The 72,089-nt window shown below is 46.4% G+C and overlaps 3 protein-coding genes and 1 pseudogene across 3 annotated transcripts; 3 read left to right on the forward strand and 1 right to left on the reverse strand.

The window, feature by feature from the left end:
- The first annotated feature begins 6,709 nt into the window (after nucleotides 1-6,709).
- On the forward strand, nucleotides 6,710-7,423 carry LOC123439196 (Bowman-Birk type trypsin inhibitor-like). The gene is made up of 2 exons (XM_045115936.1): nucleotides 6,710-6,878; nucleotides 6,996-7,423. Exons 1-2 carry the CDS (start codon nucleotides 6,758-6,760, stop codon nucleotides 7,220-7,222), a joined length of 348 nt encoding a protein of 115 aa, XP_044971871.1. The 5' UTR covers nucleotides 6,710-6,757; the 3' UTR covers nucleotides 7,223-7,423.
- A 17,347-nt stretch (nucleotides 7,424-24,770) lies between these two features.
- On the forward strand, nucleotides 24,771-25,603 carry LOC123439197 (Bowman-Birk type trypsin inhibitor-like). The gene is made up of 2 exons (XM_045115937.1): nucleotides 24,771-24,938; nucleotides 25,043-25,603. Exons 1-2 carry the CDS (start codon nucleotides 24,821-24,823, stop codon nucleotides 25,459-25,461), a joined length of 537 nt encoding a protein of 178 aa, XP_044971872.1. The 5' UTR covers nucleotides 24,771-24,820; the 3' UTR covers nucleotides 25,462-25,603.
- Nucleotides 25,604-30,747: 5,144 nt separating this feature from the next.
- LOC123439198 (Bowman-Birk type bran trypsin inhibitor-like) lies at nucleotides 30,748-32,110 on the forward strand. The gene is made up of 3 exons (XM_045115939.1): nucleotides 30,748-30,903; nucleotides 30,993-31,244; nucleotides 31,374-32,110. The coding sequence occupies exons 1-3, from the start codon at nucleotides 30,786-30,788 to the stop codon at nucleotides 31,748-31,750; spliced, it is 747 nt and encodes a 248-aa protein (XP_044971874.1). The 5' UTR covers nucleotides 30,748-30,785; the 3' UTR covers nucleotides 31,751-32,110.
- Nucleotides 32,111-35,856: 3,746 nt separating this feature from the next.
- Nucleotides 35,857-47,603, reverse strand: LOC123439199 (annotated as a pseudogene).
- Nucleotides 47,604-72,089: the final 24,486 nt, after the last annotated feature.

Below are 72,089 nucleotides of genomic sequence, written 5' to 3' on the forward strand. Positions count from 1 at the left end.
AGCGGCTCGGCCAGCACTGCGTCGGCGGCCGCCTGCACGTCGGCTGCCATGCCGTCGACGACGGGGGAGGTCATCGGCGGCTTCTTCGCCATCTTGAAGAACTCGTCCACCGGGTCCTTGCCCCTGGTCTCGTCATCAACCTCCCGAGCCTGCGCTGGCCTGGCAGTGGGTGGTGGTGGAGGCCTTGACATGCCCCGCTGCGCAGGGTGCCGCCTCCCCACCGAAGCCCTCCTCTCGCCGCGGCGTCGACCGAAGGAATCCCGCGACCGGCGCCTTGGCGCGGGAGAGCGGCTGCGCTGGCATGGAGCCGGTGGTTGTGGAGGGACCACCGAAGCACGGCTACGACGGAGAAGGACGTCCTTCCAGGAGCGCTGCTCTCCCCCCTCGGGTAACCATCCCCGTCACCGTCCTGCTCCCGGCCGCCGCGAGCCATGCCCCGGCAGCCCACGTTGGCTACCGGCGCGCGAGCCTGGGCCTTCTTCCTTCCCCCGCGCTGGCCGTCCTCGGTCCCCATCGTCCAAGACGCGGGCACGACCGCCGGGAAGGGAGCGTCCTCACTGTCCGAGTCAGAGGACGGGATTCCGCTCCGCCCGGAGTGGGAAGAACGGGGGGACGGCGGAGTCCAGTCTTCTACCCGATCGACGTGGATGATCATGGAGTACTCGGCTGTGGCAGGAGGCGGAGCAACTCTTCTGTCTGGTGGGGAGAACCCCACCATCTCCTCGACGCGACCTGCTCCCCTCGGCAGGACCCCGAGGGAGTGCCTGGTGGGTATGTTTCCGACATCGTCGGTCCACACCCAGCACGCGAACGTCTTGGTGTGGCCGCGCTCGAGCGTCCTGCTGTCGAGGCAATCGACCCTGACCCGCCTCCCGAGGATCTCCTCTGCCCCCTCAACTGACCAGAAGTGCATTGGGACGCCCTCGATGACGACCCGAACATGGAGCAGCAGCGAGCCGAAGGAGGCGTGGTTGTGCTCGTGCCAGGAGGCGACGTTGAAAGCAACTCCGTCAACCCGGATGGAGGCCCGACGCACCGCGTTGACTTGGTGTGCCGGTTGGGTGAAGATCACCAGGTAGTGCTCCGGGTGGTGCGCCGTGACGCGCAGCGAGTGCTCCGGCACGACGAGCTGCGCCTCCAAGGCCCTCCCCACCGCCATGGGGGACGAGGCGTTGACGCCGCCGGCTGCAGTGAGGGTGACGGCGTGGCTCCTAAGGAAGAAGATGGCCTGGTCTACGGCCGGCGAGGGAACGGCCATCGAGCGGCTCTCCCTAGGCCGCCTCGCTGGGTCGACGTGGTGCAGCATCGCAGGCTTTAGCGGCGGCATGGGTGTGACAACAGGAGGCGGTGGGAAACGAACGCGTGCGTGCAGCGGCTGGCCAGGAGCAGGCGGGCCGAGCCGGCTGCGAGCCGAGGCAGGCGCCCCCGGCAGGAGGTGGCGCTGCGGGCAATTCCTAGCTATGTGGCCGGCACTTCTGCAGAGAACGCAGTGGATCGGGTCTCGGCACTCTGCCCTGCGGTGTTTACTACTGAGGCACCGAAAACATCTGCCCCTGAACTGGCTTAAGAAGGCGGACGGCGCCGGCCTGCCTGTAGCTAAGCCCGAGGGGCGGTCCGGCCTATTCCCCGCATGGTGCTGCTCGGCGACCATCGGGTCTGACGAGGCGCCCCGTCCCCTCCGGTGAACGACCTCGGTCCACCGCCCAACCTTACCCGAAATGGCAAGCGGCAGGGCGACGACTATGGACTTAATGCGACGGGACGGCTGAGGCGTCGCAGCGACCGCGGGGTCCGAGCACAGCTCGATAGCGGCGGACCCTGAGGAGGGCGACATCGGTCGGACCGGCGGGTGCAAGTGCGCAGACGAGGGGGCCGCGCTAGGACTGGAGTGGAAAGAAGGTGAGCTCCTCTGCACCGACGAGGAGCATTCACCCCTCAGCAGGATCCGCGGCGGTGGGGGTGGATCTCGCGGAGACCGAGAAGCCGGAGGCCGAGGAGCCGGAGACGCGGCCCGACCCGCGGATCCCGCCCCGCGCGAGCTGACCGCGCAGGCATGCGAGCCACCGGGGGATCCCGACGAGTACCTTGGAGCCATGAAGGCTGGTGGTTGGCCGCCGCGGCCGGAGTGGCCCGCGGCGCGGAGGGGTGGAGGAGGGGCTCTCTAGCTCATGCAGCTCTCACCTATCGCTCCGTAGTCATTATTATTATTTTTATATAAATAGTGAACCTGTTGAAATTCTTGAACATTTTAGAAAGCTGAACTTTTCTTTTCAATTTCATGAACTTTTTTAGAATTTTGCAAACTTGTTTCCCATTTTTATGAACATTTTGTATATTTGTGAACTTTCTTTCTAAGTTCGATATTCCTTTCCATCCATATTACTTATCGCTTGAATAGATATGTCTAGTAGTGTAATATTTCTAAATACATACATCAGAACGACAAGTAATATAGATCAGAGGGAGTAACTTTTTAAAATTCATGAATTTTTATTTTTTTGAATTATTTTTCAGATTCATGATATTTTATCAAAATATTTTTAGTTTAGCAGAAATAGAATTCTTGAACAATTTTTGAAATTCATTAACTTTTTTCACAAATGTGATTTTTTTATTTCATGACTATGTTTTTGAAACTCATGAACTTTTCTCAAATTCAAAATTTTTTGAGCTCGTGTTTTTGAAGTCAACGTTCTTTTAGGTCAATAGTCTTTGCATTAAATGACAATGTAATCAACGTAATGGTCGTTTTTCTATTTCTGGAAATGAGTGAACGAGAGTTTCGTGGGAACAAGCTCCTAATCTAATATCAAGAGGCACCCATACCCAACCGTTGCTAGGGTTTCTTCTGTCTCCCGTTGACGCTAGCGCTGGTCTGCCTCATCTCCTTTGCTCTTAGGGCCATGGAGACATGATGGATCTCGGCCCTTGTTGATGGGAGGGCTGCATTTCTAGATGCTGATCTATTTTCTTTTAGAGTTTGTGTCCTCCTCAGAGAGATGGGACAGCGTTGACTGTGGGAAGATGGAATAAGGTTCTCTCCGCCTTGTCCCAGTCCCGGTGGTGCTCCTAGCATCATCAGAAGGTGTGTGGAGATTTGTCCCCGACATATTTCATGGGATTCGGTCGGCGTTTGTCTTTGATGGATCCACGTGTATCCGGTCTTTATTTGTGTGTGTTCATGTGTCTATAGGTTGGATCCTTTCGATCCAAACTTCTCTTCATTAATGACGATTGCTATGCTGATGCTCTGCTTCTATAGGACATTAGCACAACGGCTTTTGACTGTTTACTACAACAAGTTTACCCGAGTTCCATGGTAGGAGTGGCGATAACGGCGACGTGTTTTCGGTTCGCTTGAAACCTCATTTTGCTAAGCAGTCTATGGATTTTGATGTAATTTTTTCATTTCTGGTATTCTTTGTCCTACCATGATTGATGATGAATAGATTTGAAGTTTTCTTGCAAAAAAAAAGGAAATGAGCGAAAGAGATCCAACAAGCAACAAACGTTATTGGGCCGCCTCCTACTAGCATGCACACAAGCGTTGGCTCGCCATGTATTGATTAAAGCACTGGAGAGGGGGAGCTCCTACCTGCCGCTCGATGCGACAAGAAGTTCCTTGCACGCACAGGGGGGGGGGGCTTGAAGCACTAGGCCAACCTAGTGTTTTTTGTCTCCCAAAAATCTGACAACTAAATTTTTTTCTTTTTCTTTTCTATTTTTTTCGATTTTTGTTATTTCTTTCATTTTTTCTTTTTCGTTTCGCTTTTTTTATTTTTGCATTTGAGGAACAAACAATTTTCTAATTCGAAGAACAATTAAAAAAATTTCAGAACATTTTTCTTATTTATGAACAAAGTTTGAAAAACAACAAGTTGTTGAAAATCCCAAACATTTCGGAAATCCAAAACCTTTTTTGAAAATCCAGAACATTTTTTGAAAAAACAAGAACATTTTTTGAAAAAACAAGAACATTTTTAGAATTTGAAGAACAATTTTTGAAATTCCCAAACATTTTTGGAAAATCTAGAACGTTTCTTGAAAATCGAGAACATATCTTAAAACAGAAACATAAAAGAAACATAATTTTTGAATTGATAGAACAAGTTTTGAAATTCCAGAATATTTTCTGAATTTATGATCAAAGTTTGAACAACAACATATTTTTTAAATTAGAACATTTTTTAAATTCAGAACATTTCTTGAATATGAAGAACAATTTTCAAACACAATCTTAGTTTAGAAATTGCACAACACTTTGATATTCTGAACATTTATCGAAAATACCGAGCATTTCCTTAAAGTACCGAACATTTTTTGAAACTGCCGATTTTTTTTTGAAGTTATGAATGTTTTTTAAAAACGGCAACTATTTGAAATATAAATTAATTTTTAAAGAGCAAAAATATTTCTTGTCATAAAGAAGAATTTATGGAAATTTAAACATTTTTGGAAAATCTATAATATTTTTAGAAAATCCCGAACATTTTTTTCTAGAAAGCAAGTACATTTTTTGAATTGGAAGAACAATTTTTGGAAATCACAAATATTTTTGAAAATCCAATTTTTCTTTGGAGAAGTAAAAATATTTTTTTAATTTGAAGAACAATTTTTGAAAATCTAGGGAAAAAATTGAAATAGGAAAAAGATGTTGGGAATTTTAATAAACAAATTTCTAAATATTTTCTGAAAATCAAGAACATTTTCTGAAAATCCAGAATATTATTCGAAACATAAGTAAAAAAATAAAAATAAAAGGAGAAGAAAAATGAAAATAGGTTCATACAAGCCTTCTAGAAGTTTTCGAGAACCGAAAAACCCAGCTGGAATGTCCCAAAACCGGAATCACTACAACCTGCTAATGGGTCGGGCCATGTGGCATCGCTGTCTTATGAAACCTGTGCGAAAGCTCGACTGGCTGTCGCAGAGAGCGGCGAATAACATATTAGCTGGAGAGGGTCACTCTACAGACCAACCCGTATTTATCGGCTTCAGCACCACGTAATGCTTTTATTTTAACCGGTGCCTGTTTTCATTCAATCATGATCTAGCGTCACTTCAACACCGGTATTGGGATTCTCAAAGAAAAACTCTGTTATTGGAAAGATTTCAGCTCGGTTTTCCTTTTTTGATACCCTTTTTACATTTATTTGCATCATTTTCACTCGATTTTTTTAGTTTTCCTAAGAATAATTAACCTCTCAAATTCTTAAAAGTATTTTTTTCAAATTCATGAATATTTTCCATAGTTTGCGAACTTGTTTCTAAACTTTTTCTTTTTATTTTTCTTGATATTCAAGCAAATGTTTTTTGGTTCATTTTTACTCAATCTTTTCTTATTTCGAAAACTTTTCAAGTTCTTTACCTTTTTGGAAATATGAACTTTGTTTTGAAATTCATGAACATTTTTAAAAGGTACTACCTTGTTTCCAAATTTGTCATTTTTTCTGTATTCATGAACTGTTTTCAAGTATTTTACTCCCTTCGATTCATATTACTTGTCGCTTAAATAGATGTATTTAGCAATGAAATACTTCTAAATACATTTATATTAATGATAAGTAATATGGATCAGGGAGACTATCTTTTTTGAATTCATAAACTTTATAAATACTTTGAACTATTTTTGAATTGGCAATAAAATTAATTCTCTAACAAATTTCAAATTCATTATTTTTTGTCGTAAACGTGATTTTTTGAATTCCATGACAATGTTTTTAATGAAACAAATGTTTCTCAAATTCAAGATTTGTTCGAGTTCGTGATATTTTTAAAAGTCAACGGTATTAATTGTCAATGTTCTTCTAGGCCAAAAGTGTTCGCCGTAAACAACAATGTGCTTAGCGTAACGGTCATTTTTCTTTTTCTACGAACGAGATCCGTTGAGCGACAAACCTTATTGGGCCAGAGCCCATATTCACGCACTGAAGCGCGAGCTTGCCAAGTAGCGCTTAAGGCACTTGTGATGGGCACTCTACAGGCCCCTTCGCCACCGCCGCATTTGGTAGATTCGAAAGGGGGGCGCGTGGTTTCATGGCGGGCGTCGGCGCGACGCCACCCGCCGTCGAGGTCGTCTGTGGCACTATGAAAAGGCCGCATGCGAGAACGGTGCTGAGAGGAGCACTGGCGAAGGCAAAGCCAATGCTCCCCGCGCTAGGGCTTGCGGCGGCGGCGGCGGCGAACGGGTCACAGGTGTAGGAAGGGGTGACGGGACGTTGGCACGGCCATTCATCGGTCGAATTCGCCGGCGATAGCGTGGGTGGGGCGAAAGCGGCACGGTCGAAGAGGGTGCGGCGCAGGTGCTCAAGTGTCCAACGTGGGAGAGCGGGCACATGAAATAAACGGCACAGGATGTCGTTGTCCCGCGCGGTGAACCACTTATACTGCGCGTGCGTCTTTTGCGTCTCCGCTAAATCGATCGGAGTGGCTACGGGAGAAAATATTTATATTTTTTCAGCGGGACGCTTATATCGGACTGCTGTTAAAGATCCTCTAAGTACTGTTACTTGTTACCGTAGCTGGAATTCTTGCCCATGTGCTTTGCGTAGCAGTAACTTGTGTCGAGTAGAAGTTGACCTTGCCATCTGTATTGCAGGCTTCATATTGATTGACAAAAAATATGCCCGATCCAGATCTGCTCGATCTGCTCGACATTAATGATGATGTACTGGTGTGTGTCACGTACGAGGCTACATATACTACCGCCCAAACGCAGAAGCGAGCTGAGGACGAAGCAAACAAACCTGGGACTGGTATGAAGATGAAGAGATGCATTGCTGCTAGCATCCTGCTGATGCTCGCCCTCCTCGTCGCCGGCCACCCCTCCGTTACCGCCGACGACGTGGGCACCATTCTCCTGCCGAGCAAAGGCAAAGGTACGGCGGGGCGCGCGTGAACTCCTTTCTTTCTCTTGTTCAATCATTAGCTGCTACTGCTAGCTAGTGCAGTGCATGAAGAACCTGATCACGGTTCGGCTGGTTGAGGAGTTGCAGACCAGGTGGTGATGGAGGCGCCAAGGCCGTGGAAGTGCTGCGACGTGACCTCCTGCACCAAGTCCGACCCGCCGGCGTGCACCTGCGAGGACGTGGTCGACAGCTGCGCTGCTACCTGCAAGCTCTGCAGGCCCTTGTCCCCGCCCCGCTGCGTTTGCCTGGACCAGTACACCGGCGAGCCCGGGCCCAAGTGCACGGAGGTGGATGTCGCCGGCGGCGGTAACTAGCACCCGATCGATGCCGTCGAGCGTGCGGAATGCCTCGTGCTCTAGGCTTCTATACTAGGTACTTGCTGCTGCAGAGCCTGCTGGTTCACAATAAAATTGATGTCCGGCCTCCTGCTAGGCTGATGCCGCTAGTGTCTGCCGTAGTGCTGCTAGCCTGTATGTTTTTGCATTTTAGTGAATGATGATTTATTCCGATTTCAAGCAGCCTCTCCGTGGATAATACTACAACAAACTCTATTTTTAGAAAAGAGGAAAACCCCGGCCTATTCATCTTGACGATGCATGCATCCACTTTATTAATTATTTATAAAGACCTTACAAAGTAATACTTCAGTACGTCTAAAGACACCATCTCGACGACATATGTCGCTACTCTTATCCTAGATGAAGGGATGCCGATAGTTCGAGCCGAATACCAAACAGATTTCGCATCATACCCTAACATCTAAAACCGAAGGCCCTAACCGAGCCACAGTGTCGGGTCTGGGGCGCACAGCGGTCCGACGCACTCCCAGAAGTCGTCGCAGCCCTCTTCCACCGATCCATCTTCAGAGCTGTACCGACGCATCGACCTTGCCAGGCCTATCTGCCGTCGAGGCCACCACGACGCCAAACAACGCCGTCATCATGCGCTCGTCTATCATCACAGGCCCACCGTCGAGACCCCGCCACTCCATTGCCGCCGAGACCCGCCGTTGTCGACGTGCCAGATGCCACGCCGCTCCTCCAATACGAACACCACCTGCTGTCACTGGTCCCATCCCCTCCGCCTGCAGTTTCTCTAACCGAGCACCCGAACGCCCCAGACGGCGCCTTTAAGAAGGACACGGCACATATTGTGTCGTCGCCGACACTACAACAAACTCTGTTTGATGCTTTTTATTAAGTCATGTTTACCATTATGGTTGAGTTTAGGACAACTCTAGCGGATCCCCTAAAAGTCTATAGAGCAGTAAAATTTTGGTTTTACTCCACTAACTAGCACCTACCCGGTTCTGAAACCGGTTGGAAGGGTAAATCTTTTACTCTTCGTGGAGGTGACCGAGTAAAGTTTTCTTTGTGCAAAGGCGTCCTTGTAACCGGTCGGCATTGATATGAAGTTCCCTTGTCGATGGCGATAACCTCGGACCTCGCCGGTGACCTCGCTAGCAACCTCCATCGAGGCCAGCCATGAACGCCGGCGGCTTAGGGAAACCGCAACACGGGATCGTCGACATGCGGAGGAGGATAGCTGCTTGGTGAATGGAGCACCCGGACAAGGCTAGCCGAATTTGCTCATGAGGGGCACCACGGCTGGCTGATAGAGGAGACCACAATGACGCCAAAGCTTCCCATCCCAAGGCACATGCGTGATAGGTCAATGCGGATAGGGATGGGCAGCGATGGCGGGCAGGCGCTTGGCGTGCAACAGGCGATGACAGGCATGAGATGACGTTGAGGATTACTACGACGACGGCTTCTCCGCGGAGCAGGCCTCCTCGGCACAGAGGAAGAAGATCAAACATGCCCTGTTGGTTTTGTCAATTGAACGACAGGCTGCTCGCCGCGACTGCGTAGTGGCATCGTCGCCGGTGGAGGTCTTGGAGCTTTTTCGCTCTCCATGTTGTCGATGAAGGCGCACATGACCCACATGTGTGTTGGACATGCTCTTCGGTGACCACCATTATCATTGCTCGCCATGGAGACGCTTAGTAACTGTTCGACGAAATGTATGAGCCAAATAAATTTTTACTCCACTAGGTTTGGGGGATCAGCTAGAACCGACCAAAACTTAGTGGAGTGAATATACTTCAATAAGATTTACTCGGCCGTTTACTCCTCTATTGTTTTGGGAATCGGCTAGAGTTGCTCTTATACACTGCCAAAAAATGGCAATTGATTTTATTCAACCAGGTTTTTCTGCTAATTTTAGTGTTTGTTTAACTAGCATATCTCTAGACTCTAGTTTCACACAACATACTCATTGCAGCACAACACAGCAATCCCAACCTAAATCTAAATGAACCGATAAATAAGGGGGTGTTTGTTTCCAGGGACTTTTTGGTGTAGGGACTAAAAAAAGTCCAAAAAGTTCCATGTGAAACAAACAGGAGGGACTTTTAGGGACTAAAGTGGGCTGTTTGAGACTATTTGGAGAAGTACCTGTGGGAGGGACTTTTTCCTACCCTGCCCCGCATCGCATCGCGTTATCCGCTCGCGTCTCCCACCTCGGCCGCCGCCAGTTCCCTCGCCCGCCGCCGCCGCCAGTTCCCTCGCGTCTCCACCAGCCGCTCGCGCTCCCGCTCGCGTCTCCCTCCCAGCCGCTCGCGTTCGCGCCCCCACCAGCCGCCGCCGCCAGTTCCCTCGGCTCCGCCCAGGCAGCGCCCGCGCCGCAGCAGCCTACCGCTCCTCGGCGGCGGCCTCCTCCTCCTCGGTCCTGCCTGACGCGCTCGACCGGAGCTCCGACGCCTACGCGCGCAACGCCGCCGCCGTCGGCGGCCTCCTCTCCGACCTGCGGTCCCGCGTCTCCCAGGTGCGTGCGCGCCGCCGGTCTCTCTCTGCCTTCCTTGACCCGACCCCTTCCTCTCCTTGACGAAACGGGAGGCCCTGCAGGTGCTGGGCGGCGGAGGCGCAGGGGCGGTGAAGCGGAACGAAGGGCGGGGGAAGCTGCTCCCAAGGGACAACATAGTCTTTTTGCATGTTATTTAATGATCTCTAGTCCCTTTTTAGTTCTTGGAAACAAACGGGTAGGGACTAGGGACTTTTAAGTTGGGACTAAAAAAAGTCCCGGGACTTTTGAAACAAATAGGGCCTAATTTTCTTTTTTCCATTGCTGCATTTCTAATTAATTCGAATGAAAGAGACATTATCAGCAAACCAATAATCTGAAAAAGGAAATCCGATGTTTCGAACTATTTCTAATCGATTTTGCTAATTTTATTCAATTTCATATGCAACAGTAGAAAATCCACCGCCCTTCACATGTGTTTCTGTGTTATGACCGGCTTGGCACAGACTCCATTTGTCCACTCGATCTATGAGCTGAGATGAACATTTTAACGACGATCGATGGGTCATATATGGGTTAACCTACCAGTGGTTAATCATAGTGGAACAGGTCAAAACTACCGCTACATTGGTTTGTGTAACCACACACGTGATGCCATGCGCGCCCATGCATCATGTCAACGAGTATAGCCAATCAATGCATGTACGTATGTGATTCCCTGCACCCTACATCATGTTGTCAGCAACGCATGGAGGAGGCAGGCCGGTGCCGACGTGCCATAGCTATGTGGTGCCCCCGGTTCGGTCTGCTGAGCATGTGATGCCGTGCTATGTCGGCCTCTACTGCTTCAGTAGCCGAAATGAGAATAGGTGGTGCCTCTTCATGTCAACGAGTATAGCCAATGGAACTAGCATGTATATTGTGATTCCCTGCACCCCCAACATCATGTTGTCAGCAACGCATGGACGAGGCAGGCCCGCGCCGACGTGCCGATCTGCATAGCAGGTGGTTTCACTACATCAAACTGCTTAGCATAGCAGGTGATGCCCCCAGTTCTGTCTGCTGAGCATACAATGCCCCTATGTCGGCTTCTGCTGCTTCAGTGACTGAAATAAGAATAGGTGGTGCCTCTTCAACTGGCTACCGAACAACGGTTGCAGGCCGGGCCACGGCCTGTTCACGAGCGAACGATGCCTCGGCCTGTGGAGCGGGAGGTTCGACTAGCGTATGAGAGCTTGATGCCTTGCCCGGTGAAATGTAATTATTAGGTTCCTCATGGGAAAGATGCAAGAGCTGCTGCGGTGAGAAGACAAGCTCTGATGAAAGGGCGACATTGATCCGATTACCTGTTAACTAGTTTTAAGATATTATTTAGGATGCAGTCTTAATTAATAGTGCACTATCCGTCGTTCTTTCTTATCAGTGCAGATCAAGATTGGAGATGAACACCTCCGCAACATCAGACTGGAGACGAAAGAAATTATTTATAACCACACATGCGCCGGCAAAACCTCACAGGGAGAAAGAAAATAGATTTCTAATCTTATGTCAAGAAAGAGACGCCTTAGGATTTATCACATTCAAACGCGTTATGATTATCTAAGCATGAGACCACCGTTGATGCGGGTGGAAAACAGGATAAGCGGCAACACATATGAGATGCATGTTGAAATAATGAACATGGGCCTATTTGGGTCTTGAGTTATGATTATTTGATTAGGGGCATGCGTTATGTTTTCCTTGCAACACACAATTTTTGCTAGTTATTTATTAAGTCGGGCGTATGCTTTTATATCTAATTTAAAAACAAAAAGAAATTGGGTTGTTGTAGCTGCATGTAACATAACTAGCGCCGAAAAAAGCGCAGCGTCTAGCCGCGCTCGTGAGGGAGCCCGTCTGATTTTTGTTGTTCATTTGGTTAACGAAAAGGAATAGGAAGTGAAGCGACGAGGTTGATTGAGTGACATTTTTTCAGAAAATAGTTTTGTGTAGGTCATTGAGTAGTTTCTTTCAATTGAACATGTAGAACATCCTTTTCAACGATCAATCTATTATTTTTATATTTTTTGTCCATTTGCTTATGTCGAGGGGTGATATCTGAGGAAGCGAGAGACGGTTTATTACGTAAACTATTAAGAGGGTTCATTCAACAATGGATCCTGCAGATAATGTTTAAGGGCATCACACTTAGGATAACCGATTGACAGTGATAGCTTGTGTGTTGCATCTTCTATCTATATTTGGATTTATTCCATGAGAAAAAATATAATAAATCTTTGTTTCTATTTTTACTATGGACCAACTTTATTATCTTATGTTTTGGGGACCCACCTCTTCTCTTACGAAGCCATGTAAATGAACCTCATTTAGTAGGAAACATTTTTTTCTTATAGACATTTAATTCTTAATTATAAGCTAGGTATTCCTTATCGAATAAATGAAAATTCAGGTGGTAAGGCTTTTCATCAATTTTGTTATAATAAGATTATTGATTTGTCAACTCGGAAATAATATATAATTAAGTAGTTTATTTTAGAAGAATATCTATAATACATAATTTTGATCGTGTCAATTGTCTAGAAACAAAATATATATACATAATCAAGTTTTGCTCTGTGTTTATCCATAGAATATGGTCACTAAGCGAGATAAATTTTACATTGGGTATGTAAAATATTACTCTTCGCTCTAATGTACGTAGGAAAGAAATGCATCATACAAAATAATTTCTTATTGACTTTGTAGAATTTTTAAAAGGGCATCCCATTAAATGGTATTAAATTAAAATCTCTATGTTGTGGTGCTGCAATTTTAGTGAAAGCAAGATGATGTACCATAAACGTTAAAAAAGTTATTTATGAAAAAAAGATAAAGAAATTGTGGGAACGAGCTTTTAGAAGGTACATTGCAAACTGATAAATATGGCATGGTCTTTCAGATAATTTCAGCAATATACTTATGTGTATACATTTTTAGTTGAGAATTTTGTAGAAAAAAGAGGCTAAAAAATGACATATAATTTGTCATCGCATACTCATTATTATATATAGATATCATGTATGTTATGTTTGACAGGAACAAAAAATAGAAAAATCGTAAGTACTCCGCGATATCACACCTATTTACCGTGGCGAGCGCTACCAACGCCGTGCTGATTTTCTGCATTGTTATAGTTTTTCTGCAGCTGTCGTGCGCTGTTGCAGAGGCCGGGGGTTTTGTTCCTCCTTTTTCAAGAAAAAAAAGTGCCGTGCGCCGTTTCCCGGCACCCCGCGGAAGGCAAGTTCGAGCTTCGACAGAACGTCCCGGCGGTGATGAGGGTGAACGGCTTCCAGCAGGGAGAGGGAGCATATGCAAACCTAGCCTATCTCCATTGAGACAGTAAGCTTCATAAAAAACAACACATTTTGGACATGACTTTGCTGATTAACATTCAGACAACCTTGCTAATAACTGAAAACCTGCAAAATAAAATAGCATTACCTCCATTTTATAAATAATTAACACTACATATAATTCCAGGATTATAATAACATAAAAAAGAAAAAGTTATATTGTGAGCTTAAGCTCACATGCTCTCGGATGAATAGTAAAATCCAAAGAAATGTTATATACACAGTTGTTCGTGAGTCTTTGGTTGCCGGGTGTGTGTCTATATACACAGTTAGACCATAGTATTGTAGTAACTTGGAGAGAAAAACGAAAAATAATAAAGGGGACAAAGTTAGGGCACGACAAGGACCCTTGGCTCTTAGCTTCTTTTGTGCACGTATTTGTCGTGTGTTGATGTGATCGATCCTATGGACGAGTTTCAATAACTGTGTTTGGATTTTACTGTTCATCTCACATACTCCATGTCCCATAAAAAGACGCTATACTGGTTGTTCCAATGGCAACTATGAAAACACAGATTGATTAGGAAACATGAGTTAACTGAAGCTTACATCTGAATAAAGGGTAGTTCCATAATGTGTAGTCAGAATGACAATTTGCCAGCAATTAAGGGATAAAGGGCAGTTCCAGAAGCGGTGCATTATGGATCCTTCAGTTTGATCCTCAGAGAGAGCACATGTGTAGTCAGAATGACAATGCATGCCCTTGTGTCTCAATATACTTCTTGACTTTAGTCCATTATTGCAGTATTAACCAAAGGAAGATCTTGAGTCGGAAATGCATTTCGGCTCCCTGGAGCACGTGCTCTAGCCCATGAAAAATGAATTTTGATATGTCAAAAAAAAATCCCCACAAAAATAGTATGTGTTCTTTGCCACATCCAAATGCTACCTGAAATATTTGAAGTAAAAAGGTTAAGCATTTTGGCCAGTGCAAAAAACAAAACCAAATTAAACATTAATTGTTATCCTGAAATGTCACATCCAAATTTATTTTTTTCACCGACAAAACATCATTGTTCCGTTTCGCATGAAAATTGTCAAGCAAGCTTGGGACAGTAACACGAACATATACAAAAAAAAAAGCTTTTAATACATTTGTTATTATTTTTTGAATTGATGTTCATCCAGATGCAAATGCACCCGGAAGCCAAAACACCTCTTCTGATCTTGTGTCCCCTTTCTTGCTGATACCTAGATGATTTTTTTTCTACTGAACCTAGCTATTAGCTACTGGCTGTAATAGAGAGGAAGTGTGTGTGACTATGATAAGTATCTTCGGTTGCGTGAGGGCATGTATAATTGTTGATAAGATAGTCTTATCTTAAGTCTTACATATAATTTAAAGATAACAAAAAAACATGCCTACAGTGGGTCATTTTTTAGCCTTATTTTCAATAACTCGTTATTCCTAAAAATGTGATGGGATATGTTATGCTAAGAGATCATCTCTTTCTTTTCTTAAATAAGAAAAGACAAGTCTTTTCTTATGATTTTTCTCTTCTCAATCTTATTATTTATCCTACATGATATTTTTAAGATAAAACCATTGTACATACCCTGAAGAATGGAGGCTCCATGTTTTCTTGCATTGCCGTAGGCTAATCCGCTATTCAGTTGAATATACTGTCTGTACATATCCAAATGGAATCGCGCTTGGCAGATGATGCGACCAGATCCGATTTTGCCGCCGATTGAGTCTGATTCTCTCACTGATTTACTAGGTTAACTAGTGCCTAGTTAAGGGTGATCTATCGTGCACCGAGTTAAAAATAGAAGTCAGAAGAAGCACAACTAATCCATCGTTCAAGGTAAAGCATGCACGTGGCCGTAATGTATCTATGCCTGCAGGCCACTGAGGGTAAATAGTTCACGAAAGTTGCTGACGCTCACGGTAGAGGCAAAGTATCAGTGGTACCATTCCTTATATAATATCATGACACTTTTCAAATTTAAATTTAAGCATGTCAAATATTTTGAAAAAAAAGTTATAGATATTCACAACACATATGTCGACAACCCCCAAAAGATTCAGATCGAAATTCCAATTCCTTATAGAATGGCATGACACTTCTAAAATTTAAATTTAAGCATGTCAAATATTTTGAAAAAAATCATAGATATTCACGACACGTATGTCGACAACCCTCAAAAGATTCAGATCGAAATTCCAAATTCATAAAAAGAAATAAGAAAGACAAATCCTTCATGAATAGTGTCAAACGGAGACCAAAACAAGAATGACACTATAACATTTGGATTTGTCTTTTATGTTTTTCTTTGTGTGTTTCGTATTTTGATCTGAATTTTTAGGAGTTGTCAGACACATGTGTTGTGAACATCCATGATTTGTTTCTTAATTTGGTTGACATGTTTAAATTTAAATTTTAGAAGTTGGTTCATGGTATCATGTAAGGGATGGTACTTTCCCAGGGTAGAATAGACTTCTCTCTCTCTCCAAAGCATGTACCGGCAAGTGGCTTAGGCATTTACAATGGTTGATAAGATGATTTTATTTTAAATCTTGCATGTAGTTTAGAGATGAAAAAAAATGTCTTACAATAAGTAACGTCTTAGCCTTATCTTTAATAACTAATTATTTTTAAAAACATAATGAAACATATTGTGTTAAGAGATCACTTTTTGTTCTTTCTTAAATAAAAGAAGACAAACCTTTTTCTTATTAGTTCTCTCTCCTACATCTCATCATCATTTATTCTACATAACACTTCTAAGTTAGCATTATTGTACATGCACTTAGGGCCACGCCTTTGCTTCCGGCCCAACGATCGAGATCTGTCTACCGGACGCGGACGGTGCTATAAACACACCGCCCTGCCACAAACTTCACAAGACAACATAGCAAATATTTGAGCAGTAGCTGTGCAGCCATGGAGAGGAGAAGCGTCGCCAACATCAGCATCCTGCTGGTGCTTTCGCTCGGGGCAGCCCTCGTCGTCGCCGCCCGCCCCGCCGACATTCGCCTCCCTAGCGACGGCAAAGGTGAGGCCCTCGCCCATTCCACTGTCAGATCAGATCGATATACATACGACTGAGTGTGAGAGTATAATTTACACAGTTCGTACGTACGTACCCTCCATTGATCTCTGTTAGAATGTATATTCTCTCTGTATCATTGCATGTACATAGTATAGCTGATCCATTTTAGTAGGATCCATCTCACCCACTCGCCCTGGCCTACGTGCCTATTCTCTTGGGCGTTAGTTACTTCTCTTAGGTGATATAAGCTGTACATTGTAACAAACTCTCTCAAGGAACAAAGATAGTTTCCAACTTGGTATCAGTTAGCCCAGGTTCCCAATGGCCGGCTCCTCCTCATCCTGCGCCGACTCCCTGCACACCTCCTCCTCGCCGTCCTCCCTCTCGGCCGGCGCACTCGGTGCAGGTGCCGGATCTCCCCCGGCCTCCTCCGTGGCAACCTCTCCGCTCTCGTTCGGCACCACCTCCGCCACTGTCGGCTCCCAGTTTGCTCCCCTCTCCTTCACCACTGCTCCGGCCGCCCAACCTGCGCCGCGGTCACCTCCTCTCGCCATCCCATCTTTAGTGATCACATCACCAACCACATCAAGTTCCTCCTTGATCCAGCTGCCCACAACTACCATAAATGGAAATCCTTCTTCCTCATGGTGCTTCTTCGCTACGGCGTCTCCTTTCTCCTCGAGCAGCCCCTTTCACCCAACGCCAACCCCCACCTCCTTGAGCTCGACGCCCATGTGGCTCTCTCGATATATGCCACCCTTGCCGATCCGCTCGTCGATCACGTCGTCGGCGCCACCACCACCTATACCCTCTGGAAGAAGATCACTGACTTCTTTCTTGCCAACCGCGCCGCCCGGTTCATGCTCCTCAACCGTCAATACCGCAATCTCCGCCAAGGCGATCTCTCCGTCACAGAGTATGCTCGCCGTATGAAACTCCTCACCGACGGACTCGCCGACATTGATCACGCCGTTACTGAGGTTGATCTCACCACACAGTTCCTTCACGGCCTCGACAAACTCCTGGACACGATCCGCGTCGTACTCGGTGACCAGGCGTCCTCCATCCCGTTCGACACCGTCCTCTCTCGGTTCGTCTTGGCCGAGGAATCCATGGAGCAGCGGGCCACCGATGAGAGTGCCTCTGTGTTTGCTCTCTCTGGCGGTGGCTCCTCCAACGGCGGCGGCTCCTCTGGTGGTCCTCCCAGTCGCCCTCCACACGAGCGCGGCGACCGTCCCGGCTCCGATCGCGCTCCTCATCCTCAACAGCCTTCGCCTGGTCGTGGCCGTGGCGATCGCAGCGACGGTGGAGATCGCGGGCGCGGCCGTGGGCGCGGGCGCGGGCGTGGCCGTGGTCGTCACGACTCCGGAAGCCGCGGCAACAACAACACCCAACCGCAGTTCTCCCCGTTCACTGGTTACTTTGCGCCCTACGGCATGGCGCTTCCCTCCCCGCGCCCTGGCTGGGTTCCGCCAAACGCCGCGGGTGTCTTGGGTCCTCGTCCCAACTCCCACGCCCAGGCCTACCCTATATTCACCCCGCATGCTCCGGCTCCGTCGTCCTTCTTCCCACCACAGCGCGCCTCATGGGATCACGTCGCCATGCTCAACGCGGCGTACAACAATGGCGGCTTCCCCCAACAGCCGTCAGCCGAATGGTACCTCGACAGTGGCGCTTCTTCCCATGTCACCGGCACTCAAGGTAACCTCACCTCGTCTAGTTCTTCGTTCAAGCATTTACCTTCTAGCATCCTTGTCGGCAATGGCTCTCACCTTCCCGTCACCGCTACCGGCACCACTCATCTCTCCCCCCACAATTTCCGCCTCACTGATGTTTTAGTTTCTCCCAATGTCATCACCAGCCTCATTTCCGTTCGCAAATTTACTAAAGACAACTCCTGCTCTATTGAATTTTACCCGTGTGGTTTTCTTGTGAAGGATCTTCGCACTCGGAGGGTTCTCATGATCCCCGTTAGCTACGGCGATCTCTACCCATTCACCGGCTCTTCCCCAACTCCGCCGTCCGCGCTCCTCACCACCTCATCTTCGGATTTGTGGCATCGTCGGCTTGGCCACCCCGGCGCCAACACACTAGCTTCCATTTCATATGATTTTCTTAGTGATTGTAATAAGGCCGCGCACTCCCCTTGTAGCGCGTGTCAACTCGGTCGCCAACCTCGCCTCCCCTTTTCCTCCTCCTCTACTAAGACATTTGCTCCCTTCGATTTAATTCACTGTGATCTCTGGACTAGCCCCGTTGTTAGCTTTTCTGGTTTTCAATATTACCTGGTTATATTGGATGATTTCACCCATTATTCATGGAGCTTTCCTATGCGCAACAAGTCCGGTACATCCACTATATTGCAACGGTTTTTTACCTTCGTTTATACACAATACAACGTGGTCATTAAATCTATGCAATGTGACAATGGCGGCGAATTCATCAACCACTCCTTACGCACTTTCTTTTCGGCGAACGGCATTGCTTACCGTTTCTCTTGCCCACATACATCACCACAAAATGGCAAGGCCGAACGCCTCATTAGAACCACCAACGACATCGTCCGCTCTTCTTCAAGCTAGTCTTCCCCCTCCTTTTTGGGTTGAGGCCTTACATACCGTCACTTACCTCCTCAATCGCCGCCCTTCATGCGCCACGATGCCTCTCACTCCCTACTACCTCATTCATGGCGTGCACCCCCGTACGACCACCTCCGCGTCTTCGGTTGCTTGTGTTTCCCAAATCTCTACGCTACCATGACCCACAAATTATCCCCGCGCTCCGCTCGTTGTGTTTTTCTTGGGTACCCCCTCGAGCACAAAGGATATCGCTGCTACGATCTCGCAAACCGCCGCGTTATAGTCTCCCGTCATGTTGTTTTCGACGAAGCAGTTTTTTCCTACACCCAACACACAGCCGGCCACACCAGCTCCACGTCCACAGCCAATCCCCATGCAAACATTCCCCCTGCCACCCATTTCTCGGATCCCACTACCGACCCTGATCCACCCACCCCTACATTGTAACAAACTCTCTCAAGGAACAAAGATAGTTTCCAACTATCTTTTGACCATGTGGTGCAGGTCTTGGTGGTGATGCAACAGCAGTGGCCATGGAGAAGGTCCTCGAGGAGGACGAGAGGCCGTGGGCATGCTGCGACGACACCCACTGCCTGAGGATGATCCCCAAGGTCTGCGGCTGCCGCGACGTAGTGGCGCAGTGCGCCGGCGCGTGCCGGTTCTGCGACCAGGTCGGCCCTGGCCGCTACGTTTGCCTGGATATGCACGAAGGTTGGCCCGGCCCAAAGTGCACGTACGAACTGGACGTCGCCGGCGCCAGTAACTAGCTAGATAGCATGGCACGCACGCGTACGTTTCGGCGTATGTCCCTCTCTGTTGGCTTGTTGCTCCATGATCCACACAGTAGTCCCACTAGTTCAACTTCAACTCACTTATCATATCATATGTAACTATAAAAGTAAGTGAATGTGCCGTGCCGATCGATTACAAGTGCCGAGTGCAAAGTTATTGTTGTTGAACTTTGATTTGTAACAATAAAGCCTAGGAGTTGAATCCGATGGACATGTTTCACCATAGAGAATCTAGATATCTGAGTTATGCTTGGCTCACACACATACTTAATTCTACGCGCACGGTCGTGCCTTAATTCTTGTTTCTCATACGGGTCCGTCCCGCGTCGACGTTGGCACACTAGACAGTAGAAGTTTGGGGAGGGAGGAACATCACATCAAAGATGCATTCATGCTTCCTGGGCAGAGTGTAGGTAAGTCCCGTGATCGAATTGAGGTCACGGCACTTACCTGCACTCCCTCGAGGCCCGTGAGTTTCACTGGAAAATCTCTACAAGAAAAACTCCCCCGAAGCCCCCCGCGTCGCCCTCCCCGAGCGAGGCGACCGGGGCGGCTCCCCTCCCCTTCCCCTCCCCCTCGCTGCTGCCGTCGGCGGGCGCGACCCGGCGGTGGAGGCCCCCCTTCTTCCCCCGTCGCTGGATCCCGGTTCGGGCAGACGGTCCTGGCGGCGGAGCCCTTCGGCCGGCGGCGCTCCGGCGCGGATCTGGACGACGGCGGTGCGGAGACGCTGTCCCTTGGCGGCGGTGATGGCCCTGGCATGCGGCATCCGGCGGCGTCCGGCTGGCCTAGATCTAGGCCTTAGGGACCCGATCTGGGTCGGGGCGAGACTGCTGGGGCCGTGGTGGGTTGCCCTCCAGTGGCTGTGGCGAGCTCCTCGCGACAGGGACTGCGGCTGTTGTGCCGCGACTGCTGCAGCGTGGCGGCGGAGCTTCACGGGCCCGTTCTGGGCTCGGCTGGACATTTGGTCTGGTGTGCCTCTGCTGCTATGCCCGGTCTGCTACCGCCTAAGCCGGTGGAGGTTGTTTCCTCCCTCGTGGCTGCGGTGCTGTCGGTCCTTGTTTACGGGTGTCTCGTTTGGATCCGACCGGCCTCACTTCATTAGCCGTGGTGAGATGATGGCGGCGTCCTCGTGACTGTGTTGGTGCATGTTGGTGGGCGGCGGTGTGGTGGAGTCGAAGGTTGGTCCTGGGTGGCGGGTACGAGGGGTCGGGAGAAATCTCTGTCGGATCTTGCCGGCACCAACGCGGTGACGCCTGCGGGCGCCACCATCCTTCTTGAAGGGCGTCGGGTGACCCTCTCACCCCACCACCCTCCGTGTACCGGGAGAAATCCTAGGATTCGTCCGGGCAACAGCGTCGACATCGTCGCATTCCTTCTTGAAGGTGGTGCTTGGTACACGACAACTCGGTGGTTTTGGAGCGTGGTGGTTATCTTCGGTGGACACAGTGGTCGCGGGGAGTCATAGCTTTCGTTGATCCGGCGTTGTTGGCATTTATTATTATTATTTTATCTTGTATTTTCTTTTGGGCGTGCTCGTGCTGTCCGCCCCAGTTTAGGAAATCATATCTGCTTTGTTCGGTTATATAGATGCTCTTATGAAAGCTTTCTAAGGATTGGTTTGCACGGAGTCCTCTTCCACCAGTCCATGCCCCCTGATTTTCACTGGTGCCCCCTTATTTACACTCGTGCTCCAAAGAATGTGTACACTCTGTTTGTGCGACAATTGTTTTATGTTCATCCAGCCTATCACTCATGTTGAGTCTTCCAGAATTAAAGATAGTTCTGAATATTGAAACCTTCTCAACATGTGTCCCTAAATCTATGTGGCTTTTTTAACACGTTTCATATTCTAATTTATAATACCATGTGAGATGAGTTCTGAAAATTTACGAGAAAGTCCTACATACCAAAAGGATCATCTACTGCTCGACAAATAGTCTGCACGTAAACTTACTGGGGAGCAGGTTTAACATGCTTCCTTTTACCCCCTCTTTTCATATGAGATATAAGAATATATAATAGATCTAAATCGTTGATCTCATCAATTAATGATGCAATCAACTCTTACCTTCTTACCTCTCATACAAAAAGAAGGGGTAAGAGGTAGAATGTCAGATTCTTTTCTTTAATCATGTTCAAATATATTTATGAAGAAATATTCAGTTTCAGGCAAGTTTCGTGTGCAACATTTACACATAAATAGATGCACTGCAATTATTTTCATGAGGCAAGTGGCTTATAAACCGAAAAAGAGAAAGTATCGTACTTGTGTATTGTCTTTGGCTAATCCACAAGTAACCCTGTGCTTATCCAAATGGAATCGCCCTGTCGAGATCGATCAGATCCGTATTTGCCGCCGACCAATTATGAGTCTCTGACTGATTCATAGGTTAATAACCACAATGTCTAGTTTCCCTTTAAAATAACACAGTTTTAGTTGCGAGTGATGCGCATCGACTTAAACACTCTCAAGTAGTGTGCAAATCCATCGGTCAAGGCAAGCATGCACTACCATCATCTATTTAAGCGTGCAGGCCATGTGATGGTTTCATACCCCCAATGCGTGCGCACGGATCCGTGATTCCCCTCCATACGTGTGCACCGTTTTGCGAGTAACACAAGTGCTGAAGTCAGACGTCTAGTATATTGCATAAGAGCATGGTTAATAGTATAGTCAACTGCTGGCTATAACCAGTCTTATTGCCCATTTTATAGGTAGTTTGTACAATAGTTAGCTATAAAAGAGTACTACTTTTATCATATATGACCCACCTTTCATTCTCACAAAGCACCTAGGAGCACGTGCAAGAGCTGGCTCTTCACGAAGAGCCCGCTTTCCTTTTCTCTCCTCTTCTCTCTCATCCAACTCAGCAAAAATATAGTATTTTAATCTTACAACATGCTGACTGTACCTTACTATACTTGCTCTAAATTAGTTAACTATTAGGGACTAGCTTCACTAACCAGTTAACAGTACGGGATTACAAGGTTGAGGTAGCTGATTCACCATGGATACAAGCAGAAGCAAGAAAAGAAAATCGAGGGAGATAGAGCGAGAGGTAAGATAATAGGCGAGCCACCTTTGCGATGATCCAGTGGATGCCTTGTTCGTTGCCTTCTCCCGTGTACTTGTAGCGGCAGCGGTGGGTTACGAACGGGGCAAACCCACTGGCGGAGCTATGTTGAGGCTGAGAAGAGGGCCGCGGCCCCCAGTTCTGGACCGAACTTTGAAGATTTTTTTAAGGAAGGACTTAGATGAGATATTTTTTAGTAATTTACATCCTAAAGTACTCATGTTTTTGCATTAGCCCCAGCAATTTGTACCAAGCTCCGACAGTAAACCCATGAGCTTTCCCAAAGCTCTGGACCTATAAGAGTACAGGTTAGGAGGGGCTCTTAGCATAAACATCACATACCCGGAAGATCCCAACCAGACTAGTACAGCTCGCCGGTGACCAGATCCGCTTTTGCCACCGGCCGACCCTAAGCCACTTGCTAATTTTAGGTTAACCAAAGCCTGGTTACAAGTGATCTCTGATAGATTATTCACAAGTACTCCATCGGTTCCTAAATATAAGACCTTTTAGAAATTCTACTATGGACTACATACGGAACAAAATGAATGAATTTATACTTTAAAATATGTCTATATACATCCATATGTAGTCCATAGTGTAATCTCTAAAAGGTTTTATATTTAGGAACGGAGGGAGTAGTATCCAGGCAAGCAGCCATGCTTGCACGTGATGCAGACATGCATCGGGTCAAGAATAGTCCGCCACGTACGTGCTTAACTATGGGTGCACGACATGTGAAATCGTGACTCATTGAGTGCACCTTGTCGGGGGTATCTGCGTATGTACTCCCTCCGTTTTTAAATTTATGTCTTTTAAAAGATTTCATTAGTTATCTACATACGAAACAGAATAAATGAATCTATACTTTAATATGTGTATATATTCGTATGTAATCCATTAATAAAACTTTAAAAAAACTTATATTTAAAAACGAAGGGAGTACGACTAAGTGAACGACATGACTACAAACATCCTGCAGCGCCGCTATAATAAATAGGGACCGGCGACCGGAAGTTTCATTTGCACAAAGTTAGCTGCCCCGTATGTACATTAGGCTAACTAAAAAAAAAATCAAAAGAATGGAGCTCATGTGAGATATAACATTTTATAGAAAGGTTTTTTGGATTTCAAATAATATACATAGGTACAACAGCTACAACAGCTCCTCCGATACCAGCTTCCTCTATCACAGGATACTCTCCCCTTAGCCAGAAGAAACATACAGTGTACAGGGACGAAGGCAGCATGCATGCATAGGGTGTAAGTTTGTTCAGGAAGAGAGCGAAGTTTATATGAAATAAAAAAATTTAAATGCAACAACTACTATCATAATAGAACAATCAATTTATTAGAGGGAGTCTAGCCGCCCCACCCCCCAGATTCGTCCCTGACAGTGTAGAGACGCAATTAACGGACGAAACATTTGGTTCCAAGTGTATATACATCCTATACAAGAAAAAATAGCAATTGAATTAAAGGTCAACAAATTCTAAAAATATATTTGACCTTTCCATTCTATTTGTAAAAAATAAAATACAAAAAGGAAATTACACGTTGACGTCTTTTCAGAAAAGACAATTTTTTGGTCTTAATAGTATGAATAGTGACTTATTATAGCAAATAATTTTACCTTTTGACCAGAAAGTCAATGTTGATTTCTTTTAAAATTTCTTATAGTAGCGCAAAACAATGGCAACTTTTTATTTATTTATTTAATTATTAAAAAAAATATCATATGAGATGTATATACAATCAAGAACCAAATGTATTTCTCCGCGATCCCGACGATTTCGTCGTCGTGTGCATGTGCAGTTCATCATCAGTGTGTACTCCCTCCGTTCCTAAATATAAGTCTTTTTAGAGATTGCACTAATGAACTACATACACGTATGTAGTTCATTAGTGCAATCTCTAAAAAGACTTATATTTAGGAACGGAGGGAGTACAATACTGCAATCAAGCGGGGCAACGTGCGCCTCGTGCATGCATGTACGGACTTTTAACAATCTGTCTAGTCATCACTCCACGCATATGCCTTCGAATCTACATGGTCCTTATCCACGCATATGTGCTAGGGAGCCGCCATGTGTGCGTATTCTAATCTGCTCGCATGTAGCGATTTCCACGCGTTAGGCGATCCGTCGGTATCAGGGCACGTACAATAGTTTAGATAGTAAATCCGTCTATAGCAGTTCTCCATGTCACGAGGCTACATATACAACTGCCTGTTACCTACACAGATCCAAACTCACAAGCAAGCTCAGTCAGCACGCCATGGTGACGATGAAGCGATGCATGGTTCCTACCATCCTGCTGATGCTTGGGCTGCAGGCAGCCCAGCTCGTCGCCGGCGACGATGTGGGCGCCATTCTCCTGCCGAGCCAAGCCCAAGGTACGTACGCCTGCGTCAAACCGCTTTCTTCCTCTAGCTAGCTTGTTCGTGGCTTCATGCGGCCATGACGAAACCGTCAGTCCTTCACAACTGAGAGCTTGCAGGCGAAGCAGCCATGGCGGCGGCCAAGAAGAGGCCATGGAAGTGCTGCGACGAGCCCTTCTGCACCAGGTCGTTCCCTCCCATCTGCACCTGCATGGACCAGGTCTTCAAGTGCCCCAAAACCTGCAAGTCCTGCGGGCCGTCCGCGGCTGACCCGTCCCGCCGGATCTGCCAAGACCAGTACATCGGCGACCCTGGACCCATCTGCCGGCCGTGGAAGTGCTGCGACAAGCCTACCTGCACCAAGTCCAACCCGCCGACGTGCCGCTGCGGCGACGAGGTCGACAAGTGTGCTCCGACGTGCAAGACCTGCCTGCCGTCCAGGTCGCGCCCTTCCCGCCGCGTCTGCATCGACAGCTACTTTGGGGCCTTCCCGCCACCGTGCACGCCCCGAGAGGCCGTCGCCGCCGGCGGCAAGTAGCTACCGCGCGCGCGTACGCGCTGGTCACCCGATCGATCAGCGTGCCGTTGATCGAATCGCCACGTCGTCTGTACTGCGACCTCGCTTGCAGCAGCAGCGCTCTGCAGTGGTTGACAATATAATAAACATGTTTCTGAAGAAATATTGTTTCGGTCTGGTCTAAAACGTCTTACATATAGGAGTATATATATATATATATATAAAAGCATCTCTCGTCCAACCGCCACGTGCTAAAATGACTTTACAACGTTGAAATAGAAAATTTTAGCTCTATTTTAGCGCGCCGGAATGGGTTGGCTCCAGCGGCGTCGTGCATTGCACGTGCGAACCGCCTCCGGCGGACGCGGTAACACTCAGCGCGCGAACAGCTGGCGCATGCGACTTATTCATTTTAAAAAGACAATATGGATATTTCAAACATTAAAAAAGACATAATATAGTTTAATTCCACGACGTATCAACAATCATGCCACATCAACCAACCAAGTTTAAAATCTACCAGCCAAGTTCATGACATAAAAAAATTCTAACAAAGAAATGACACATCAACAATCATGCCTCATCTTCGTTCTCCTCTTCCTCCGTTTCTTCATCCTCATCCGAAGACGATTCTTCTTCCTCCTCATCTTCATCATTAACGCGCGCCGCATCATCATGTGGAGCTCGGTAGATATTGGCAAGATCTTCAACTGCATCATGTGAAGGTATGTGAGGAGGCACACCGAAAGACATGTGTCCATCCGGAGGTGCTCCGATGCCTTCCATGAGAGACCCAAAACTCATGCTTTCCATGTCCCCATGACAGCTCCGAAGCCATCCATGCCTTCCATGCCGTCCATGGTAGCTCCGAAGCCACCATGCCTTCTATAATAGCTCTCATGCCTTCAATGGCCATACCTCATTTTTGGACCAAGACTTCTTCTCGGACAAGCTTGACGTGATGAACAACAAGTACTTCTCCCATCCGTCGGCGGTACAAACGAGCACGCCGGTGCTTCGGTCGCCGTCGCACGACGTGCAAGTTTCTTCTTCGATGGTCTAGTGGAGCCATCCGCCGCCTTGTTCTTCTTTCTGGACACCTTCTTGACGGTCTTCTTCACTGCTAGCGCATTTGGAAGCTTTGAGAGGGGGGGGGGGGGGCACGTGTCACATCGGGCGCTGTAGCGCCGCCACCCACCGAGGTCGTCCGTCGCGCCATGAAAAGGCTGCGCGCGACACTGGTACTCGGAGGAGCTCCAGCGGAGACGAGCCCAAAGCTCGCCGGGCTAGGGTTTGCACCGGTGCTTGCGGCGACGACGACGACGGTGGTGGGATCGCGGGCGTAGGAGGGGTGAGGGGGATGTCGGCGTGGCTGTCCATCGGGCGGTTTCGACGACGACGACGCGGGCAGAGCAAAGGCGCGGCGGCACTGGGCTAGTGCGGAGTGGCAGCGCGGGCGTTGGAGTGTGCAGCACGCGGTAGCGGCCGTAGGAAATATGAGGCGCGATGCCGTTTCACCCCCGCGTTGAACCGTTTATGTCGGACGCATGTTTTTTGGGCCTTCGCTGGAGGTCCCGGAGCGGCTCCGCGTACAATAAAATCGCTTTTTCCGACGCGGCGCTTATATAACACGGGTGTCGGAGATGCTCTAAGAAATACATTTTAACTCAGTTTCAGCGAAGTATCGTTTGCAACATTTACACATAACTAAACTGATGCACTGCAATTATTTGCATGAAGCAAATGGCTTATAAACCAGAAAAGAGAAAGTATAGTACTTGTGTATTGTCTTTGGCTAATCCACTAGCTAGTGACTCCGTGCTTATCCAAATGGAATCGCCTGCCGAGGTCGATGATGTGACCAGATCCGTTTTCGCCGCTGACCGATTCTGAGTCTTTGAGTGGTTTGTAGGTTAACTACGATGTCTAGTTGCCCTTTAAAAACACACAATGTTTAGTTCCGAGTGATGCACATCGAGTTAAACACTCTCAAGTAGTGTGCAAATCCATCGGTCAAGGCAAGCATGCACTACCATCATCTATTTAAGCGTGCAGGCCACGTGATGGTTTCATACCCCCAACGCGCGTGTGCACTGTTTTGCGAGTAACTCAAGTGCTGAAGTCAGACGGCCAGTACATTGCATAAACTATTACTCCCTCCGTTCCTAAATACTCCCTCCGTTCCTAAATATAAGTCTTTTAAGAGATTTCACTAGAGGTCTACATACGGAACAAAATAAGTGAATCTATAGTCTAAAGTATGTCTATATACATCCGTATGTAGTTTACTAGTAAAATCTTTACAAAGACTTATATTTAGGAACGAAGGGAGTATAAGACATCTTAAAGATTGTACTATTAACTACATACGAATGTACATAGATATATTTTAGAGTATAGATTCACTCATTTTGTTCTGTATGTAGTTCTTTAGTAAAATCCTTAAAAGGTCTTATATTTTGAAACGGAGGGAGTAGGAACCACCTCGCAAAAAAAGAAGTGTTAGGGACTAGCTTCACTAACCACTTGACAGCACGGGATTACAATGTTGAGGTAGCTAATTCGCCATGGATAAAAGTAGAAGCAAGAAAGGAAATCGAGGGAGATAGGGCCACAGGTAGGAGAAGTGCTAAGCCGCCGTTGCGGTGATCCACTCGATGCTTAGCCTTCTCCTGTGTATTTGTAGTGGCAGCGGTGAGTGCCAAATTTGACTAGGAGCCATTTACAAATCGAATCACGTATAAAGAAAATTAATCCAACTAAATTTTTAATGTGCCGTCCGACAATGAGGCGTCACACAGTAGTATGGCGCTTTTGTCGTAGACGGCACGCAATTTAGTGTGGCGCCTATGCATTAGACGTTATCCTAGGTCTCGGACGTCGAACAATATAATGTCAGACGTCATATAGTGTAGTATGACGCCTAAGACAAATAATAAGTTGGATGAAATTTTTCTGCAGATAATTTATTTTATGAATTAGTTTTGCTTTTGGATTAAATTTTTGCGTTCGGCCGCGGTGAGTTACGAATGAGACAAGCCCATGAGCTGGCCCAAGGCCCTGGGCGTGTACGCGTACAGGTTAAGAGGGGCTCCTAGCATAAACAACACATCACTCGGGCAATCCCAACCGGACTAGTGAATGCAACTTTAGCATCCAAGCGCTTATGATTGCACCAACTGCTTAAGTTGCAGTACCAACTTGTACATCTGGTAAGACAAAAACTCCCCCCCCCCCCCCCCACACTCCCGCGTCGCTCTGACGGCAACTCAGACGGGATCCTAGCCGCAACAGCCGCCCGGCCTCCACTATTTCCTCCTCCCTCGCAGTCGCCGAAGTAAGTCGGTGGGCTGAGCCTGGCCTGCAGACGGCAGCGGCGGGACGTGCGCAGGGGTGCGCTCCCGTGGCAGGGGAGTTCGACACTTCCACGACCTCTCATGGCATGGCGTTGCCGACGTCGATGGGCCTCCTTCGTGCCGCTTGGCGGCTCTCCTCCGAGAGGTCTCGTCAGGCTGGCGGCCCCCTTTTCCTCCTGTGCGAGCTCGTGCATGTGCTCGTCGTCGGATGTGGCGGCTTCCTAGATCTAGCCATCTTCGATCGGTTCTGGACCCGTCGAGGGGGGGGGGGGGGGGGAGGGGGGCTGCCCTGGCTGGGGGGGGGGCGGTGGTGTGCCGCCGGCCATGCTCTGGAGGTCTGCGGTTGCCTGGGCGATGGCCCCGGATTTGGTGGTGGCGGCTTCAGCCAGGGGCGGTGCGTCTGGTCATGGTGGATCGTGGTATCCCGTGGTCAAAATGAGGTATAAACCTCGGCAATTGGTTGTTGGTGGGCGGAAGTCGGTGGCGCCACGTGTTCGGCAAAGCTCCGCGAGAAATCTTTGCTCCGGTCTTCAACGGAGCCGACAGTGACATCGTCGTGTGCCGTTATCTTTCTTGAAAGCGTCATCGTGGAGGTGTGCTGCTCCTCCCCATGGTCTCAACTCCGTAGGGAAACCTCAGATCTCGTGGATCGGGTGACAGAGGCATCATTGTATTTTTCCTCCTTGGGGGCATCGCCTCGGAGCCGGCTACAACTTGGAGACTAGTGTACCGCGGCATCTTCGTCGTGCATAGCGGCATCTTCATCGCATGGTTTGCTGAGGTGGGGCGCTGGTTACTGTTTGGCAACTATGATGTCGTAGAGAGGAGCTCGGGTCATGGCGTGGACTTTGATTATCGGTTCTTTTCGGCGTGTCCGAGGTGGTCTTTCGTGTGTTGCTTGGTTTTTTGAAGTCGGAGCTGCGATGGAGCGAGTCCAGGTGGTGACGATGACGGGCGCTGGGTGGTCCTTTGCGAAGGGCACATTCAGCGCAAGTCTTGCATATTTCCCTTGTGATACTCGTCGTCAAGGTCAAAGCTGTCGGCTACTCGCGCGTGTCCTATCCGGTGGCATGTGCCGTCGTGGTTTCTTTGCAGCTGTTTGCGGGGTGACTTCAATGTTGGAGCTCGATGGTAAAGTCGGAGTAGCTCGTTCGAGGCAGCCGGTGATGATGATGACGCTTGCGACACCGCGGCGGATGTTCTTTGCAGCTTCGGGTCCCATGTCGGTGGTCAGATTGACCAGTGATGCCCATGTCATATGAATTTTGTATTGTATCGATTTTACCCCGCTTTTCCGTCAATTAACCAAGCAATTATCTTCTTCTTAATAAATGAAAAAGACCAATCTTTTACCTCGTTTAAAATAAAATTGTACATCTACTAATTGAAACAGTTGACTCCTAAAATGCGATATACTCCCTCCGTTCTTAAATATAAGTATTTTTATAGTTTTCATTAGAAAACCACATACAAATGCATATAGACATATATTAGAACATAGATTCATTTCTTTTGCTCCGCATGTAATCTCATAATAAAATATTTGAAAAAACCTATATTTAGGAATGGATGGAGTATTATCCAGTTTCGAAGCTAGTTGCAGCATGCGAATCTAACATCAGTGCAAGTAGATTACGGAATCGAGCTCGCCGGTGACCAGATCCGCTTTTGCCGCCTGTCGACCCTCAGCCACTTGCTAATTTTAGCCTAGTTACAAGTGATCTCTGATAGATTACTGACAAGTAGTAGTATCCCAAATAATGCTTGCACATGATGCAGACATGCATCGGGTCAAAAATAGTCCGCCACGTACGTGCTTGATTATGGGTGCACGACATGTGATATCGTGGCTCAATTGGTGCACCTTGTCGGGGGTATCTGCGGATCTAACTGAACAACATGACCCCAAACATCCAGCAGCGCGGCTATAAATAGGGACCGGCGTCCCTAAGTTTCATTCACCCAAAGTTAGCTGATCGACCTGTAGCCATGAGGAGATGCATTGCTGCCGTCCTTCTGGTGCTTTCACTCCAGGCCCTCGCCGCCGGGCGCCTCTCCGCCGCCATCGCCGACGACCATGTGGACACCATTCGTCTTCCGAGCAACGGTAACTCTTTGACTGCCAAAAGCAATATTGGGAGAAGAAATATAGTTTTTGCTCGCTATGCAGGTGATGATCACTCGATATGAATCCAGGTCTTGCTGATGAAGTTGCGACGGAGAAGGGCGCCGAGACGAAGAGGCCGTGGAAGTGCTGCAACAGCCCGTTGTGCAGCCGGTCGATCCCGCCGCGGTGCCGCTGCATGGACGCCGTCGAGCAATGCGACGAGGCCTGCACCCGCTGCGACGCGTCCAAGTCGGACCCTTCCAAGCGCATCTGCAACGACCGGTACCATGGCTGGCCTGGGCCCAACTGCACCCACCCCGACCCCGACGACGTCTCAAGTGGTAATATATCATCATCAAGGCTCACTCAAATGCTGATCATGCATGGGTTCGTTGCACTAATGCAAGCTGCGTCATAGAAGCTCGTTAAGCATTTCTACGAGTATAACCATGAAACTGGTGCGTGTGCAGGTCTAGGAGTTTCTGATGGTCATCAAGAAACGGTGGCGGTGGCGATCACGGAGGAGGCGAGGCCATGGGGGTGGTGCTGCGACCGGCCCTTGTGCACCAGGTCGGTCCCGCCGACTTGCCGTTGCCTGGACAACGTAGACCGGTGCGCCTCCACCTGCAAGAGATGTGTGGTGTCCATCTTCGACCCGACCGAGCACTCGTGCGACGACCAGCACCAAGGTGACCCCGGGCCCAGGTGCTCCAGCACCATGGCCGACCGCAACGGCGACATCTCCAGCGGTGTTGCTGCTCGTCCTCAAGCGGAAACGGCGACAGTGGTGGAGACAGTTTTTAGCGAGGAGATGAGCGCCGTCGACGGCAAGAAGCCGAGGCCATGACAAGGTCTGCCCCTGCACCAGGTCTGCCCCGCCGACCTGCTTCTGCCATGACAAGGTGAAGAAGTGCGCCAAGACCTGCAAGAACTGCCTCAAGAACGAGGCGGGATCTTCCCTTCACATGTGCGGCGACCCATACTTCGGCTGGCCCGGGCCCAAGTGCCACAAGATCTAGAGTCTTCACCGGCGACGTCCGCCGCGGCGAATAGATGGCTACGGAGTGTTGTACACACTGTAGTAGGTGCGTACATACTACATGTCTACATATGTGGTGTTTTCTTCCGGGTTGGTGTTGTAGCCCTAGTAGTTTAGCTGCCATGTGCCATGCAACGATGAATAAGATAAGTTGTGTTGATTAGACAATCGTGCTGAGTAGCTTTGTTTCTTGTTTAACACTTCGAGTTTGATGTAGTATATCTTTGCCTAGTGTCTGTGAAAAAAACACTTGCAAAGGTTTTTTTCTTTAGAAAAGGAGCATGACCCCCGGCCTCTGCACCTGGAAGATGCATGCAGCCATTTTATTGATTATTCTGAAGACCTTACAAAGCAGTACAACAATATGTCTGAATCCGTCATCTTGGCAAAATCTGCCGCTACTCCTATCCATATAATGAAGGGATGCAAACTGGACCAAATACCCATACCTCTCACCTAAGCCTAAGATCTAAAGCCGGGGACCCTGACCGAGCCACATACCGAGTCAGGGGTACAAACCAGTCCGACACACTCACATGTGTCGTCGTCGCCATCTTCCACTGGTCCATCTTCAGATCAGATTAAGGTACCAGCCTTGGCAGGTGCCTTCGCCATCGACACCACGATGACGTCAAACAACGACCTTCACCTACGTGAGTCCATGTCCAAGCAACGGGCGGAGATCCATGCTAGGATAGGGCCGCACCATCGCCGTCGCCCACCACCCACAAGCGTCACCCAGCCCCAGGGTTCACAAAGCGACGCCTTCAAGAAGAAAACGACGTCGTGAGCGTCGCCGCCGCCGAACAAAGTTAAGACTTTCGTCCGGGAGACCTAGGGAAAGGGGAAGTGAGCGGATCAGTCCATACCGACGCCTCCAAGTAGGGGAACGACGCCCTCAGGTGTCGCCGTCGACGCGGCCGGCCATGGCCGACTAAGAATTTCATCCGAACTAGATCCCTGTCACCAGCAGCGCCTCCTGTAAAAAACTGGCGACCCAAGAAAGTGCGGCCCGATCAGGCTGGCCCGCACGCCGAACAGGGGAGGAGGGGAGGCACCAGATCGCACGCACCGGCCACCGCAAAAGCCGTCGCCGGACGTCGACGACCATCGGATCCCGTCTTCCGCGCGGTCAAGACACCAGATCCACCGCCCGCACGGCTGTTGGCCTGCCGTGCTTCGCCAATAAAGCCGCCGCTCCAGATCGGGGCTCCCCACGCAGAGGCAGGGCAGCCTAGCCCCGTCATCACCATCCTTGACGCCCCGGGCTTGCCCGACGGCTGCCTCAGGCGGCAGCGAGGAAGGGAGGGGGAGGGGGAGGCGGCTAGGGTTGGGAAGGAGGGAGGGAGACGTGCGTGCGTCAGATAGATAGATAGATCAACACTTGCAAAGTTGCCTTTGCCGAATGTAAGTTTACGGAATGCGACACTCCATAAACTGTTTGTCCAATGTATTATGTCTTGACCAAGTGTATGGTACAGAATGTGATTCCGGTAGCGTCTTAAATTTGATGCTTTTAGCATGTATAAAACTCGTTTTCCAAAATTTATGCAAGTTCTCTAAGATGTTCGATATTCTAATCTACAATACCATTGTCATAATTGTCGGCTGAGTTTCGAAAATTCATGATAAAGTTTCACACACCAACCGTTCCGCCATGTTCCACAAATTTAGAGTAGTCACATGGGTTGCACATAAGTTTTCTCTCGGGGGTACAAACATGTTTCTGAACAAATCTAGTGTTTATGTCTGGTCTCGAAATGATTTGGTACATTTCAACCCAATTTGAGCAAAGTTTCATGTACAACATTACACACGGATTAATGTACTGCAATTATTTCTCGCAAAAGAAGAGGCCTTATATAAACCGGAAAAAAAAGAATAGAGAGTATCATATATATTTTCATATCATTGTCCGTAAAATCCACTGTCTAGTGGCTACACTCCGTGCTTATCCAAATGGAATCGTGCTCTGGAGTGGAGATATCAATGACTTGACCAGATCTGTTTTTGCCGCTTATCCACTGTCTCGCAAAACACAAGTAGTGTAGTACTCCTTCCGTTTGTAAGATATAAGTTTTTAAGAGAAAATCATTAATAGATTACATAGAGATGTATATAAACATATTTTAGAATATAAATTTATTTACTTTGCTTTGTATGTAGACCGATAGTAAAAAAATTAAAAGACTTATATTTAGAAAAGGATAGAATAATTTACAGGTAAACTACAATGTCTAGTTGAGAGTGATGTATCAAGTTAAACACAAAAGCTACGAGTAGCGTACTAATCCGTCGATCAAGGCAAGCATGCATGCACGACCGGCATCTATTTACGCGTGCAGGCCACGTGATGGTTGCATGGGCACCCAACGTGTGCACCGTTGGGGGTACGTAACGCAAGTGCTGAAGCCATACGCGTGGCCATGCACCGTGCACTTTCGGACACAGTAGCAGTATTTAGCGCTATTCATCACTGGAGATGTCTGCTCCAACCTAGCTACGCAACTGAGCAGAACAGTCCAACGGGATTATGAAATAGAGCTCGCCGGTGACCAGATCCGCTTTTGCCGCCGGCTTGCCAATTCAAGGTTAGTATGAAGCCTAGGTACAAGTGATATCCGATAGATTAGACAAAAATGTTATAGCAAATGATGCATCAGTTTAATTACACGTGGACCCATGCATGCATCGAGTCTCGGTTTTTTGATACGGTTATTAGTAGGAAAAACCTTATACCTAGTATACTAGGATATTATTAGTTGCGTTGGAAAAGAGCAAGCGTTGCCGCTACTTAGCAGTAGCGCCGCAGCAGTACAAGTAAGGCCTTAGTAGTGGCGCTGGAAAACGAAAGAGCGTTACTGCTAAGCGGGACCCAACGAGCACATCACAATAGTTGTAGTAGTAGCGCGCCCTCGAAAATAACGCTATTGTTAAGATATTAGTAGTAGCGCTTTTTGCGAGAACACCAATACTATTATTGGGCCCAAGTTAGTAGTAGCGTTTTTTCACACAAGCACTACTACTAAGACCAATAACAGTAGCGCCATGAGGAAAATAGCGCTACTGCTACTGCTACTCGTGGCTAGTGGCACCTTTTCACCCACACCCCATCTCCCCACCTTCCTCCCGTTTGCCCTCTCCCCTGCTTTGCCCTCTTTCCTCTCTAAGTTACTTCTCCATCATTGTTGTCCTTCTTCTCCCTTCCTTCTACCTCTCTTCTCTCCCCACTAATGCTCCCCTTCACCATAATTCTCCTACATAAATGGTCTTTTCTAGCTCTGTTTTTCACATTTATTTGGCTCTCCCTCCTTTCGTACATATGGATCTAGCTAGATCATCTCTCTCCCTCTCCATTAGTTAGCTAGAGTCATCTCTCCTCCCAACAACTAGATTTAGCTAGCTATTTAGCCATCCATTTTCGATCCATATAGGTCGCTAAGGCCTAATGATCTAACCGTGCACAACCTCGTTCGGGATATAGGTGAGTAAATAATTGTGCATTTCAAGAATGTGAATATGTGTGTTTGCGATATGAACGAACTTGTGTGAGTGACATGCCCCGTAAGTTCCTTATGTTTTGCCGATATGATAATTTATTTTCGTTTCGGCGAATTTCAAGCAAACTCGATATGTCCTAATTTTAGACAAGGTCGTGCCAAATTTTTATATGAATTTTATGCATGCATGCATTTTGTTTATAACTCTTTTTCTTGTTATACCGTGCAATCATGAAGGTGAGTGGAAGGAAGGTGGCACGATACTTGTAATCTGTGGAACTAACAAGATGGAGGGTACCATTCAATGTGACTTTGTTTGCATATGCATATATGACAAACAAATACGTACATAAAATGGAAACAAAATGCCACAAATATAATATCCGCAGGATGGAGGGGCAAATTTTTATTGCACAATTCAATCTCTACCTTTTTTTTTCATGGTATCACGTTCTTTTGAACCAGATTCCAGCTATTAGGGTACATGATATACATAAGGCATTCAACTTTACAATAAAATCTTGGCTTCAAAAACCATGTATACTAAACTGATCCTTTGAAAATTCATACGGAAACTGGTCCTTTAAAACTTCCAGCGACATTCCTGTATACCGAATGGAGCCGTAGCAGGGGAAGGGGAAGTAGCATGCTCTCAACATTCTAGCTTCCTTGAATGATTTGCAAGTAGGTTGAATGTGGATGGTGATTTTGCAAAAATAACTCATAACCATCGTCCATGTGTTCTGCACCTTCAGGGAAGAGCTGCCATAGAAGGCAGCCTCTTCCAACCATTCCACTCTCCCAAGAGCCCAATAAATTGTTGTACACTGTCTGCATGAAAGTTTTGCGGAACTCGTTTTCAAACTTGCCATCCTTCAGTGATAATCCGAACTCCCCGATCACAATGGGCATGGCCAGCAAGTTTGCTGCATCATCAATATGTTGTTGCATCCAAGTGTTTACAAAATGAACGTGTCTTTCCTCTATTGAGTCAGGCAACCTAGCAAAAAGTCCCAAGTTCAGCCCTGATAGTAAATTACGTATTTCTGTGAATGGTTTAATTCAGCCGCTATAGCTACTCAGCTGTATATGTTATGTGGGATCAGACATGAGGACTTACCAAGTGTTTGAATAAATATGAACTGAAGCTAAATCAATTCCCACTGCTTGATGGTTCCTGATAAAGTCCGTTCCAACATGCCCTGAATAATCATCTGGGTTGATGAGCAAGAGTTCGGGAGTAGACGGACCATAATACCCTTCAATACCAATATCCACCAGGTGCACCGTATCTAGTATCTATAGACTTGAGTAAGATGCCATCTCTTCTATCCATGCCTACAAGAACCCAATTTCTTCAAAATGCACAGTGGACAAACATACATGGAACGTAAAAGTTCACAAAAATAAGACCACAATAAAGGACCTGCAGCGTATCGCATGATGGATCTGAAGGGCAACGCGGCTCGTTAATCAGCTCCCAGGCAAAGGATAGTAGGATCGTCTTTGTAGGCCTCATTTGTGATTGTGTTTATTCTTGACAAAACAGCCTAAACAAAGGAAACATATGCACAATATTGAAACTCTGGTATAATAGGAATACAGTACTACAGAATTTAGAGATGGCAAACTAAAATTAGCAACACTTAGACACAAAACATAGAAGGGGAAACGTATACCCACCTCGTATTGTACACTAACATACCGCCGTAAGCACCTCGCATTGTACCCACCTCGTATTACGTACGTACGGCGGCCTGCAGTGTAAAGTACGAGGTGGGTATACGTTGCCCTTCTATGTTTTGTGGAGGGGGGTGGGTCTACCTAGGTAAACCTCAATTAGCAATAACAATTTGTTGGTGTCATATCATATAGCTAAGCATATTATGATTTCCATTGGTCACGCAACATGATAGATATCAAGAACCCATTTTCGATGGCTATCTGAGGGAAGGAACCAGAAATTTACCTCAACAAAAGCTTTGTAGTACCCTTTAAGTGTTGGATCAGAGAAGAAGTCATCGTCAGAAGTAAGATCCACGCCAGCCTCCTTGCCCCATCTTACTGTTGGAATTATGTCCTAGAGGCAATAATAAATATAGTTATTATTATAATTCCTGTATCAAGATAATCGTTTATTATCCATGCTATAATTGTATTGAATGAAGACTTATATACATGTGTGGATACATAGACAAAACACTGTCCCTAGCAAACCTCTAGTTGGCTAGCCAGTTGATCAAAGATAATCAGTGTCTTCTGATTATGAACAAGGTGTTGTCGCTTGATAACTGGATCACGTCATTAGGAGAATCACGTGATGGACTAGACCCAAACTAATAAACGTAGCATGTTGATCGTGTAATTTTGTTGCTACAGTTTTCTGGGTGTCAAGTATTTGTTCCTATGACCATGAGATCATATAACTCACTGACACCGGAGGAATACTTTGTGTGTATCAAACGTCGCAACGTAACTGGGTGACTATAAAGATGCTCTACAGGTATCTCCGAAGGTGTTCGTTGAGTTAGTATGGATCGAGACTGGGATTTGTCACTCTGTGTGACGGAGAGGTATCTCGGGGCCCACTCGGTAATACAACATCACACACAAGCCTTGCAAGCAATGTGACTTAGTGTAAGTTGTGGGATCTTGTATTACGGAACGAGTAAAGAGACTTGCCGGTAAACGAGATTGAAATAGGTATGCGGATACTGACGATCGAATCTCGGGCAAGTAACATACCGAAGGACAAAGGGAATGACATACGGGATTATATGAATCCTTGGCACTGAGGTTCAAACGATAAGATCTTCGAAGAATATGTAGGATCCAATATGGGCATCCAGGTCCCGCTATTGGATATTGACCGAGGAGTATCTCGGGTCATGTCTACATAGTTCTCGAACCCGCAGGGTTTGCACACTTAAGGTTCGACGTTGTTTTATGCGTATTTGAGTTATATGGTTGGTTACCGAATGTTGTTCGGAGTCCCGGATGAGATCACGGACGTCACGAGGGTTTTCAGAATGGTCCGGAAATGAAGATTGATATATAGGATGACCTCATTTGATAACCGGAAGGTTTTCGGAGTTACCGGGAATGTACCGGGAATGACGAATGGGTTCCGGGAGTTCACCGGGGGGGGGGGGGGGGGGAACCCACCCAGGGGAAGCCCATAGGCCTTGGGGGTGGTGCACCAACCCTTAGTGGGCTGGTGGGACAGCCCAAGAAGGCCCTATGCGTCATAGGAAGAAAATCAAAGAGAAAAGAAAAAAAAAGGAGGTGGGAAAAGGGGGAAGGACCCCTCCTTCCAAACCTAGTTGGACTCGGTTTGGAAGGGGAGGGTTCCCCCCTTAGGCTCGGCCGACCCCCTTGGGAGTCCTTGGACCCCAAGGCAGGGCTCCCCCTCCTCCCCCTATATATACGGAGGTTTTAGGGCTGATTTGACACAACTTTGCCACGGCAGCCCGACCACATATCTCCACGGTTTTACCTCTAGACCGCGTTTCTGCGGATCTCGGGCGGAGCCCTGCCGAGACAAGATCATCACCAACCTCCGGAGCACCGTCACGCTGCCGGAGAACTCTTCTACCTCTCCGTCTCTCTTGCTGGATCAAGAAGGCCGAGATCATCGTCGAGCTGTACGTGTGCTGAACGCGGAGGTGTCGTCCGTTCGGCACTAGATCGTGTGGCTGATCGCGGGACGGTTCACGGGGTGGATCGAGGGACGTGAGGACGTTCCACTACATCAACCGCGTTCACTAACACTTCTGCTGTACGGTCTACAAGGGTACGTAGATCACACATCCCCTCTCATAGATGGACATCACCATGATAGGTATTCGTGCGCGTAGGAAATTTTTTGTTTCCCTTGCGACGTTCCCCAACAGTGGCATCATGAGCTAGGTTCATGCGTAGATGTCTTCTCGAGTAGAACACAAAAGTTTTTGTGGGCGGTGATGTGCGTTTTGCTGCCCTCCTTAGTCTTTTCTTGATTCCACGGTATTGTTGGATTGAAGCGGCTTGGACCGACATTACTCGTACGCTTACGAGAGACTGGTTTCATCGCTACGAGTAACCCCATTGCTCAAAGATGACTGGCAAGTGTCAGTTTCTCCAACTTTAGTTGAATCAGATTTGACCGAGGAGGTCCTTGGATGATGTTAAATAGCAACTCATATATCTCCGGTGTGGTGTTTGCGTAAGTAAGATGCGATCCTACTAGATACCCATGGTCACCACGTAAAACATGCAACAACAAAATTAGAGGACGTCTAACTTGTTTTTGCAGGGTATGCTTCTGATGTGATATGGCCAACGATGTGATGTGATATATTGGATGTATGAGATGATCATGTTGTAATAGATAATATCGACTTGCACGTCGATGGTACGGCAACCGACAGGAGCCATAGGGTTGTCTTTATACTAATGTTTGTGCTTGCAGATGCGTTTACTATTTTGCTAGGATGTAGATTTAGTAATAATAGCATGAGTAGCACGACAACCCCGATGGTGACACGTTGATGGAGATCATGGTGTGGCGCCGGTGACAAGAAGATCGTGCCGGTGCTTGGTGATGGAGATCAAGGAGCACGTGATGATGGCCATATCATGTCACTTATGAATTGCATGTGATGTTAATCCTTTTATGCACCTTATTTTGCTTAGAACGATGGTAGCATTATGAGGTGATCTCTCACTAAAATTTCAAGATGAAATTGTGTTCTCCCCGACTGTGCACCGTTGCTACAGTTCGTCGTTTCCAGACACCACGTGATGATCGGGTGTGATAGACTCAACGTTCACATACAACGGGTGCAAAACAGTTGCGCACACGGAACACTCGGGTTAAGCTTGACGAGCCTAGCATGTGCAGACATGGCCTCGGAACACATGAGACCGAAAGGTCGATCATGAATCATATAGATGATATGATTAGCATGGGGATGCTTACCACTGAAACTATGCTCAACTCACGTGATGATCGGACTTGAGCTAGTGTAAGTGGATCATGAACCACTCAAATGACTAGAGAGATGTACTTTTTGAGTGGGAGTTTAGCGAGTAATTTGATTAAGTTAAACTCTAATTATCTTGAACATAGTCTAAGTCCACTTTGAATATATTTGTGTTGTAGATCATGGCTCACGCGACAGTCACCCTGAATTTTAATACGTTCCTAGAGAAAGCTAAGTTGAAAGATGATGGAAGCAACTTTGTAGACTGGGCTCGTAATCTTAAGCTAATCTTACAAGCTGGGAAGAAGGATTATGTCCTTAATGATGCGCTAGGAGATGAACCACCCGCTACGGCTGATCAGGATGTTAAGAACGCTTGGTTAGCACGTAAGGAGGACTACTCAGTAGTTCAATGTGCAGTCTTGTATGGCTTAGAACCGGGACTTCAACGTCACTTTGAGCGTCATGGAGCATTTGAGATGTTCCAGGAGTTGAAGTTTATCTTTCAGAAGAACGCCCGGATCGAAAGGTATGAGACCTCCGATAAATTCTATGCTTGCAAGATGGAGGAGAACTCGTCTGTCAGTGAACATGTGCTCAAAATGTCTGGGTACTCAAACCGTCTAGCTAAGCTGGGGATTGAACTCCCGGAAGAAGCTATCACTGACAGAATCCTTCAATCACTGCCGCCAAGCTATAAAGGCTTTGTGTTGAACTACAACATGCAAGGGATGAACAAGTCTCCCGGCGAATTGTTTTCAATGTTGAGAGTCGCAGAGTCTGAACTCCGTAAAGAGCATCAAGTGTTGATGGTGAATAAGACCACTAGTTTCAAGAGAAACGGCAAAGGCAAGAAGGGTAATTCAAAGAAGAGCGGCAAGCCTGTTGCCAATCCGACGAAGAAACCCAAAGCTGGACCTAAGCCTGAAACAAAGTGTTACTATTGCAAGGGTATGGTTCACTGGAAGCGCAATTGCCCCAAGTATCTGGCTGATAAGAAGGCGGCCAAAGAAAAATCAGGTATATTTAATATACATGTTATTGATGTGTACTTAACCGGCTCTCGTAGTAATGCCTGGGTATTCGATACCGGTTCTGTTGCTCATATTTGCAACTCGAAACAGGAACTGCGGAATAGACGAAGGCTGGCGAAAGATCAAGTGACGATGTGCGTAGGAAATGGTTCCAAGGTTGATGCAATCGCCGTCGGCACAGTTTCACTTCAGTTACCATCAGGATTAGTTATGAACTTGAATCATTGTTATTTAGTGCCTGCGTTGAGTATGAACATTATATCTGGATCTTGTTTATTGCGAGACGGTTACTCTTTTAAGTCAGAGAATAATGGTTGTTCTATTTCTATGAGTAACATCTTTTATGGTCATGCACCCAATGTGAGAGGATTATTCATATTGAATCTTGATAGCGATACACACATACATAACATTGAGACCAAAAGAGTTAGAGTTAACAATGATAGCGCCATATTTTTGTGGCACTGTCGCTTAGGTCATATTGGTGTAAAGCGCATGAAGAAACTCCATGCCGATGGACTTTTGGAGTCACTTGACTTTGATTCACTTGACACGTGCGAACCATGCCTCATGGGCAAGATGACTAAAACTCCGTTCTCCGAAACAATGGAGCGTGCAAGTGACTTATTGGAAATCATACATACCGATGTGTGTGGTCCGATGAGCGTAGAGGCACGCGGCGGATATCATTATTTTCTCACCTTCACTGACGATTTGAGTAGATATGGTTATGTCTACTTAATGAAGCACAAGTCTGAAACATTTGAAAATTTCAAGCAATTTCAGAGTGAAGTTGAAAATCATCGTAACAAAAAGATCAAGTTCCTACGGTTTGATCGTGGGGGTGAATATCTGAGTTTCGAGTTTGGTGCTCACTTAAGACAATGTGGAATTGTTTCACAGTTGACACCGCCTGGAACGCCACAGCGTAATGGTGTGTCCGAACGTTGTAATCGTACTTTATTAGAGATGGTGCGATCTATGATGTCTCTTACCGATTTGCCGTTATCGTTTTGGGGTTATGCATTAGAAACAGCTGCATTCACTTTAAATAGGGCACCATCAAAATCCGTTGAGACGACACCATACGAACTGTGGTATGGCAAAAGGCCAAAGTTGTCGTTTCTTAAAGTGTGGGGATGTGATGCTTATATCAAAAAGCTTCAGCCTGAAAAGCTGGAACCCAAAGCGGAAAAGTGCATCTTCATAGGTTACCCAAAAGAGACAGTTGGGTACACCTTCTATCTCAAATCCGAGGGCAAAGTGTTTGTTGCTAAAAATGGAGCTTTTCTCGAGAAGGAGTTTCTCTCGAGAGAATTGAGTGGGAGGAAGATAGAACTTGATGAGGTTGTCGAACCTCTCATCCCTCTAGATGGTGGCGCAGGGCAAGGGGAAACCTCTGTCGTTGCGACGCCGGTTGAGGAGGAAGTTAATGATGATGATCATGAAACTCCGGTTCTAGTTTCTATCGAACCATGCAGGTCAACGAGACCATGTGCTACTCCAGAGTGGTATGGTAATCCCGTCTTGTCAATCATGTTGTTAGACAACAATGAACCTGCAAGTTATGAAGAAGCAATGGTGGGCCCGGATTCCAACAAATGGCTAGAAGCCATGAAGTCCGAGATAGGATCCATGTATGAGAACAAAGTGTGGACTTTGGAAGTACTACCTGAGGGCCGCAAGGCCATTCAGAACAAATGGATCTTTAAGAGGAAGACGGACGCTGACGGCAATGTGACCGTTTATAAAGCTCGACTTGTGGCAAAGGGTTTTTCACAAGTTCAAGGAGTTGACTACGATGAGACATTCTCACCCGTAGCGATGCTTAAGTCCGTCAGAATCATGTTAGCAATAGCTGCATTTTTCGATTATGAAATCTGGCAGATGGATGTCAAAACGGCGTTCCTTAACGTTTTCCTTAAGGAAGAGTTGTATATGATGCAACCCGAAGGTTTTGTCTATCCTAAGAATGCTAACAAAGTGTGCAAGCTCCAGCGATCCATTTATGGATTGGTGCAAGCATCTCGGAGTTGGAACAAACGCTTTGATGAGGTGATCAAAGCATTTGGGTTTATACAAGTGGTTGGAGAATCTTGTATTTACAAGAAAGTGAGTGGGAGCTCTGTGGCGTTTGTAATATTATATGTGGATGACATATTGCTGATTGGAAACAACGCAGAGTTTTTGGAGAGCATAAAGGATTACTTGAATAAAAGTTTCTCTATGAAGGACCTAGGAGAAGCTGCTTACATTCTAGGCATTAAGATCTACAGGGATAGATCAAAACGCCTGATAGGACTTTCACAAAGCACATACCTTGATAAAGTTTTGAAGAGGTACAAAATGGAACAGTCCAAGAAAGGGTTCTTGCCAGTTTTACAAGGTACGAGATTGAGTAAGACTCAGTGCCCAGCAACTGATGAGGATAGAGAGCATATGAGCACCGTCCCCTATGCTTCAGCCATAGGTTCTATCATGTATGCAATGCTGTGCACTAGACCGGACGTTAGCCTGGCCATAAGTATGGCAGGTAGGTTCCAGAGTAATCCAGGAGTGGATCACTGGACGACGGTCAAGAATATCCTGAAGTACCTAAAAAGGACTAAGGATATGTTTCTCGTGTATGTAGGTGATGAAGAGCTTGCCGTAAAAGGTTACATCGATGCAAGCTTCGACACAGATCCGGACGACTCTAAGTCGCAGACCGGATACGTATTCATTCTTAATGGGGGTGTGGTAAGCTGGTGCAGTTCCAAGCAGAGCGTCGTAGCAGATTCTACATGTGAAGCGGAGTACATGGCTTCCTCGGAGGCGGCTAAGGAGGGTGTCTGGATGAAGAAGTTCATGACGGATCTTGGAGTGGTGCCAAGCGCACTGAATCCAATAACCTTGTTCTGTGACAACACGGGTGCCATTGCCCTATCAAAGGAACCACGGTTTCACAAGAAGTCCAGACACATCAAACGACGCTTCAACCTCATCCGCGACTACGTCGAAGGGGAGGACGTAAATATATGCAAAGTGCCCACGGATCTGAATGTAGCAGACCCGCTGACTAAACCTCTTCCACGGGCAAAGCATGATCAACACCAGAACTGTATGGGTGTTAGATTTATTACAATGTAATTCGCATGATGATGTGAGGGCTAGATTATTGACTCTAGTGCAAGTGGGAGACTGTTGGAATTATGTCCTAGAGGCAATAATAAATATAGTTATTATTATAATTCCTGTATCAAGATAATCGTTTATTATCCATGCTATAATTGTATTGAATGAAGACTTATATACATGTGTGGATACATAGACAAAACACTGTCCCTAGCAAGCCTCTAGTTGGCTAGCCAGTTGATCAAAGATAATCAGTGTCTTCTGATTATGAACAAGGTGTTGTTGCTTGATAACTGGATCACGTCATTAGGAGAATCACGTGATGGACTAGACCCAAACTAATAGACGTAGCATGTTGACCATGTCATTTTGTTGCTACTGTTTTCTGCGTGTCAAGTATTTGTTCCTATGACCATGAGATCATATAACTCACTGACACCGGAGGAATACTTTGTGTGTATCAAACGTCGCAACGTAACCGGGTGACTATAAAGATGCTCTACAGGTATCTCCGAAGGTGTTCGTTGAGTTAGTATGGATCGAGACAGGGATTTGTCACTCCGTGTGACGGAGAGGTATCTCGGGGCCCACTCGGTAATACAACATCACACACAAGCCTTGCAAGCAATGTGACTTAGTGTAAGTTGCGGTATCTTGTATTACGGAACGAGTAAAGAGACTTGCCGGTAAACGAGATTGAAATAGCTATGCGGATACTGACGATCGAATCTCGGGCAAGTAACATACCGAAGGACAAAGGGAATGACATACGGGATTATATGAATCCTTGGCACTGAGGTTCAAACGAAAAGATCTTCGTAGAATATGTAGGATCCAATATGGGCATCCAGTTCCCGCTATTGGATATTGACCGAGGAGTCTCTCGGGTCATGTCTACATAGTTCTCGAACCCGCAGGGTCTGCACACTTAAGGTTCGACGTTGTTTTAGGCGTATTTGAGTTATATGGTTGGTTACCGAATGTTGTTCGGAGTCCCGAATGAGATCAGGGACGTCACGAGGGTTTCCGGAATGGTCCGGAAACGAAGATTGATATATAGGATGACCTCATTTGATTACCGGAAGGTTTTCGGAGTTATCGGGAATGTACCGGGAATGACGAATAGGTTCCGGGAGTTCACCGGGGGGGGGGGGGGCAACCCACCTAGGGGAAGCCCATAGGCCTTGGGGGTGGCGAACCAGCCCTTAGTGGGCTGGTGGGACAGCCCAAGAAGGCCCTATGCGCCATAGGAAGAAAATCAAAGAGAAAAGGAAAAAAAAGAGGAGGTGGGAAAAGGGGGAAGGCCTCCTCCTTCCAAACCTAGTTGGACTCGGTTTGGAAGGGGAGGGTTCCCCCCTTAGGCTCGGCCGACCCCCTTGGGAGTCCTTGGACCCCAAGGCAAGGCTCCCCCTCCTCCCCCTATATATACGGAGGTTTTAGGGCTGATTTGACACAACTTTGCCACGGCAGCCCGACCACATATCTCCACGGTTTTACCTCTAGATCGCGTTTCTGCGGAGCTCGGGCAGAGCCCTACCGAGACAAGATCATCACCAACCTCCGGAGCACCGTCACGCTGCCGGAGAACTCTTCTACCTCTCCGTCTCTCTTGCTGGATCAAGAAGGCCGAGATCATCGTCGAGCTGTACGTGTGCTGAACGCGGAGGTGCCGTCCGTTCGGCACTAGATCGTGGGACTGATCGCGGGACGGTTCGCGGGGCGGATCGAGGGACGTGAGGACGTTCCACTACATCAACCGCGTTCACTAACGCTTCTGTTGTACGGTCTACAAGGGTACGTAGATCACACATCCCCTCTCGTAGATGGACATCACCATGATAGGTATTCGTGCGCGTAGGAAATTTTTTGTTTCCCTTGCGACGTTCCCCAACACTTACATACTGTGCCTTCCCTCCATAATCTTCCCAGTTATTACATAGTGACAATATTAACCGCATCTTATACCTTTTTGCCTCGCTCACCACAAAATCTAGTGCCTGGCAAAAAGACACGATAAAATCAGACACCAAACCCCAAAGAAACACAACTGTTGTGCAGTGATCAACCTTTTATACCGAAAAATGCATGGGGGGAGGAGGTAGGTCTTGGAGGATCCACCTCCTGTGGATTTGATCCGCGCCATCCATGGCCGGGTTCAGGTCCTCCTATGGTCTCCATGGCGTCGGGCTAGATAGCTAGGGTTCCGGCCTGATCTTCTTGATAGAAGGAGAGAAGAGCCTTTGATATTACTCCTGGCAGGCGTTGTTTAATGGATTTACAACAAACTATTTATATGTCTAGGATTTTTTTGGTTTTTTATTCCCGCATGATGTGATAAAATATTCTGAGTACCAGGAACTTTCCAGTAGACCCAAAGGCTGAAACAAACTTAATGTTAGTCTCTATACATACATGTGAATATGTAATTCCCAAGGATACAAAGTTATATGACCTTAAAATACACTATGACCACAACCAGACAAATGACGAACAATGAGGCAATATTTATTTTTGCTTACATGAGATCTTGGCAGCCAAATTTCTATTCGTGTGAACACCATTAAATGCTAAAGTACTGCTACTATGACTACACATGAACTTTTCATTCTGTGGTAAAATCATGGCTTTTTCAAAACAAACAAAGGCATGGAAATTTCATTAAAGAAAATTTTGAAACCGAAGCAAAATTCCAAGTTTAATCTTGTAAGACATGGTCCAGACCGGATAATGTTGCATAAGAATATTAGGCTGTACCTAGCCTCGAGTGATGGGGCACTTCTCCTCTGCATAAGTTAACATATTGTATGTAAGCGCCCAATACTGTACAAATACAAAAGACATTAGAACTAAAAATATGGAAATATGACAATGAATAGCCTACTTTGAACTTATTTTGCATTCAAGTACAATGGCTATTTGATTAAGACGACCCAGACAAAAATTGGATTTTTGTTCATAATGAGATCACGAACAATATAGGAGAAAAAAGAATGGTCGACCAAAGCTCACTGAATGGCATATATGAACTAAACTTAACCTGAATATGATACAAAATTTGTAACAAACTTCAGTTAATTTATGCAAATGAATTTTAGATGTACAATTCAGTGATGTCGACTATTCGAAGCATCTTACAAACATATGTAATTTCTGAAACTATTTATATTCCTGGTGTTCACTCTGCACTACTAAAAAGCTTAATTGTGTGCAAAAAGAAATTGCCAGCAATAATCAACATGAGTATTTGTATCAGCAGAAAATAATACCAAGAACGGAAATTAGCAGACATGGATGGATAACATACCTAGGAGACGAGGCCGCACCATTCCCAACGACGTCGCCATGTGTGTCTCCGCTGCGTCCGCACCTCTATGAATTCATATTCGCGCGGGATGCTGCGGCAAGCACGGCGGCGATCGAGATTCAGGGCCGGCCCTGAGATTTTGGGGGCCGTGGCGAAATAAAATTTAGGGCCCCTTTGATACAATCGTTATAACAATAGTAATTAATACAATATTTATACTGAGCTTCCATTCGTTCATTTGCGCTGGCATCTGATCTACACAGTTTTTTTGAAATAGAGGCATATGATCTATACTGTTGTGCGAGCGTGATCATCTTGTGAGACCTATCAGCCAATGCCTAGGACAGTCTCTGCTTGACGCATTGTGGCAGTAGCATGTAATTACGGTGAATTGGGGTTCTAATGAATTCAAAGAAATACGAAAATGGTACAAATCAACATACCCTGTTTTTTTACTATAATGCAGCAGGTGCATATTTTCCTTGATGAAGACGGAGTAAAGGAAAGTTGCAGATGTTCAAGTAAAAGAAAGAAAGAACAAAGCGAAAAGCATGGCGCTGGAAACCATGGATTGTACACGAATAGTAGCAACATACATATGTTAGAACGATGCAAGGTATTCATCATGAATGCCAAAGTAAAATACTAAATTAGCAATATACGTGTGTGGGGTAGGTAAGGTAATATGGTGTACCTGAATCGGTTGGATCGTTGTCAATCATGTGCTCGTGCTCAACGATGAGGCCACCAGGACGGATGGAGGGAGACGCTGGACTATGCATTGTCATCGAGCGATTAGGGCCATAAATACGCTGGACTATGCATTGTCATCCAACTATTAGGGCCCGGAATAGAGATTGCCTGGCCTTAAGAAACTCGTAATCGTTGATTTCTACCAGCGAGAGAAACGACAACATCGACTCACGATTGGGGATCGGGAATAGGAAACAGGGACCTGTATTTGGAAGGATATACAATCGCGAGGTAATGGGTATATGTGACCTTCGCAAATCAGGATTGGAGGAAGGCTGCATCTGCGTGATTGAAGGAAACCTGCGTGGTCGCGCCCCTGATCTTCGCTTCTTTGCGGAACAGGCCCATGGGTAGACACGTGTTTGGGGAGGGCCCCTTGGATCTTGGGAGCCCGGGGCGGCCGCCCCCTGCTGCCGTCACGAGGGCATGCGAAGGGGATGACACTGGAAAAGGTGGGGGCATCCTGTAGAGGAGGGTGTGGGGTGGGTTGCTTCATCCATTGCCAAGACCGTGGCCACTACGAGCACCGCAAGGGAAGAAGGAGCCCCAACAGTCTTAGCAGCAGCAGCGCCTCCCAACTACGGCACCATGCGCTGGAACCATGGCTGCCTCTTTCTGTGTTGGCAATTAGCCCCGCACCGTCGCTGCGGTCCTCCCTCTCTCCTAGCTCTCCCTCTTTCACGGCGGGCGGAAGGCACGGGATTGGAGGCATCCTCATCCCCTAGATCCATATGGGATCACAAGCAGCAAGAACATCCTCCTCCCCTAGATCCATACGGGAACGGAGTCATCCTCCTCCTCCCCTAGATCCATACTCCCCGGCCGTTGACCCCGCTCAAAGCAGATCCCCTCGAAGTTGAGCCGCCGCCGCGCTAGAGACCCCTCCGCCGACGGATCCGTGCGGATCCATGCGGCGAGGGGAGGAGAAGGGGGGAGCCGGGGAGGGGGTAGGGCGGCGAGGGGAGGAGAAGGGGGGAGCCGGGGAGGGGGTAGGGGGAGGAGGAGGACTCCTCCTTGGTGCCTTGGCTGTGCTTCTTCCTCTCTCTGGTGGGATGATTTTTGGAAGGAGAGAGACGAGATCGGGAACGAGGGGTGGGAAGAGGTGGGGTGGGAAAGTGGCAGTTTTTTTCTAGCGACAAGGGGTGGGAAAGGTGGACTCGTTCTGCGGCGGGATCTAGCGATTTTTTTACTGCATGCGATCGATGGGTGGGATGGGAGGTCGAACCATCCAGCTGGTTGAACCATCACGACGTTCGATCCTGCTTTAATAGTAGAGATAATCAGATTAGATGTACGTGTACAAGATGCAAACAAGGAGTAATTTTGGACCCTTTTGATCGTGGCAGTTTGAAGGCGAGTTTCATGGATGGCTATACTTAGTGGATAAGTAAATATGATGATGAAAAAGTCCACATGGCAAGGAATAATGACATGGTGCACCGTCCATTTTTATTAGTTTATTTTCTTCCTCTTATTAAAAACCAAATCCATCATTAAAGTGGAAGATTTTGTTTTGTGTTTGCTTTGACAGGTGATGATTCGATTTAATCACGTAAATAATAGGTAATTAAGAATTCAGAAATTTATCACATATATATATATATATGAGGTCATCTTTCGAGAAAACACACATCATAAATAATTAAGAATTCAGAAATCATACCATATATATGACATTACCTTCCGAGAAAACAGACATACGATTTTTCTCGATAACCTTCCAAAACAAAATCTCTACTTTTATAGTGGTCTCATTATTCTCCTCTCCCGACTTTCTTGATTTTCTCTCTACCAAACAAACAGACTTACAAGCGTGGGTTAGGTCTCCTTCTCGATCTCCTAGAAACGCCGCCGCCAATGCACGCACCATCCCCTCGATCTACTTGTCGCCGATGGATCATGTATGGAGGAGACGCCGTCGACGGATACGAATCGACATGTCTTGCCGCCGCCAACGGGTCGAGTCGGGAGGAGGCGCCCCCGTACAGGATCGCCGTCACCGATCTACCATAGAAGACATCGCCGAGGACGTCCGGCATCGAGGCCGCGGACGTAAGGGATCACTGCCGCGGACATAAGGGATCACCGCAAACAACCTCAAGAGGAGGCACCCGTCGCTAGTGCACGGCTTAATAACACCCCCCGCGGTACACATGTATGCTTAAACAATACGGCGGCTATGTTATGTTAGTTCATCATGCATACAACTGGTATGTGCGTTTGTAGCCGTCTAACGAGGACGCAAACCCTTTTGGTTGCGAAGCGGGCGTGCATGCAATTGCCATGGACCAAATGCCTTCACCGGAGTACCTTGCGGCCAGGAGGTAACTGGACCAGATGATTCCAAGAAAGATGGAGATGTGGAGAAAGATGAAGGATTCACTGAAACCAACCTGGAGGAAGGAACGATCAGGGAACTGGTGCAGCAGTGGACCATTCTTATGCTTTTGTACTCTGTGAAGAAACCAGCACTACGTAAAGATGATCTAATGTTGGACCATTCTTATGCTTTTGTACTCTGTGAAGAAACCAGCACTACGTAAAGACGATCTAATGTTAGAATAAATCCGAGGCACTCCGTCAATCATTCGAGGACCAAGCAATCACACGAGCACGACACCGAGATTTGCTAACGAGGTTCACCCATATGGCTACATCCTTGGGGGCATGACTACGGACGCTCCTCCCCGTGACACCGTCATAATAACGCACCCTGACCGTCCTGGACGCCGGCACACGCCGCCGGCTCCCCCTGCACGCCTGTGCTATTATGTTGGCATAAGTTACATCGTGTGTCTACCCCCGCTATATATGAGAGGCCTAGGATATAAGTGTCCTGCTTGGACACGACTCCATATCCTATCTAAACACAATACAACTACAAGTCCAACTGTAACCTACCTTGTACACAATATTCGACACAACTCTAACAAACTCCAACTTGGCAAATATTCTCCACCACCTTAAATTCGTCCATGAATCAAACTTCCATGTACATTGGACTTGAACTTATCCCATGAGCACGTCGCTACTCCAAAGACTCCATGTGACTCCACCTGCAACTTGTAGTTGCTTCTTTTCCTGAACTCAACATCATCGCTCTTCCTTCACCGCCTGTCTGAAACTTGAAGAAATTTCACCATTGCTTGTAGTCATCCCGAGTCAAATTCGCAGTTGTCTCACCACATGTATGACCACCAGAGCCCTGGCCCGTCTCCATGTCCCGTGCGTACCGCACGCCTCGGTGCTATTACTGCGTCGAGCATCCGCTGTCCCGGTCGAGCCTCAAGGGTCGCGAACCCACACCACTCAACCCCCACCGCAGAGTACCACCGATCATCAACGACCGATGACGAGTTTCATGCTTCCATCGGACCACTGGGCTCCGGTCCGAATTGCGTTTCACACGCTTTTTTTCCCGCTGAATAGGCTAGTGTTTTGGGGGGAGACGGCCCAAGTGTTGGAAATATGCCCTAGAGGCAATAATAAATTAGTTATTATTATATTTCTTTGTTCATGATAATCGTTTATTATCCATGCTATAATTGTATTAATTGGAAACACAATACTTGTGTGGATACATAGACAAAACACTGTCTCTAGTAAGCCTCTAGTTGACTAGCTCGTTGCTCAAAGATGGTCAAGGTTTCCTGGCCATAGGCAAGTGTTGTTACTTGATAATGGGATCACATCATTAGGAGAATCATGTGATGGACTAGACCCAAACTAATAGACGTAGCATGTTGATCGTGTCATTTTGTTGCTACTGTTTTCTGCGTGTCAAGTATGTTCCTATGACCATGAGATCATATAACTCACTGACACCGGAGGAATGCTTTGTGTGTATCAAACGTCATAACGTAACTGAGTGACTATAATGATGCTCTACAGGTATCTCCAAAGGTGTTCGTTGAGTTAGTATGGATCAAGACTGAGATTTGTCACTCCGTATGACGGAGAGGTATCTCGGGGCCCACTCTGTAATACAACATCACACACAAGCCTTGCAAGCAATGTGACTTAGTGTAAGTTGCCGGATCTTGTATTACGGAACGAGTAAAGAGACTTGCCGGTAAACGAGATTGAAATAGGTATGCGGATACTGACGATCGAATCTCGGGCAAGTAACATACCGAAGGACAAAGGGAATGACATACGGGATTATATGAATCCTTGGCACTAAGGTTCAAACGATAAGATTTTCATAGAATATGTAGGATCCAATATGGGAATCCAGGTCCCGCTATTGGATATTGACTGAGGAGTCCCTTGGGTCATGTCTACATAGTTCTCGAACCCGCAGGGTCTGCACACTTAAGGTTCGATGTTGTTTTATGCGTATTTGAGTTATATGGTTGGTTACCGAATGTTGTTCGGAGTCCTGGATGAGATCACGGACATCACGAGGGTTTCCGGAATGGTCCGGAGACGAAGATTGATATATAAGATGACCTCATTTGATTACCGAAAGGTTTTCGGAGTTACCGGGAATGTACCGGGAATGACGAATGGGTTCCGGATGTTCACTGGGGGGGGGGGGGGGCAAGCCCACCCGGGGAAAGCCCATAGGCCTTAGGGATGCCACACCAGCCCTTAGTGGGCTGGTGGGACAGCCCAAGAAGCCCTATGCGCAGGAGAAAGAAAAATCAAAGAGAAAAAAAGGGAAACTGGAGAAGGACTCCACCTTCCAATCCTAGTCATTGGACTAGGATTGGAAGGGGAGGACTCTCCCCCTTGGTCCGGCCGAACCCCTTGGGGCTCCTTGAGCCCCAAGGCAAGGCCCCTCCCCTCCCACCTATATTTACGGAGGTTTTAGGGCTGATTTGAGACAACTTTTCCACGGCAGGCCGACTACATACCTCCACGGTTTTACCTCTAGATCGCGTTTCTACGGAGCTCGGGCGGAGCCCTGCTGAGATTAGATCACCACCAACCTCCGGAGCACCGTCACGCTGCCGGAGAACTCATCCACCTCTCCGTCTCTCTTGCTGGATCAAGAAGGCCGAGATCATCGTCGAGCTGTACGTGTGCTGAACGCGGAGGTGCCGTCCGTTCGGCCACTAGATCGGAGCGGATCGTGGGACGGATCGCGGGACGGTTCATGGGACGGTTCGCGGGGCGGATCGAGGGACGTGAGGACGTTCCACTACATCAACCGCATTTATTAACGCTTGTGTTGTGCGATCTACAAGGATACGTAGATCGGAAATCCCCTCTCGTAGATGGACATCACCATGATAGGTCTTCGTGCGCGTAGGAAAATTTTGTTTCCCATGCGACGTTCCCCAACGGTGGTATCAGAGCTAGGTTCATGCGTAGATGTTATCTCGAGTAGAACACAAAAGTTTTTTGTGGGCGGTGATGTGCGATTTGCTGCCCTCCTTAGTCTTTTCTTGATTCCGCGGTATTGTTGGATCGAAGCGGCTCGGACCGACATTACTCGTACGCTTACGAGAGACTGGTTTCATCGCTACGAGCAACCCCGTTGCTCAAAGATGACTGACGAGTGTCCGTTTCTCCAACTTTAGTTGAATCGGATTTGACCGAGGAGGTCCTTGGAGAGAGGTTAAATAGCAATGCATACATCTCCGTTGTGGTGTTTGCATAAGTAAGATGCGATCCTACTAGATACCCATGGCAACCACGTAAAACATGCAACAACAATTAGAGGACGTCTAACTTGTTTTTGCAGGGTATGCTTGTGATGTGATATGGCCAACGACGTGATGTGATATATTGGATGTATGAGATGATCATGTTGTAATAGTTAATATCGACTTGCACGTCGATGGTACGGCAACCGGCAGGAGCCATAGCGTTGTCTTTAAACTAACGTTTGTGATTGCAGATGCGTTTACTATATTGCTAGGACGTAGCTTTAGTAGTAATAGCATGAGTAGCACGACAACCCCGATGGCAACACGTTGATGGAGATCGTGATGATGGAGATCATGGTGTGGCGCGGGTGACAAGAAGATCGTGCCGGTGCTTTGGTGATGGAGATCAAGAAGCACATAATGATGGCCATATCATGTCACTTATGAATTGCATGTGATGTTAATCCTTTATGCACCTTATCTTGCTTAGAACGACGGTAGCATTATTAGGTGATCTCTCACTAAAATTTCAAGACGAAATTGTGTTCTCCCCGACTGTGCACCGTTGTGACAGTTCTTCGTTTCGAGACACCACGTGATGATCGGGTGTGATAGACTCAACGTTCACATACAACGGATGCAAAACAGTTGCACACGCGGAACACTCGGGTTAAACTTGACGAGCCTAGCATGTACAGACATGGCCTCGGAACACAAGAGACCGAAAGGTCGAGCATGAATCGTATAGTTGATATGATTAGCATAGAGATGCTTACCACTGAAACTATTCTCGACTCACGTGATGATCGGACTTGAGATAGTGGATTTGGATCATGTACCATTCAAATGACTAGAGAGATGTACTTTTTGAGTGGGAGTTCTTAAGTAATATGATTAATTGAACTAATCATCATGAACATAGTCTAATGGTCTTTGCGAATTACGATGTAGCTTGCGTTATAGCTCTATTGTTTTATATGTTCCTAGAGAAAATTTAATTGAAAATTGATACTAGCAAACTTTGCGGACTAAGTCTGTAAAACTGAGGATTGTCCTCGTTGCTGCGCAGAAGGCTTATGTCCTTAATGCACCACTCGGTATACTGCACCTCGAGCGTCGTTTGTAGATGTTGTGATCATCCGACATACACGTTTCTGATGACTACACGATAGTTTAGTGCAAAATACTTAATGGCTTAGAAGCAAGGCGCCGAAGACGTTTTGAAACGTCACGGAACATAAGGGATGTTCTAAAGAGATGAAATTGTGATTTCATGCTTGTGCCCTTGTTAAGAGGTATGAGACCTCCGACAAGATTCTTTGTCCACAAAGTAAAGGAGAAAAGCTCAATCGTTGAGCGTGTGCTCAGATTGCTTGAGTACGACAATCGCTTGAATCAAGCGGGAGTTAATCTTCCAGATGAGATAGTGATGGTTCTCCAAAGTCACTGCCACCAAGCTGTGAGAGCTTCGTGATGAACTATGACATATCAAGGATATATACAATGATCCTTGAGAGATTCGCGATGTTTGACACTGCGAAAGTAGAAATCAAGAAGGAGCATCAATAGTTGATGGTTAGTAAAACCACTAAGTTTCAAGAAAGGCAAGGGCTAGAAGGGATACTTCGTGAAACGGCAAAACAGTTGCTGCACTGATAAAGAGACCCAAGATTAAACCCAAACCCGAGACTAAGTGCTTCTGTTATGAAGAGAACAGTCACTGAGGAGGAGTTACCCTAGATGCTTGGTAGATAAGAAGGCTGGCAAAGTCGAAAGAAGTATATTTGATATACATGATGTTGATGTGTACTTTACTAGTATTCCTAGTAGCACGAGGGTATTTTATACCGGTTCGGTTGCTAAGTGATTAGTAACACGAAATGAAAGCTACGGTATAAACGGATACTAGCTAAAGACGAGGTGACGATAAGTGTTGGAAGTGTTTCTAAGGTTGATGTGATCAAACATCGCACGCTCCCTCTATCATCGGGATTGGTGGTAAAACCTAAATAATTATTATTTGGTGTTTGCGTTGAGCATGAACATGATTGGATCATGTTTATTGCAAATATGATTATTCATTTAAAGAGAATAATAGTTGTTCTATTTGCTTGAATAATTACCCTCAATGGTTTATTGAATCTCGATCGTAGTGTTACACATGTTCATGATATTGGTGCCAAAAGATACATAGTAATAATGGTAGTACCACTTAGTTGTGGCACTGCCACTTGAGTCATGTTGGTATAAAATGCATGTAGAAACTCCATGCTGATGGATCTTTGTACTCACTCATTTTTAAAACGTTTGAGACATGCAAACCATACCTGTTGGTATAAATGCATGAAGAAACTCCATGAGAGATGGATCGTTTGGACTCGCTTGATTTTGAATCACTTGAGACAGGCAAAACATGCCACATGAAACAAGAGAGTAACTTGTTGGGAATAATACATTTTTGATGTGTGCAGTCCAATGAGTGCTAAGGCACGCGGTGGATATCGTTATGTTCTTACTTCACTGACGATTTAAGTAGATACAGTAGTATTTACTTGATGAATCACAAAGTCTGAAGTATTGAAAAGTTCAATTCTGTTTCAGAGTGAAGTTCGTCGTAACAAGAGGATAAACTGTCTACGATATGATCATAGAAATGAATATCTGAGTTACGAGTTTTGGTACGTAGTTAAGACAATGTGGAAATTGTTTCGCAGTTCATGCCACCTGGAACACTATAGTGTGATGATATGTCTGAACGTCATAGCCACGGCCTATTTGATATGGTGCATACTATGATGTCTCTTATCGAATTACCACTATCGATTATGGGTTATGCATTAGAGACAACCGCATTCACTTTAAATAGGGCACCGCGTATTTCCTTGAGATGACACAGTATAGACTGAGGCTTAGAGAAATCTAAGCTGTTGTTTCTTGAAAGTTTGGGGCTGCGATGCTTATGTGAAAAAGGTTTCAGTCTAATAAGCTCGAACCCAAAGCGGATGAAAGCATCTTCATAGGATATCCAAAACAGTTGGATACATCTCCTATCTCAGATCCGAAAGCAAAGTGTTTGTTTCTAGGAACGGATCCTTTCTCGAGGAAAGGTTTCTCTCGAAAGAATTGAGTGGGAGGGTGATAGAACTTGATAAGGTTATTGAACCATAACTTCAACTAGTGTGTAGCAGGGCGCAGGAAGTTGTTCTTGTGGCGCCTACACCAATTGAAGTGGAAGTTGATGATAGTGATCATTGAGCGTCAGATCAAGTTACTACAGACCTCGTAGGTCGACAAGGTCGCGTACTACTACAGAGTGGTACGGTAACCCTGTCTTGGAGGTCATGTTATTGAAACAACAATGAACCTATGACTTATGGAGAAGCAATGGTGGGCCCGGATTCCGACAAATGGCTAGAGGCCATGAAATCCGAGAGACGATCCATGTATGAAAACAAATTGTAGACTTTGAAAGAACTACTTGATGGTAGTAAGACTATTAAGTAAAGATGGATCTTTAAAAAGAAGACAGACGATGATGGTGATAAGTCACTATTAAGAAAAGCTCGATTTGTCGCAAAGATATTTCCGACAAGTTCAAAAGAGTTGACTATGATGAGACTCTCTCACTCGTAGCGATGCTAAAAGTGTGTTAGAACTATGTTAGTAGTTGCTGCGTTATTTATGAAATATTGCACATAGTATGTCAAAACATTGTTTCCTCGACGGTTTCCTTGAGGGAAGATTGTATGTCATACAACCAGAAGGTTTTGTCGATCCTAAAGATACTAACAAGTATGCAAGCTCCAGCGATCCTTCAATAGACTGGTTCAAGCATCTCGGAGTTGTAATATACACTTTGATGAGATCATCAAAGATTTTGGGTTTGTACAAGGTTTATGAGAAACTTGTATTTCCAAAGAAGTGAGTGGGAGCACTATAGAATTTCTGATAAGTATATGTGGTTGACATATTGTGGATCAGAAGTGATGTAGAATTTCTGTAAAGCATAAAAGGTTGTTTGAAAGGAGTTTTCAAAGAAATACCTGGATTGAGCTACTTGAACGTTGAGGATCAAGATCTATGGAGATAGATCGAAACGCTTAGTAGAAGTTTCAACAAGATGCATGCCTTGACAAGTTTTTGAAGGAGTTCAAAATAGATCAGCTAAGAAGGATTTCTTGACTGTGTTGTAATGGTGTGAATTTGAGTAAGACTCAAAACCCGACCACGGCAGAATAAAGAGAATAGACGAAGGTCGTTTTCTATGCCTTATCCCTAGACTCTAAAGTATGCCATGCTGAGTACCGCACCTGATGTGTGCCTCGCCTCAAGTCTGTTAAGAGGTACAGAGAGTGATCCAGGATTGAATCAGTAAACAGCAGTCGAAGTTATCCTTAGTAACTAATGGACTAAGGAATTTTTCTCGATTATGGAGGTGGTTAAAAGAGTTCGCCGTAAAGGGTTACGTCGATGCAAGTTTTGACACTAATCCGAATAACTATGAGTAGTGAAACAGATTCGTATAGTAGAGTAGATATTTGGAGTATTTCCGAATAGCACGTAGTAGCAACATCTATAAGATGACATAAAGATTTGTAAAGAACACACGGATCTAAAAGCTTCAGAACCGTTGACTAAAACCTCTCTCACGAGCAAGACGTGATCAGACCCCAGAACTATATGGGTGTTGGATTCGTTGAAATTACAATGGTGATGTGAACTAGATTATTGACTCTAGTGCAAGTGGGAGACTGCTGGAAATACGCCCTAGAAGCAATAATAAATTAGTTATTATTATATTTCTTTGTTCATGATAATCGTTTATTATCCATGCTATAATTGTATTGATTGGAAACACAATACTTGTGTGGATACATAGACAAAACACTGTCCCTAGTAAGCCTTTAGTAGACTAGCTCGTTGATCAAAGATGGTCAAGGTTTCCTGGCCATAGGCAAGTGTTGTTACTTGATAACGGGATCACATCATTAGGAGAATCATGTGATGGACTAGACCCAAACTAATAGACGTAGCATGTTGATCGTGTCATTTTGTTGCTACTGTTTTCTGCGTGTCAAGTATTTGTTCCTATGACCATGAGATCATATAACTCACTGAGACCGGAGGAATGCTTTGTGTGTATCAAACGTCACAGCGTAACTGGGTGACTATAAAGATGCCCTACAGGTATCTCCAAAGGTGTCCGTTGAGTTAGTATGGATCAAGACTAGGATTTGTCACTCCGTCTGACGGAGAGGTATCTCGGGGCCCACCCGGTAATACAACATCACACACAAGCCTTGCAAGCAATGTGACTTAGTGTAAGTTGCGGGATCTTGTATTACGGAGACTTGCCGGTAAACGAGATTGAAATAGGTGTGCGGATACTGACGATCGAATCTCGGGCAAGTAACATACCGAAGGACAAAGGAAATGACATACGACATTATATGAATCCTTGGCACTGAGGTTCAAACGATAAGATTTTCGTAGAATATGTAGGATCCAATATGGGCATCCAGGTCTCGCTATTGGATATTGACCGAGGAGTCCCTCGGGTCATGTCTACATAGTTCTCGAACCCGCATGGTCTGCACACTTAAGGTTCGACGTTGATTTATGCGTATTTGAATTATATGGTTGGTTACCGAATGTTGTTTGGGGTCCTGGATGAGATCACGGACGTCACGAGGGTTTCCGGAATGGTCCGGAGACGAGCATTGATATATAGGATGACCTCATTTGATTACCGGAAGATTTTCGGAGTTACCGGAAATGTACCGGGAATGACGAATGGGTTCCGGATGTTCACGGGGGGGGGGGGGGGGGGCAAGCCCACCCGGGGGAAGCCCATAGGCCTTAGGGGTGCCACACCAGCCCTTAGTGGGCTGGTGGGATAGCCCAAGAAGCCCTATGTGCAGGAGAAAGAAAAATCAAAGAGAAAAGAAAAAAAAGGGAAAGTGGAGAAGGACTCCACCTTCCAATCCTAGTTGGACTAGGATTGGAAGGGGAGCACTCTCCCCCTTGGTTCGGCTGAACCCCTTGGGGCTCCTTGAGCCCCAAGGTAAGGCCCCTCCCCTCCCACCTATATATACGGAGGTTTTAGGGCTGATTTGAGACAACTTTTCCACGGCAGCCCGACCACATACCTCCACGGTTTTACCTCTAGATCGCGTTTCTGCGGAGCTTGGGCGGAGCCCTACTGAGATTAGATCACCACCAACCTCCGGAGAGCCGTCACGCTGCCGGAGAACTCATCTACCTCTCCGTCTCTCTTGCTGGATCAAGAAGGCCGAGATCATCGTCGAGTTGTATGTGTGTTGAACGCGGAGGTGCCGTCTGTTCGGCACTAGATCGAAGCGGATCGTGGGACGGATCGCGGGACAGTTCGTGGGACGGTTCGCGGGGCGGATCGAGGGACGTGAGGATGTTCCACTACATCAACCATGTTTATTAACGCTTCTGCTGTGCGATCTACAAGGGTACGTAGATCGGAAATCCCCTCTCGTAGATGGACATCACCATGATTGGTCTTCGTGCGCATAGGAAAATTTTGTTTCCCATGCGACGTTCCCCAACACCAAGGCCTGTCATAAGTCGGTGTTGCTCTCCGGTTGAGCCTGTTGACGCATGTGGATCAGAAACGCTGGTGTTAGCGGATCCGGGTGTTGGAATTATGCCCTAGAGGCAATAATAAATGTATAGTTATTATTATAATTCCTGTATCAAGATAATAGTTTATTGTCCATGCTATAATTGTATTGAATGAAGACTCATTTACATGTGTGGATACACAGACAAAAACACCGTCCCTAGCATGCCTCTAGTTGGCTAGCCAGTTGATCGATGATAGTCAGTGTCTTCTGATTATGAACAAGGTGTTGTTGCTTGATAACTGGATCACATCATTGGGAGAATCACGTGATGGACTAGACCCAAACTAATAGACGTAGCATGTTGATCGTGTCATTTTGTTGCTACTGTTTTCTGCGTGTCAAGTATTTATTCCTATGACCATGAGATCATATAACTCACTGACACCGGAGGAATGCTTTGTGTGTATCAAACGTCGCAACGTAACTGGGTGACTATAAAGATGCTCTACAGGTATCTCCGAAGGTGTTAGTTGAGTTAGTATGGATCAAGACTGGGATTTGTCACTCCGTGTGACGGAGAGGTATCTCGGGGCCCACTCGGTAATACAACATCACACACAAGCCTTGCAAGCAATGTAACTTAGTGTAAGTTGCGGGATCTTGTATTACGGAACGAGTAAAGAGACTTGCCGGTAAACGAGATTGAAATAGGTATACGGATACTGACGATCGAATCTCGGGCAAGTAACATACCGAAGGACAAAGGGAATGACATACAGGATTATACGAATCCTTGGCACTGAGGTTCAAACGATAAGATCTTCGTAGAATATGTAGGATCCAATATGGGCATCCAGGTCCCGCTATTGGATATTGACCGAGGAGTCTCTCGGGTCATGTCTACATAGTTCTCGAACCCGCAGGGTCTGCACACTTAAGGTTCGACGTTGTTTTATGCTTATTTGAGTTATATGGTTGGTTACCGAATGTTGTTCGGAGTCCCGGATGAGATCACGGACGTCACGAGGGTTTCCGGAATGGTCCGGAAACGAAGATTGATATATAGGATGACCTCATTTGATTACCGGAAGGTTTTCGGAGTTACCGGGAATGTACCGGGAATGACGAATGGGTTCCGGGAGTTCACCGGAGGGGGGCAACCCACTCCGGGGAAGCCCATAGGTATTTGTGGGGGTCACACCAGCCCTTAGTGGGCTGGTGGGACAGCCCACCAATCCCCTATGCGCCAAGAAAGAAAATATCAAAGGAAAGGAAAAAAAAAGGGGAGAGGTGGGAAAGGGGAAGGACTCCCTCCCACCAAACCAAGTAGGACTCGGTTTGGGGGGGGAGAGTCCTCCCCCCTGGCTCGGCCGACCCCTTGGGGATCCCTTGGACCCCAAGGCAAGGTCCCCCTCCCTCCTCCTATATATATGGGGCTTTTAGGGCAGATTTGAGACGACTTTCTCACGGCTGCCCGACCACATACCTCCATAGTTTTACCTCTAGATCGTGTTTCTGCGGAGCTCGGGCGGAGCCGTGCTGAGACAAGATCATCACCAACCTCCGGAGCGCCGTCACGCTGCCGGAGAACTCTTCTACCTCTCCGTCTCTCTTGCTGGATCAAGAAGGCCGAGATCATCGTCGAGCTGTACGTGTGCTGAACGCGGAGGTGCCATCCGTTCGGTACTAGATCGTGGGACTGATCGCGGGATTGTTCGTAGGGCGGATCGAGGGACGTGAGGACGTTCCACTACATCAACCGCGATCTCTAATCGCTTCTGCTGTACGATCTACAAGGGTACGTAGATCACTCATCCCCTCTCGTAGATGGACATCACCATGATAGGTCTTCGTGCGCGTAGGAAAATTTTTGTTTCCCATGCGACGTTCCCCAACAGTGGCATCATGAGCTAGGTTCATGCGTAGATGTCTTCTCGAGTAGAACACAAAAGGTTTTGTGGGCGGTGATGTGCGTTTTGCTGCCCTCCTTAGTCTTTTCTTGATTCCGCGGTATTGTTGGATCGAAGTGGCTTGGACCGACATTACTCGTACGCTTACGAGAGACTGGTTTCATCGTTACGAGTAACCCCCTTTGCTCAAAGATGACTGGCAAGTGACGGTTTCTCCAACTTTAGTTGAATCGGATTTGACCGAGGAGGTCCTTGGATGAGGTTAAATAGCAACTCATATATCTCCGTTGTGGTGTTTGCGTAAGTAAGATGCGATCCTACTAGATACCCTTGGTCACCACGTAAAACATGCAACAACAAAATTAGAGGACGTCTAACTTGTTTTTGTAGGGTATGATTGTGATGTGATATGGCCAACAATGTGATGTGATATATTGGATGTATGAGATGATCATGTTGTAATAGAAATATCGACTTGCATGTCGATGGTACGGCAACCGGCAGGAGCCATAGGGTTGTCTTTATACTAACATATGTGCTTGCAGATGCGTTTACTATTTTTGCTAGGATGTAGCTTTAGTAGTGATAGCATAAGTAGCACGACAACCATGATGGCAACACGTTGATGGATGATCATGGTGTGGCGCCGGTGACAAGAAGATCGTGCCGGTGCTTTGGTGATGGAGATCAAGAAGCACGTGATGATGGCCATATCATGTCACTTATGAATTGCATGTGATGTTAATCCTTTTATGCACCTTATTTTGCTTAGAACGACGGTAGCATTATGAGGTGATCTCTCACTAAAATTTCAAGACGAAATTGTGTTCTCCCCGACTGTGCACCGTTGCTACAGTTCGTCGTTTCGAGACACCACGTGATGATCGGGTGTGATAGACTCAACGTTCACATACAACGGGTGCAAAACAGTTGCGCACGCGGAACACTCGGGTTAAGCTTGACGAGCCTAGCATGTGCAGACATGGCCTCGGAACACATGAGATCGAAAGGTCGATCATGAATCATATAGTTGATATGATTAGCATAGGGATGCTTACCACTGAAACTACTCTCGACTCACGTGATGATCGGACTTGGGATAGTGTAAGTGGATCATGAACCACTCAAATGACTAGAGAGATGTACTTTTTGAGTGGGAGTTTAGCATATAATTTGATTAAGTTAAACTCTAATTATCTTGAACATAGTCTAAAGTCCACCTTGAATATATTTGTGTTGTAGATCATGGCTCACGCAAGTGTCATCCTGAATTTTAATACGTTCCTAGAGAAAGCTAAGTTGAAAGATGATGGAAGCAACTTTGTAGACTGGGCTCGTAATCTTAAGCTAATCTTACAAGCTGGAAAGAAGGATTATGTCCTTAATGCTGCGCTAGGAGATGAACCACCCGCTACGGCTGATCAGGATGTTAAGAACGCTTGGTTAACACGTAAGGAGGACTACTCAATAGTTCAATGTGCAGTCTTGTATGGCTTAGAACCGGGACTTCAACGTCGCTTTGAGCGTCATGGAGCATTTGAGATGTTTCAGGAGTTAAAGTTCATCTTTCAGAAGAACGTCCGGATCGAGAGGTATGAGACCTCCGATAAATTCTATGCTTGCAAGATAGAGGAAAACTCGTCTGTCAGTGAACATGTGCTCAAAATGTCTGGGTACTCAAACCGTCTAGCTGAACTGGGGATTGAACTCCCGCAAGAAGCTATCACTGACAGAATCCTTCAATCACTGCCGCCAAGCTATAAAGGCTTTGTGTTGAACTACAACATGCAAGGGATGAACAAGTCTCCCGGCGAGTTGTTTGCGATGCTGAAAGTCGCAGAGTCTGAACTCCGTAAAGAGCATCAAGTGTTGATGGTGAGAAAGACCACTAGTTTCAGGAGAAACGACAAAGGCAAGAAGGGAAATTCGAAGAAGAGCGGCAAGCCTGTTGCCAATCCGCCGAAGAAACCCAAAGCTGGACCTAAGCCTGAAACAGAGTGCTTCTATTGCAAGGGTATGGGTCACTGGAAGCGCAATTGCCCCAAGTATCTGGCAGATAAGAAGGCGGGCAAAGAAAAATCAGGTATATTTGATATACATGTTATTGATGTGTACTTAACCGGCTCTCGTAGTAGTGCCTGGGTATTCGATACCGGTTCTGTTGCTCACATTTGCAACTCGAAACAGGAACTGCGGAATAGACGGAGGCTGGCGAAAGACGAAGTGACGATGCGCGTAGGAAACGGTTACAAGGTTGATGCAATCGCCGTCGGCACCATGTCACTTCAACTACCATCGGGATTAGTGATGAACTTAAGTCATTGTTATTTAGTGCCTGCGTTGAGCATGAACATTATATCTGGATCTTGTTTATTGCGAGACGGTTACTCTTTTAAGTCTGAGAATAATGGTTGTTCTATTTCTATGAGTAACATCTTTTATGGTCATGCACCGAATGTGAGAGGATTGTTCATATTGAATCTCGATAGCGATACGCATATACATAACATTGAGACCAAAAGAGTTAGAGTAAACAATGATAGCGCCATATTTTTGTGGCACTGCCGCTTGGGTCATATTGGTGTAAAGCGCATGAAGAAACTCCATGCTGATGGACTTTTGGAGTCACTTGACTTTGATTCACTTGACACGTGCGAACCATGCCTCATGGGCAAGATGACTAAAACTCCGTTCTCCGGAACAATGGAGCGTGCAAGTGACTTGTTGGAAATCATACATACCGATGTGTGTGGTCCGATGAGCGTGGAGGCACGCGGCGGATATCGTTATTTTCTCACCTTCACTGACGATTTAAGTAGATATGGTTATGTCTACTTGATGAAGCACAAGTCTGAAACATTTGAAAAGTTCAAGCAATTTCAGAGTGAAGTGGAAAATCATCGTAACAAGAAAATCAAGTTCCTACGGTCTGATCGTGGGGGTGAATATCTGAGTTTCGAGTTTGGTACTCACTTAAGACAATGTGGAATTGTTTCGCAGTTAACACCGCCTGGAACACCACAGCGTAATGGTGTGTCCGAACGTCGTAATCGTACTTTGTTAGAAATGGTGCGATCTATGATGTCTCTTACTGATTTGCCGTTATCGTTTTGGGGTTATGCATTAGAAACAGCTGCATTCACTTTAAATAGGGCACCATCGAAATCCGTTGAGACGACACCATACGAACTGTGGTATGGCAAAAGGCCAAAATTGTCGTTTCTTAAAGTTTGGGGATGTGATGCTTATGTCAAAAAGCTTCAGCCTGAAAAGCTGGAACCCAAAGCGGAAAAGTGCGTCTTCATAGGTTACCCAAAAGAGACAGTTGGGTACACCTTCTATCTCAAATCCGAGGGCAAAGTGTTTGTTGCTAAGAACGGAACTTTTCTCGAGAAGGAGTTTCTCTCGAGAGAATTGAGTGGGAGGAAGATAGAACTTGAGAAGGTTGTCGAACCTCTCATCCCTCTGGATGGTGGCGCAGGGCAAGGGGAAACCTCTGTCATTGCGACGCCGGTTGAGGGGGAAGTTGATGATGATGATCATGAAACTCCAGTTCAAGTTTCTGTTGAACCACGCAGGTCGACGAGATCACGCGCTGCTCCAGAGTGGTACGGTAATCCCGTCTTATCAATCATGTTGTTAGACAACAATGAACCTGCAAATTATGAAGAAGCAATGGTGGGCCCAGATTCCAACAAATGGCTAGAAGCCATGAAATCCGAGATAGGATCCATGTATGAGAACAAAGTGTGGACTTTGGAGATGCTGCCTGAGGGCCGCAAGGCTATTCAGAACAAATGGATCTTTAAGAAGAAGACGGACGCTGACAGTAATGTGACCGTTTATAAAGCTCGACTTGTGGCAAAGGGTTTCTCACAAGTTCCAGGAATTGACTACGATGAGACTTTCTCTCCCGTAGCGATGCTTAAGTCCGTCAGAATCATGTTAGCAATAGCTGCATTTTTCGATTATGAAATCTGGCAGATGGATGTCAAAACGGCGTTCCTTAACGGTTTTATTAAGGAAGAGTTGTATATGATGCAACCCGAAGGTTTTGTCGATCCTAAAAATGCTGACAAGGTGTGCAAGCTCCAGCGATCCATTTATGGACTGGTGCAAGCATCTCGGAGTTGGAACAGACGCTTTGATGAGGTGATCAAAGCATTTGGGTTTATACAAGTGGTTGGAGAATCTTGTATTTACAAGAAAGTGAGTGGGAGCTCTGTGGCGTTTCTAATATTATATGTGGATGACATATTACTGATTGGAAACAACGTAGAGCTTTTGGAGAGCATAAAAGGTTACTTGAATAAAAGTTTCTCTATGAAGGACCTAGGAGAAGCTGCTTACATTCTAGGCATTAAGATCTATAGGGATAGATCAAAACGCCTGATAGGACTTTCACAAAGCACATACCTTGATAAAGTTTAGAAGAGGTTCAAAATGGAACAGTCCAAGAAAGGGTTCTTGCCAGTGTTACAAGGTACGAGATTGAGTAAGACTCAGTGCCCAGCAACTGATGAAGATAGAGAGCATATGCGCTCCGTCCCCTATGCTTCAGCCATAGGCTCTATCATGTATGCGATGTTGTGCACTAGACCGGATGTTAGCCTGGCCATAAGTATGGCAGGCAGGTTCCAGAGTAATCCAGGAGTGGATCACTGGACAGCGGTCAAGAATATCCTAAAGTACCTGAAAAGGACTAAGGAGATGTTTCTCGTGTATGGAGGTGACGAAGAGCTCGCCGTAAAAGGTTACGTCGATGCAAGCTTTGACACAGATCCGGACGACTCTAAGTCGCAAACCGGATACGTATTTATTCTTAATGGGGGTGCAGTAAGCTGGTGCAGTTCCAAGCAAAGCGTCGTAGCAGATTCTACATGTGAAGCGGAGTACATGGCTGCCTCGGAGGCGGCTAAGGAGGGTGTCTGGATGAAGCAGTTCATGACGGATCTTGGAGTGGTGCCAAGTGCACTGGATCCAATAACCTTGTTCTGTGACAACACTGGTGCCATTGCCTTAGCAAAGGAACCAAGGTTTCACAAGAAGACCAGACACATCAAACGACGCTTCAACCTCATCCGCGACTACGTCGAGGAGGAGGACGTAAATATATGCAAAGTGCACACGGATCTGAATATAGCAGACCCGCTGACTAAACCTCTTCCACGGCCAAAACATGATCGACACCAGAACTGTATGGGTGTTAGATTTATTACAATGTAATTCACATGGTGATGTGAGGGCTAGATTATTGACTCTAGTGCAAGTGGGAGACTGTTGGAATTATGCCCTAGAGTCAATAATAAATGTATAGTTATTATTATAATTCCTGTATCAAGATAATAGTTTATTGTCCATGCTATAATTGTATTGAATGAAGACTCATTTACATGTGTGGATACATAGACAAAAACACCGTCCCTAGCATGCCTCTAGTTGGCTAGCCAGTTGATCGATGATAGTCAGTGTCTTCTGATTATGAACAAGGTGTTGTTGCTTGATAACTGGATCACATCATTGGGAGAATCACGTGATGGACTAGACCCAAACTAATAGACGTAGCATGTTGATCGTGTCATTTTGTTGCTACTGTTTTCTGCGTGTCAAGTATTTATTCCTATGACCATGAGATCATATAACTCACTCACACCGGAGGAATGCTTTGTGTGTATCAAACGTCGCAACGTAACCGGGTGACTATAAAGATGCTCTACAGGTATCTCCGAAGGTGTTCGTTGAGTTAGTATGGATCGAGACAGGGATTTGTCACTCCGTGTGACGGAGAGGTATCTCGGGGCCCACTCGGTAATACAACATCACACACAAGCCTTGCAAGCAATGTGACTTAGTGTAAGTTGCGGTATCTTGTATTACGGAACGAGTAAAGAGACTTGCCGGTAAACGAGATTGAAATAGCTATGCGGATACTGACGATCGAATCTCGGGCAAGTAACATACCGAAGGACAAAGGGAATGACATACGGGATTATATGAATCCTTGGCACTGAGGTTCAAACGAAAAGATCTTCGTAGAATATGTAGGATCCAATATGGGCATCCAGTTCCCGCTATTGGATATTGACCGAGGAGTCTCTCGGGTCATGTCTACATAGTTCTCGAACCCGCAGGGTCTGCACACTTAAGGTTCGACGTTGTTTTATGCGTATTTGAGTTATATGGTTGGTTACCGAATGTTGTTCGGAGTCCCGGATGAGATCACGGACGTCACGAGGGTTTCCGGAATGGTCCGGAAATGAAGATTGATATATAGGATGACCTCATTTGATTACCGGAAGGTTTTCGGAGTTACCGGGAATGTACCGGGAATGACGAATGGGTTCCGGGAGTTCACCGGAGGGGGGCAACCCACTCCGGGGAAGCCCATAGGTATTTGAGGGGGTCACACCAGCCCTTAGTGGGCTGGTGGGACAGCCCACCAATCCCCTATGCGCCAAGAAAGAAAATATCAAAGGAAAGGAAAAAAAAAGGGGAGAGGTGGGAAAGGGGAAGGACTCCCTCCCACCAAACCAAGTAGGACTCGGTTTGGGGGGGGGGGGGGAGAGTCCTCCCCCCTGGCTCGGCCGACCCCTTGGGGATCCCTTGGACCCCAAGGCAAGGTCCCCCTCCCTCCTCCTATATATATGGGGCTTTTAGGGCAGATTTGAGACGACTTTCTCACGGCTGCCCGACCACATACCTCCATAGTTTTACCTCTAGATCGTGTTTCTGCGGAGCTCGGGCGGAGCCCTGCCGAGACAAGATCATCACCAACCTCCGGAGCGCCGTCACGCTGCCGGAGAACTCTTCTACCTCTCTGTCTCTCTTGCTGGATCAAGAAGGCCGAGATCATCGTCGAGCTGTACGTGTGCTGAACGCGGAGGTGCCGTCCGTTCGGTACTAGATCGTGGGACTGATCGCGGGATTGTTCGCGGGGCGGATCGAGGGACGTGAGGACGTTCCACTACATCAACCGCGATCTCTAATCGCTTCTGCTGTACGATCTACAAGGGTACGTAGATCACTCATCCCCTCTCGTAGATGGACATCACCATGATAGGTCTTCGTGCGCGTAGGAAATTTTTTGTTTCCCATGCGACGTTCCCCAACACCGGGATTGCGTAACAAGTGGTATTAGAGCCCAGATGCCCGGAATATATGTCGGTAGACTCACGGGTGGTCGGTCATGGTTGGTGGGCTGGAGACACTGGTATTAGCGGGCCCATGGTGACCGATGTGTGAGGGGGAGATTGTTGGGTTTAGTCCCACATCGGTTGTGGGAGGAGACATAACACGACTTATAAGGGTGAGGGTGTCCCCTCCTAATAGGCTAGTCTTTTATGGGGAGAGGGCCCAAGGCCTGTCATAAGTCGGTGTTGCTCTCCGGTTGGGCCTGTTGACGCATGTGGGTCGAAAACGCTGGTGTTAGCGGACTCGGGATTGCGTAACAGCTAACATTCACGTTTTGGAGGTAATAAATACTTCGTGCACTATAAGGCCCTGCTCACCCTCGGCTGTCCCTGCCCCCTTCTTCCTCCTCTCTCCTCTTCTTTTTTCTTTCTTCCTTTCCCTCTACCCTCTTCCATGCCCGATTTTTCTACAAAAAATCAACCGATTTCTTCCCTGTTTTCCATCGTGGTTGGATTTTAAAGGGTTAAAGGAGGCAAGGGAACCCTCGATCTCTTGAGCTAAGAAGTAGGAAATGATGGCATGAAGTTAGAAGCAAGAACTTATGACGGGAAGTTAAAAACGTGGGAAATTATGGCGGGAAAAAATTATAGAGCGGCTATTCTGCTATTCTGGTCATAAAAAATACGTAGCTATGTAGGAAAAAAAGAGAGTGCATGCAGCTATCAGCTTCGTAGTGACCAATCTATACTTATACTAATTAGAGACTCCCAAAAAATTATCACGTTAATTAGAAAATTAGAGCCGTTAATCTGATGAGACCGAGTTATAACGGCCAGATTTAATCTATAATTAATTAACTTACTAATTAGAGACTCAAAGAAATTACCATGTTATTAAAAAAACTACAGCCGTTAATTTAATGGGACCGAGTTATGACGATCAGATTTGATGTACAACTGATCAGTATAATTAATTTTTAATGAAATAGACAAAAAAAGGCCCGATCAAGGACTCTTATTTTCATACGGAGAGTTAATATGTAGCTTTGGGCGTGCATGTTCATTTTATTCAGGTTATCCGCACACATAATCCTCTATGGTAGATTTGTACCGTTCCTTCTTCTATATTCTTTCTCCTGATCAAGGAGTCCCATTTTCTCACGTAAAAGAAAGGAGTCCTGTATTCTATGGAGACCTAGAAGATATCTCAGGTCCTACATTTTTTTCAGGTCGTACATGTTATTAGTTCCATGCGTTGCCTAATTACAGTCATATTTTCATACATAGTCTTAGAAATCACTAATCAAACTTGTCATGGGTCAAAAACATTGTCTAACAATAGAAAAAGAGGTAGGACAATATCAAAAATCATAAACAGATTTTGGAATCATGTGGGGCTCTCGAAGCAAAGCATCAGTACACATGCTCCTCCACGCACGTCCAATCCTGATGCCCTCATCCATCACGAGGCATGGAGGCAGTAGAGGAAGATGGATATGCATAGCATTAGGAATATGGCTTACTACATCAACGATACACATGTCTGGCAGGTGGTCCGATTTCTGTATCTTCGTCAGCGGCTTTAACAATAGCGAGGAGGTTCATAAACTACATTGCTATAAAGATATAATCACCTCTCTTCGATATGTTCACGGTAGATCTATCCGGCATCAAACTCAACCTCACATCCCCACCCGTTCTAACGTTGCGACTGTTAACATCACATGTCGTGCCTCCCGGTCTGCAAGGAACATAAACAGATTATGTTTTTCGCTTTGGGAATTTTTATGTTTGGGTCCTGCAATTTGATATTTGGTCTCTAATGAGCAAGTATAGACTAGGGGTATCTTTAGTGGGATTTTGTTATGAACGTTCCTTAGTTCCTGACCTACATATTTATATATGTATTTCAGGGAAAGAAAAAATTGCATTAGCTAGATGGGCCGGTAGAATTTCAAAGTGCTCTGCAATCCAATTGTGTCATCCAATTCACAAATGTGTGACATATATACTTGGACAGTGTGGACTAGAACAGCTCTTCTAATTTCGTTTGAATCTGGATTAGTCATTTTTGAGCACAGCATGGTTTGTTAAGACTACTCTCTGTCTTGTAACACGCTGAAACTGTATGATTTTCATCACGTTGATCGATTAGTTTTATGATCATCCGGTTATCCAATTGCATATCTGCATCTTGCAAGAACTAATGGTGCTATATTTTCTATATACATGGTGCTACTGTTTG

This window comes from Hordeum vulgare, chromosome 3H, assembly GCF_904849725.1.
Source record: "Hordeum vulgare subsp. vulgare chromosome 3H, MorexV3_pseudomolecules_assembly, whole genome shotgun sequence".
In the NCBI taxonomy this organism is placed as follows: domain Eukaryota; kingdom Viridiplantae; phylum Streptophyta; class Magnoliopsida; order Poales; family Poaceae; genus Hordeum; species Hordeum vulgare.

Bases quoted from the DNA above. Each gene is read 5' to 3' on its own strand.
- LOC123439198 (XM_045115939.1), top strand. From the start codon at position 30,786: ATGAGGAGATGCATTGCTGCCGTCCTTCTGGTGCTTTCACTCCAGGCC. The intron at 30,904-30,992 runs GTAACTCTTTGA...ATATGAATCCAG, and splicing joins CATTCGTCTTCCGAGCAACG to GTCTTGCTGATGAAGTTGCG. The intron at 31,245-31,373 runs GTAATATATCAT...GTGCGTGTGCAG, and splicing joins CCCCGACGACGTCTCAAGTG to GTCTAGGAGTTTCTGATGGT.
- LOC123439196 (XM_045115936.1), top strand. From the start codon at position 6,758: ATGAAGATGAAGAGATGCATTGCTGCTAGCATCCTGCTGATGCTCGCC. The intron at 6,879-6,995 runs GTACGGCGGGGC...GAGGAGTTGCAG, and splicing joins CCTGCCGAGCAAAGGCAAAG to ACCAGGTGGTGATGGAGGCG.
- LOC123439197 (XM_045115937.1), top strand. From the start codon at position 24,821: ATGGTGACGATGAAGCGATGCATGGTTCCTACCATCCTGCTGATGCTT. The intron at 24,939-25,042 runs GTACGTACGCCT...GAGAGCTTGCAG, and splicing joins CCTGCCGAGCCAAGCCCAAG to GCGAAGCAGCCATGGCGGCG.